The 72,089-nt window shown below is 40.1% G+C and overlaps 1 protein-coding gene across 1 annotated transcript; it reads left to right on the forward strand.

The window, feature by feature from the left end:
• The first annotated feature begins 15,630 nt into the window (after positions 1-15,630).
• LOC128694352 (DDB1- and CUL4-associated factor 10 homolog) lies at positions 15,631-49,106 on the forward strand. Its single transcript, XM_070093620.1, has 6 exons — positions 15,631-16,159; positions 24,426-24,539; positions 29,045-29,242; positions 30,340-30,511; positions 33,777-33,986; positions 39,076-49,106. Exons 1-6 carry the CDS (start codon positions 15,933-15,935, stop codon positions 40,294-40,296), a joined length of 2,142 nt encoding a protein of 713 aa, XP_069949721.1. The 5' UTR covers positions 15,631-15,932; the 3' UTR covers positions 40,297-49,106.
• Positions 49,107-72,089: the final 22,983 nt, after the last annotated feature.

Here is a 72,089-nt window from a genome sequence, read left to right on the forward strand (position 1 = left end):
TGTCACGGCCAGGGTAGTGTGATTGTTACAGCCAGGGTAGTGTGATTGTTACAGCCAGGGTAGTGTAACTGCCACAGCCAGGGTAGTGTAACTGTCACGGCCAGGGTAATGTAACTGTCACGGCCAGGGTAGTGTAACTGTCACGGCCAGGGTAGTGTGATTGTTACAGCCAGGGTAATGTAACTGTCACAGCCAGGGTAGTGTAACTGTCACGGCCAGGGTAATGTAACTGTCACGGCCAGGGTAGTGTAACTGTCACGGCCAGGGTAGTGTGATTGTTACAGCCAGGGTAGTGTGATTGTTACAGCCAGGGTAGTGTAACTGTCACAGCCAGGGTAGTGTGATTGTTACAGCCAGGGTAGTGTGATTATTATAGCCAGGGTAGTGTGATTGTTACAGCCAGGGTAGTGTAACTGTCACAGCCAGGGTAGTGTGATTGTTACAGCCAGGGTAGTGTGATTGTTACAGCCAGGGTAGTGTGATTGTTACAGCCAGGGTAGTGTAACTGTCACGGCCAGGGTAGTGTGATTGTTACAGCCAGGGTAGTGTGATTGTTACAGCCAGGGTAATGTGATTGTTACAGTCAGGGTAGTGTAACTGCCACAGCCAGGGTATTGTGATTGTTACAGCCAGGGTAGTGTGATTGTTACAGCCAGGGTAGTGTAACTGTCACAGCCAGGGTAGTGTGATTGTTACAGCCAGGGTAGTGTGATTGTTACAGCCAGGGTAGTGTAACTGTCACAGTCAGGGTAGTGTGATTGTTACAGCCAGGGTAGTGTAACTGTCACGGCCAGGGCAGTGTGATTGTTACAGCCAGGGTAGTGTGATTGTTACAGCCAGGGTAGTGTAACTGTCACAGCCAGGGCAGTGTGATTGTTACAGCCAGGGTAGTGTGATTGTTACAGCCAGGGTAATGTGATTGTTACAGTCAGGGTAGTGTAACTGCCACAGCCAGGGTATTGTGATTGTTACAGCCAGGGTAGTGTGATTGTTACAGCCAGGGTAGTGTGATTGTTACAGCCAGGGTAGTGTGATTGTTACAGCCAGGGTAGTGTGATTGTTACAGCCAGGGTAGTGTAACTGTCACGGCCAGGGCAGTGTGATTGTTACAGCCAGGGTAGTGTGATTGTTACAGCCAGGGTAGTGTAACTGTCACAGCCAGGGCAGTGTGATTGTTACAGCCAGGGTAGTGTGATTGTTACAGCCATGGTAGTGTAACTGTCACGACCAGGGTAGTGTGATTGTTACAGCCAGGGTAGTGCGATTGTTACAGCCAGGGTAGTGTGATTGTTACAGCCAGGGTAGTGTGACTGTTACAGCCAGGGTAGTGTGATTGTTACAGCCAGGGTAGTGTGATTGTTACAGCCAGGGTAGTGTGATTGTTACAGCCAGGGTAGTGTGACTGTTACAGCCAGGGTAGTGTGATTGTTACAGCCAGGGTAGTGTGACTGTTACAGCCAGGGTAGTGTGATTGTTACAGCCAGGGTAGTGTGATTGTTACAGCCAGGGTAGTGTGATTGTTACAGCCAGGGTAGTTTGATTGTTACAGCCAGGGTAGTGTGATTGTTACAGCAAGGGTAGTGTGATTGTTACAGCCAGGGTAGTGTGATTGTTACAGCCAGGGTAGTGTGATTGTTACAGCCAGGGTAGTGTGACTTACAGCCAGGGTAGTGTGATTGTTACAGCCAGGGTAGTGTGATTGTTACAGCCAGGGTAGTGTGATTGTTACAGCCAGGGTAGTGTGATTGTTACAGCCAGGGTAGTGTGATTGTTGCAGCCAGGGTAGTGTAACTGTCACGGCCAGGGTAGTGTGATTGTTACAGCCAGGGTAGTGTGATTGTTACAGCCAGGGTAGTGTGATTGTTACAGCCAGGGTAGTGTGATTGTTACAGCCAGGGTAGTGTAACTGTCACAGCCAGGGTAGTGTGATTGTTACAGCCAGGGTAGTGTGATTGTTACAGCCAGGGTAGTGTGATTGTTACAGCCAGGGTAGTGTAACTGTCACAGCCAGGGTAGTGTGATTGTTACAGCCAGGGTAGTGTGATTGTTACAGCCAGGGTAGTGTAACTGTCACAGCCAGGGTAGTGTGATTGTTACAGCCAGGGTAGTGTGATTGTTACAGCCAGGGTAGTGTAACTGTCACGGCCAGGGTAGTGTGATTGTTACAGTCAGGGTAGTGTGATTGTTACAGCCAGGGTAGTGTGATTGTTACAGCCAGGGTAGTGTGATTGTTACAGCCAGGGTAGTGTGATTGTTACAGCCAGGGTAGTGTGATTGTTACAGCCAGGGTAGTGTGATTGTTACAGCCAGGGTAGTGTAACTGTCACGGCCAGGGTAGTGTGATTGTTACAGCCAGGGTAGTGTGATTGTTACAGCCAGGGTAGTGTGATTGTTACAGCCAGGGTAGTGTGATTGTTACAGCCAGGGTAGTGTAACTGTCACAGCCAGGGTAGTGTGATTGTTACAGCCAGGGTAGTGTGATTGTTACAGCCAGGGTAGTGTGATTGTTACAGCCAGGGTAGTGTAACTGTCACAGCCAGGGTAGTGTGATTGTTACAGCCAGGGTAGTGTGATTGTTACAGCCAGGGTAGTGTAACTGTCACAGCCAGGGTAGTGTGATTGTTACAGCCAGGGTAGTGTGATTGTTACAGCCAGGGTAGTGTAACTGTCACGGCCAGGGTAGTGTGATTGTTACAGCCAGGGTAGTGTGATTGTTACAGCCAGGGTAGTGTGATTGTTACAGCCAGGGTAGTGTGATTGTTACAGCCAGGGTAGTGTGATTGTTACAGCCAGGGTAGTGTGATTGTTACAGCCAGGGTAGTGTGATTGTTACAGCCAGGGTAGTGTAACTGTCACGGCCAGGGTAGTGTGATTGTTACAGCCAGGGTAGTGTGATTGTTACAGCCAGGGTAGTGTAACTGTCACGGCCAGGGTAGTGTGATTGTTACAGCCAGGGTAGTGTGATTGTTACAGCCAGGGTAGTGTGATTGTTACAGCCAGGGTAGTGTGATTGTTACAGTAGTAACCATACAGTTGTTACAGGTAGGTAGGATTAGTTAGGTTAGATATCTCTCTGTCAATAAAAGTGAATTAATTGTAGCAAACCTCAACGGCAAAAAAATATAATAATAAAATGACGGCATTACAAAGTTTTGACACATCAACTGAAGACGGGAGCCACAGTGCGCAGAAATATCTAAGTCAAATAATCACTGTTAAAGGTTCGTTAAACAGTCACCCAACAGTGAAATGTCCGTTATTAAGGGGTAAATAAAAAAAACTGACTTTCTGCCCGTGGGGAAAGAGCAACGGGATCACTGATATGTTGATTATTTATAATCATGGGGGAGTGCTAAACCCGTAGGATCATACGGCACCTGGTGGGGAGGGGGGAGATGGAAGGTATTCAGGCTCAATTCAGGGACCCGGAGCACAGATCCAATTCCCTAGATCAAGAGCCCCCACCAGCGTCAAGGAATCACTCTGGAGGGGGACTGATATGTTGAGTAATTCTCTCTCTCTCTCTCTCTCTCTCTCTCTCTCTCTCTCTCTCTCTCTCTCTCTCACACACATCATATGTTATATAAGTGTTTATGAGTTACCATAGTGACGAGGAGGGTCGATACCATGGTTGCTGGTAGACGTTATATGTACTTGAGCATCTCCTGTCAGCAGTCTTGATATATCACCACATTTGTCATCCACAAGTTGCCTTCTTTCATGTCAGTTTGACCGTGGTGTCCTCCTCACCTGTCGTCACATGCTATTCTAAGCTAACAACCAGTCCTAGCCTAAGCTAACAACCAGTCCTGGCCTAAGCTAACAACCAGTCCTAGCCTAAGCTAACAACCAGTCCTGGCCTAAGCTAACAACCAGTCCTAGCCTAAGCTAACAACCAGTCCTAGCCTAAGCTAACAACCAGTCCTAGCCTAAGCTAACAACCAGTCCTGGCCTAAGCTAACAACCAGTCCTGGCCTAAGCTAACAACCAGTCCTGGCCTAAGCTAACAACCAGTCCTAGCCAAACAACCAGTCCTAGCCTAAGCTAACAACCAGTCCTAGCCTAAGATAACAACCAGTCCTAGCCTAAGCTAACAACCAGTCCTGGCCTAAGCTAACAACCAGTCCTAGCCTAACAACCAGTCCTAGCCTAAGCTAACAACCAGTCCTAGCCTAAGCTAACAACCAGTCCTAGCCTAAGCTAACAACCAGTCCTGGCCTAAGCTAACAACCAGTCCTGGCCTAAGCTAACAACCAGTCCTGGCCTAAGCTAACAACCAGTCCTAGCCAAACAACCAGTCCTAGCCTAAGCTAACAACCAGTCCTAGCCTAAGATAACAACCAGTCCTAGCCTAAGCTAACAACCAGTCCTGGCCTAAGCTAACAACCAGTCCTGACCTAAGCTAACAACCAGTCCTGGCCTAAGCTAACAACCAGTCCTTGCCTAACAACCAGTCCTAGCCTAACAACCAGTCCTAGCCTAAGCTAACAACCAGTCCTAGCCTAAGCTAACAACCAGTCCTAGCCTAAGCTAACAACCAGTCCTGGCCTAAGCGAACAACCAGTCCTGACCTAAGCTAACAACCAGTCCTGGCCTAAGCTAACAACCAGTCCTAGCCTAACAACCAGTCCTAGCCTAACAACCAGTCCTAGCCTAAGCTAACAACCAGTCCTAGCCTCAGCTAACAACCAGTCCTAGCCTAACAACCAGTCCTAGCCTAACCTAACAACCAGTCCTAGCCTAACAACCAGTCCTAGCCTAACCTAACAGCCAGTCCTAGCCTAACCTAACAACCAGTCCTGGCCTAAGCTAACAACCAGTCCTGGCCTAAGCTAACAACCAGTCCTAGCCTAACAACCAGTCCTAGCCTAACAACCAGTCCTAGCCTAAGCTAACAACCAGTCCTAGCCTCAGCTAACAACCAGTCCTAGCCTAACAACCAGTCCTAGCCTAACAACCAGTCCTAGCCTAACAACCAGTCCTAGCCTAACAACCAGTCCTAGCCTAACAACCAGTACTAGCCTAACAACCAGTCCTAGCCCAACCTAACAGCCAGCCCTAGCCTAACCTAACAACCAGTCCTAGCCTAACAACCAGTCCTAGCCTAACCTAACAGCCAGCCCTAGCCTAACCTAACAACCAGTCCTAGCCTAACAACCAGTCCTAGCCTAACCTAACAACCAGTCGTAGCCTAACCTAACAACCAGTCCTAGCCTAACCTAACAACCAGCCCTAGCCTAACCTAACAACCAGCCCTAGCCTAACCTAACAACCAGCCCTAGCCTAACCTAACCTACTTCAGGCTAACCTAACCTAGTTTAACCTAACCCAGAGCAATTTAACGTAACCTGCCCTAGCCCGGCCTAGGATAGGCTCATCAAACATCACTTAATCTAAACAAGCATTACTATTATATTTTGGTTAAAAACATTGGCAAAAATGTGAGTCCATTGATCGTGTTTCTTTTAGAAACAGCGGGTACATAACACGGAAATGTGAAATTTAGAATAAATACAATATTTACAATAAATTTAGAATAATTATAACACAAAAGTGAAGTCATCACAGTCCCAATATGAGATATTGAAGTTACAGAAGAGCACCAGTGTTATATTTGTCTTGATAATAAGATCAGAGACCTTTGATCCCTTGGGAAAAACTTTTCCCGCTTCACACACGGAGGGCCCGGGTTCGGTTCCCGGCGGGTGGAAACATTTCGACACGTTTCCTTACACCTGTTGTCCTGTTCACCTAGCAGTAAATAGGTACCTGGGTGTTAGTCGACTGGTGTGGGTCGCATCCTGGGGGACAAGATTAAGGACCACAATGGAAATAAGTTAGACAGTCCTCAATGACGCACTGACTTTCTTGGGTTATCCTGGGTGGCTAACCCTCCGGGGTTAAAAATCCGAACGAAATCTTATCTTACTACAAAAGAATTAGAGGCTGCCCACCAAGCTTCTACCATCACTGGTGTGGACCTTCATTTTCGTTTATAATTGTGTATGTCTGTAGATTATTATTATTATAATCAAGGGAAGCGCTAAACCCGTAGGATTATACAGCGCCTGGGGGGGGGGATGTGGAAGGCATTCAGGCTTAATTTGGGGAACTGGAGCACAGATCCAATTCCCTAAATCAAGAGCCCCTCACCAACATCAAGGAACCTTCCCTGAGGGGTATGTCTGCAGAACCTTCAAGAAGACTCAGCCACTAAATAAAGTTGTAGATACTAGAATGAGGCGGTAGACGAAAAATAGTTAAATGGTTTGTAGGAGAAATGTTAAGATTTTTTCTCTCGTTGCAAAAAAAAGTTATAATAATAACTATTAATTTTCTAAGGGGTGAACCGGTAAGCCAGCGGAAGGCCTCGGTCAGATGACCAAAAGCTTCAACGGCGGGTCATCATATGACTAAGGAAACACTTTTCCGGTTACCTGACAAACTTTACCTAACCTAACCTCGTTGCAATGGAGAGAAATGGTTATAATATTAACCATAATTTTTAAAGGGCTTGACCGGTAAGCCAGCGGAAGGCCTCGGCCAGATAACCAAAAGCTCCAGCTGTGGGTCATATAACTAAGACTCTCGCCAGGAAACACTTGTCTTGTTTCCTGACAAACTTTATACCTACCATCATCGCTACAGAGAGGTGAGGTCGGCGAGCACACCACCTGCTGCTGCTCCACAGTCTCCGCCACTCCCTACCAGCCCTCTGAGGGCGGGGAATAGGGCGGGGTTTTAGGGACAATCGTCCCAGAAAAAAGGTACAATGTACCTCTTCCCATGGGAAGGCATTTTGGATGTCAACGACACCTCCACTGCGGAGTCAAGGCCGGGTCACCATCTAGTACAGACCCGGGCAGCTAAATGATGTGAATCTCGAACAACCTCTTCGGAACACCTGTGTTTCCAGATAAACCTTACCTAACCTAACCTAACCTAACGTAACCTAACCTAACCTAACCTTACCTAACCTAACCTAACCTAACCTAACCTAACCTAACCTAACCTTACCTAACCTAACCTAACCTAACGTAACCTAACCTAACCTAACCTAACCTAACCTAACCTAACCTAACCTAACGTAACCTAACCTAACCTAACCTAACCTAACCTAACCTAACCTAACGTAACCTAACCTAACCTAACCTAACCTAACCTAACCTAACCTAACCTAACGTAACGTAACCTAACCTAACCTAACCTAACCTAACGTAACCTAACCTAACCTAACCTAACCTACTTAACCTAACCTAACCTAACCTAACCTAACCTAACCTAACCTAACCTACTTAACCTAACCTAACCTAACCTAACCTAACCTAACCTAACCTAACCTAACCTAACCTAACTTACTTAACCTAACCTAACCTAACCTACCTAACCTAACCTAACCTCGACGGTCAGATGACCAAAAACTCCAGCTGTGGGTTACATGACTAGGACCCGCGTCAGGAAATATTAGTCTTGTTTCCTGACGAATCTTACCGTGGCTAACGCGACTGTCTGGAGTTTTGAGACTGACCGCGGGTTCTACCCCACCCACGGTATGGTTTGTTTGCAGTCGTGTCATTACGATTTCGTGAGTCAGGAATCTTACCTAACCTTGTAACCGCTGTTTTTTTCACTCTTCAGAGGCTATGGTTCCTCTTGACTTACACTCTCCTATAAGATTTGTTCGGATTTTTAACCTGGAGGGTTAGCTACCCAGGATAACCCAAGAAAGTCAGTGTCGTCGAGGACTATCTGTCTGATTTCCATGGGAGGCCGTCAATCTTGTCCCCCAGGATGCGACCTATGACAGTCGACCAACATGCAGGTACATGTACCTACTTACTGGTAGGCGAACAGGGACACCAGGTGTTTACCTGGAGAGAGTTCCGGGGGTCAACGCCCCCGCTGCCCGGTCTGTGACCAGGCCTCATGGTGGATCAGAGCCTGATCAACCAGGCTGTTACTGCTGGCTGCACGCAATCCAACGTACGAGCCACAGCCCGGCTGGTCAGGTACCGACTTTAGGTGTTTGTCCAGTGCCTGCTTGAAGACTGCCAGGGGTCTATTGGTAATCCCCCTTATGTATGCTGGAAGGCAGTTGAACAGTCTTGGGCCCCTGGCGCTTACTGTGTTGTCTCCTAACGTGCTAGTGACACCCCTGCTTTTCATTGGGGGAATGTTACATCGTCTGCCGAGTCTTTCGCTTTCGTTGTGAGTGATTTTCGTGAGCAAGTTCGGTACTAGTCCCTCTAGGTGTAAGGAAACATGCCCAGTATTTCTACTCGGCCGTGGTTACAGGAGTCAGTTCACAGCTCCTGTGTGTGTACTCACCTATACATGGTTGCAAGGGTCGATTCACAGCTCCTGGCCCCACCTCTTCGCTCGTCGCTACTGTGTGATAAATTTCCGTTATCACCTGGTCAGTCAAAAAGGTGATTCTGACGTTGCTTCTGAAACGAGCGGTTCACCACTCTGGTCTTGGTGTATAGTACAGCCATCCTGCATTAATATTATCCTCTTAGGGAAGGGTAGAGCATATTATACAAGAAGAAAGCTGCATCACTTCCTCCATGATCTCACTGTACTGACCAGCTGTAAATCTGCCTTCCATTTCAGTCAGCTTCTTTACTCCAAGAAATATAAATCCAGCCACATACATTTGCTGTTATGAAGCCATTTTAGCGCCTCTTTATAATTCTTTTCTCGGTCAGTTTTCATATCGATTTTTTTTTTTTTTAGGGAAGTTCAGCTTAGTTTATTAATTTAACCAAACTGTCCAGAAATTGATCTTTTCACAAGAGGCCTTAGAAGTATTGTTGCAAGCCGCATTGCAAGTTGTGCTTGTGTACTCACCTATATTTGGTTGCAGGGGTCGATTCATAGCTCCTGGCCCCCCTCTTCGCTAGTCGCTTCTAGATTCACTCTCTCCCTGCTCCACGAGCTATGTATGGATCCTGCCTCCACTACAGCACTCTCCAGATTATTCCACTTACTAGCATCCCTGTGACTGTTTGTGTGTGTGTGTGTGTGTGTGTGTGTGTACTCACCTAATTGTGGTTGCAGGGGTCGAGACTCAGCTCCTGGCCCCGCCTCTTCACTGATCCCAACTAGGTCCTCTCCCTCTGCTTCCTGAGCTTTGTCATACCTCTTCTTAAAACTATGTATGGTTCCTGCCTCCACTACTTCGCTTGCTAGGCTATTCCACTTCCTGACGACTCTATGACTGAAGAAATACTTCCTAACGTCCCTGTGACTCGTCTGAGTCTTCAGCTTCCAGTTGTGACCCCTTGTTTCTGTGTCCCCTCTCTGGAACATCCTATCTCTGTCCACCTTGTCTATTCCCCGCAGTATCTTGTATGTCGTTATCATGTCTCCCCTGGCCAGCTTCTGTCCTCCAGTGTCGTCAGTCCAATTTCCCTCAACCTTTCCTCGTACGACATTCCCCTGAGCTCTGGGACTAGCCTTGTTGCAAACCTTTGTACTTTCTCTAACTTCCTGACGTGCTTGACCAGGTGTGGGTTCCAGACTGGTGCTGCATACTCCAGTATGGGCCTAACATACACAGTGTACAGTGTCTTGAACGATTCCTTATTAAGGTATCGGAACACTATTCTCAGGTTTGCCAGGTGCCCGTATGCTGCAGCAGTTATTTGGTTGATGTGTGCCTCCGGTGACGTGCTCGGTGTTATGGTCACCCCAAGGTCTTTCTCCCTGAGTGAGGTCTGTAGTCTTTGTCCACCTAGCCTATACTCTGTCTGCGGTCTTCTTTGCCCCTCCCCAATCTTCATGACTTTGCATTTGGCTGGATTGAATTCGAGAAGCCAGTTTCTGGACCACATGTCCAGCCTGTCTAGGTCTCTTTACAGTCCTGCCTCATCCTCATCCGATTTAATTCTTCTCATCAGCTTCACATCATCTGTGAATAGGGACACTTCAGAGTCTATTCCTTCCATCATGTCGTTCGCATATATCAAAAATAGCACTGGTCCTAGAACTGACCCCTGTGGGACCCCGCTCGTCACAGGCGCCCACTGTGATACCTCTTCACATACCATGACTCGTTGTTGCCTCCCTGTCAGGTATTCCCTGATCCATTGCAGTGCCCTCCCTGTTATATGCGCCTGATCCTCCAGTTTCTGCACTAATCTCTTGTGGGGAACTGTGTCAAAGGCCTTCCTGCAGTCTAGGAAAATGCAGTCAACCCACCCCTCTCTCTCGTGTCTTACTTCTGTTAACTTGTCATAAAACTCCAGAAGGTTTGTGACACAGGATTTACCTTCCATGAACCCATGCTGGTTTTCATTTATAATCTTGTTCCGTTCCAGGTGTTCCCCCACTCTCCTCCTGATAATCTTCTCCATGAATAACAAAAAGGCACAATACCGTGACTGGAACGATACACAAATAACCCGCACATAAAAAGACAGAAGCTTACGACGACGTTTCGGTCCGACTTGGACCATTGACAAAGTCACACTGACTTTGTCAATGGTCCAAGTCGGACCGAAACGTCGTCGTAAGCTTCTGTCTTTTTATGTGCGGGTTATTTGTGTATACTTCTCCATGACTTTGCACACAATACATGTCAGAGACACAGGTCTGTAGTTTAGTGTCTCATTTCTGTTTCCTTTCTTAAATATGGGGACTACATTTGCAGTCTTCCATTTCTCAGGTAGTTGCCCAGTTTCAAGGGATGTGTTGAAGATTGTGGTTGGGGGCACGCACAGCATCTCTGCTCCTTCTCTAAGGACCCACGGGGAGATGTCCGGTCCCATCGCCTTTGAGGTATCAAGGTCACTTAGCAGCTTCTGCACCTCCTCCTCGTTTGTTCGTATGTCATCCAACACTTGGTGGTATATTCCCTCTTGATGTTCCCTTCTGTGCTGTCTTCCCAGAGCCCTTCCTGTCTCTACTGTAGAAACTTCCTTAAATCTCCTGTTTAGCTCCTCACACACCTCCTGATCATTTCTTGTGAGTTCACCTTCTGTCCTCAGTCTGATCACCTGGTCTTTGACTGTTGTCTTCCTCCTGATGTGGCTATACAACAGTTTCGGGTCAGTCTTGATTTTCGATGCTGTTATTTTCATACTGTCGCTGGGCCTCCCTCCTTACCTGTGCATACTCGTTTCTGGCTCTGCGACTAATCTCCCTATTTTCATGTGTTCTCTGCCTTCTGTACTTTTTCCATTCTCTATTGCACTTTGTTTTTGCCTCCTTACACCGTCGGGTAAACCAGGGGCTCGTTCTGGTCTTCCCGTTGTTACTGTTGCCCTTGGGAATAAACCTTTCCACTGCCTCGCATTTGGTTGTTACATATTCCATCATTTCATTTACTGGCTTTCCTGCCAGTTCTCTGTCCCACGGAACCTCCTGCAGTGTGTGTGTGTGTGTGTGTGTGTGTGTGTGTGTGTGTGTGTGTGTGTGTGTGTGTGTGTGTGTGTGTGTTTGTGTATGTGTGTGTGTGTGTGTGTATGTGTGTGTGTGTGTGTCTGTGTATGTGTATGTGTGTGTGTGTGTGTGTGTGTGTGTGTGTGTGTACTCACCTATTTGTGGTTGCAGGGGTCGAGTCTTAGCTCCTGGCCCCGCCTCTTCACCGGTTGCTACTGGGCCCTCTCTCTCCCCGCTCCATGAGCTTTATCAAACCTCGTCTTAAAACTGTGTATGGTTCCTCCCTCCACTACGTCATTTTCTAGGCTATTCCACTGCCTTACAACTCTATGACTGAAGAAATACTTCCTAATATCTCTCTGACTCATTTGTGTCTTCAACTTCCAATTGTGGCCTCTTGTTTCTGTGTCCCCTCCCTGGAACATCCTGTCTTTGTCCACCTTGTCTATTCCACGCAGTATTTTATATGTCGTTATCATGTCTCCCCTGACCCTCCTGTCCTCCAGTGTCGTCAGGCCGATTTCCCTTAATCTTTCTTCATAGGACATTCCCCTTAGCTCTGGAACTAACCTTGTGGCAAATCTTTGTACTTTCTCTAGTTTCTTGACGTGTTTATCAAGTGCGGGTTCCAAACAGGTGCTGCATACTCCAGTATGGGCCTGACATACACGGTGTACAGTGTCTTGAACGATTCCTTACTAAGGTATCGGAATGCTGTTCTCAGGTTTGCCAGGCGCCCATATGCTGCAGCAGTTATCTGATTGATGTGTGCTTCCGGAGACATGCTCGGTGTTATACTCACCCCAAGATCTTTCTCCTTGAGTGAGGTTTGCAGTCTTTGGCCACCTAGCCTATACTCTGTCTGTGGTCTTCTGTGCCCTTCCCCTATCTTCATGACTTTGCATTTGGCAGAATTAAATTCGAGAAGCCATTTGCTGGGCCAGGTGTCCAGTCTGTCCAGGTCTCTTTGAAGTCCTGCCTGGTCCTCATCAGATTTAATTCTCCTCATTAACTTCACATCATCTGCAAACAGGGACACTTCTGAGTCTAACCCTTCCATCATGTCGTTCACATATACCAAAAATAGCACTGGTCCTAGGACCGACCCCTGTGGGACCCCGCTCGTCACAGGTGCCCACTGTGATACATCATTACGTACCATGACTCGTTGTTGCCTCCCTGTCAGGTATTCTCTGATCCATTGCAGTGCCCTTCCTGTTATATGCGCCTGATGCTCTAGCTTCTGCACTAATCTCTTGTGAGGAACTGTGTCAAAGGCCTTCTTGCAGTCCAAGAAGATGCAATCAACCCACCCCTCTCTCTCGTGTGTGTGTGTGTGTGTGTGTGTGTGTGTGTGTGTGTGTGTGTGTGTGTGTGTGTGTGTGTGTGTGTGTGTGTGTGTGTGTGTTTGTTTGTTTGTTGTGTGTGTATGTTACAAAAACATCACGAGTGAAACAACAAGCAACACCATAAACAAAATCAACAGGAGAAACAAGGAACAACGATAAGCAGAGCACCACCTTCACCCCCCCAATCTAACCTCAATCTTCCTTCCCCAATCTCTTTTCTCCAATCTCCCTTCTTAATCCCTCTTACCCAGTCCCTCCCTCGACCCCCACACAACCCCCTCCCCACACCATTAATATATTCCCTTTTACAAAGAACATTTTGATTAATGTTACCAATATATTTATCGCAGTCGCTGTCTGCAGTACTGTAATGGTTTTTGGAGATATATCAGACTAGATTAATTCAGAATCATTGCTGACATGCACAGCCTACACTGTACATTATTATATGACGTGTACAATACCGATAGGTTGATGAATAGGCTCGATTGGTAGCGCACTCACCTCACACTGAGATCTGGGGGTCGATCCCCGGTACGGGTGGAAATATTAGGACCTTGTCTCCATGACACCTGCTGTCCATGTTTACCCATCAGTAAAATAGGTACCTGGGTTTGTAGATGAATGGTTCAGAGAACCGACATGTTGATAAATTAGACACATGTGCAACTCTTGGGTATCTTTATTGAGGAAACGTTTCGCCACACAGTGGCTTCATCAGTCCATACAAAGGAGAATCTTGAAGAACAGGAGGAGAATGAGGTAATCAGTCCCTCAACCTTGAGTCGATGTGGTCAGTCCATCAATCTTGAGTAGAATATGGCATACGTGCTGAGAAGGAGCTTATAAACCGTTGGCAGGAGAGGTGCAGAAGTCATAGGTCGTGAACATTAAAATGGTATAAAATACCGACAGGTTGTTAGGTAAGACACATATGCAACAGTTAGGTATCTTTATTATGAAACGTTTCGCCTACACAGTAGGCTTCTTCAGTCAAGTACAGAAAAGTTGATAGAAGCAGAAGATACTTGAAGACGATGTAATCAGTCCATCACCCTTAAAGTTTTGAGGTGGTCAGTCCCTCAGTCTGGAGAAGAGCTCTTCTCCAGACTGAGGGACTGACCACCTCAAAACTTTAAGGGTGATGGACTGATTACATCGTCTTCAAGTATCTTCTGCTTCTATCAACTTTTCTGTACTTGACTGAAGAAGCCTACTGTGTAGGCGAAACGTTTCATAATAAAGATACCTAACTGTTGCATATGTGTCTTACCTAACAGTCATAGGTCGTGTAACATTTGTTCAATGTTGAAGTAGGTCGTGCCCAAGAATGTCGGTTCTCTGAACCATTCATCTACAAACCTGTCAGACACTGCAACTTCTTGGGATCTTAATACTTGGGAATTCTTCGCTTGCCTAATTCTTGGGCACGACCTACTTCAACATTGAACAAATGTTACACGACCTATGACTTCTGCACCTCTCCTGCCAACGGTTTATAAGCTCCTTCTCAGCACGTATGCCGTATTCTATTCAAGATTGATGGACTGACCACATCGACTCAAGGTTGAGGGACTGATTACCTCATTCTCCTCCTGTTCTTCAAGATTCTCCTTTGTATGGACTGATGAAGCCAGTGTGTGGCGAAACGTTTCCTCAATAAAGATACCCAAGAGTTGCACATGTGTCTAATTTATCAGGTACCTGGGTGTTAGTCGACTGGTGTGGGTCGCATCCTGGGACAAAATTGACCTAATTAGCCCGAAATGTTCAGCATAACAAGGGGCTTTCTATACAGCAATATGTCATTGATGTCAGCTTTGACCTGTAAACCTTGTACATGTACTTGTAGAAACAAAGATTGTTATTATTAGATGTGTTTTTAGTGAAGAAAAGTGTGAACAGTAAATGTTGAGTGTGTAAAAGATACTCCGTTACCATGTGTATTGTTCAGAACAGTAACAAGTGTTCAACACATGGAACTAATGAACCTTGACCCTAAAATAGGGGAGGAAAGTAAGGTGTCAACGTATATACACAGAAAACTACACATCTGGGTGTATATACCCTGCGGTGACGTGGCTCATGCAAAAGACTGATAAGGATTTTGATTGTTTAAAAACGATAGGTCTGCTTTTTGCATATGTAAATGCTGAATTATTTAACAGAGCTGGCAGAACTATAAGACTTATGTGCAGTATGTCACTCTGTCTGACTTTTTTGGGTTATCCTAGGTTCTCTACACATATGCTGCTATGTATGATAATTCTATGTAACTGTATTTGTGTATACCTGAATAAACTTACTTACTTACTTACTAACATGAATATTCCCAGGAGTGAACAGATACTGAACATCTATCAAGGCTGATAGACTGATTACCACATCATCTACAATTTTCAATGTATCATTTCTGTATTGGCTTAAGAGGCACGTAAGTTCCCCCGTCTTCTCATAACATGTTCATTTTTCCACTATAATCTAAATTGTCCATAATTACTGCCATAGTAAAGCCTGGTTGATCAGGCCCTGATGCACCACGAGCCTGGTCATGGACCGGGCCGTGGGGGGCGTTCACCCCCGGAACATCCTCCAGGTATACAGTCGCAGTGAGTTATTATGCAGACATGAATTCATCCACAGAAAAAAAAATATACAGTAGCTTATACATGGTATGAATTATTTGTATATACTTATACTATTAGCAAGGTATAGTTGAATGCCAATGGAAATAAGTCATTTTATCCGACTTATTTAAGGGGGTTATGCTAGGTAATTTACACCACATATAAGTGTACTCAGGTGTACGTGTACCTAATTATACCTACTGACCAATTTTGAATTTCGCGGTGTTTATCGCGGTCTCCTGGAAGTGTAATATATTTTCTCGCCTGTGTCCCTCTCAAAAAAAAAAATCTTTCCTGGGGATTAAAACCCACTGGGAGGGAAATAATTTCCCGAGTATTATCTATTTTAATGCTAGAAGTTGTGTATTTTTTGATATATGTGAAGAGAAAATAGGTTGTGAGTGTCTGAGAAATGTTTGTTTGGGTTTGGAGCTCCTCGAAAGTTTTTGTTAGAAGTGGAAGCCTCAGCTGCTTGTAATTACTTATATTAGCGCTGGTAGGTGCCCAGGTGGATGCCATAACCCCCCAGCACCAGTGCCAGGAGAGGATGCAGGTGTAAATCAGTGCCATAATGCCTAAAGTCAAGTCAGGAAGGATGTACGGAAGCTGCTTCCCAGACTACGAGCTGAGGAGGAGGGAAGCTGGGCTGAGAGCCACCCTAGGCTGGGAGAGTGCTATCAGAAGGTCATTATATTCCTCTATGATACCCTGCACCTCCTGGGACCCCAGGGAGAATGACCCCAAGACTGGGTTCATAGGTCACGGGGGAGTCTTCAACCTTGAGTTCTCTCCTGATGGGTGAGTTACACTCCATCACCTCAGTTATAATGAGTTATTTTGAATTTTTTGGGGGGTTATTCTAGGGAATTTGTACATATGTTGCTAGGTATGATAACTTGTGTAGCTGTATTTATGTGTACGTGTACCTAAAATAAACCTAATGGTCAAGGGCCCCCAGGGGAAATAATAATAATAATAATAATAATAATAATAATAATAATAATAATAATAATAATAATAATAATAATCTTTATTTCTACAAGTACGTGTACAACGTATACATCAGTGATATACTACTATGTAGAAAGCCGATTGTTATGCTTGGCATTTCCAGCGAATTAAGTCAGTTTTGTTCCCAGGATCCCCTCAAGGGAGGTTCCTTGATGCTGTTCAGGGGCTGTTGATTTAGGGAATTGGATCTGTGCTCCAGTTCCCTGAATTGAACCTGAATGCATCCCATCCCCCCCACAGGCACTGTATAATCCTACAGGTTTAGTGCTCCTCCATGATTTTAATAATTGTCCCCAGGATGCGACCCACACCAGTCGAATAACACCCAGGTACCTATTTTACTGATAGGTGAGCATGGATAGGAAACAAATCCTAAGGTTTCCATCTGTACCGGGGATCGACCCCCAGACCTCGGAGTGCAGGCTGAGTGCGCCAATAATTGAGCTATGAGACAACTTTAAATTATTTTGAAGTTATTCCAGGTAATTTACATATATGATGTTACTATGCATAATAACTTGTGTAACTGTATTTATCTGTATCTGTACCTAAAATAAACTTAATTATTTGTATCATGGGGATGGGACATGTTATTGGGTGTTTTGTGCCCTCTAAAGGGAGGGAGGGTCTTTGATGCTGGTGAGGGGCTCTTGATCCAAAGAATTGGACTCGTCTCTACCCCTCCTTGAAGTGGACTTGTTCTCCAAGTGCTCTATAACCCCTCTGGGTTTACTGCTTCCACTAATGTAATAATGACAATTGGCATTTCCTCTTCTAGAATGGGAGGTCTTGATGCTGTGGAAGAGCTCTTGATCCAAAGAATTGAAACCTTTCTTTCCTTGAGTCTGATTGACTGCCCATTTCCCAGGCACTGTGACCCCTGTGGGTTTAGCACTCACCTTATGAAAGTAATAATCGTAATCTAAGATTACTCCCCATTAAACATAGACCCTTGATGCTAGTGAAGGGCTCTTGATCCAAGGAATTGGAGTTAACCCTCCCTTTTCCTGACTGAATTCCACTCCTCTGGTACAGTACTTATGAGTGAGATACATGGATGACAGTTAACTCTAGTGGCAAGAAACGATTCACATGTGCAGTAGGCTTTGTTTTTTTAAAAGCAGGTGAATATAAAGATGGAGACAATAAAAATAGAGAGGTAATTTTGAGGTGATCAGTCCCTCAGCCTTGATAGCTGGTAGTCAGTCCCACAGCCTTGATAGCTGGTAGTCAGTCCCACAGCCTTGATAGCTGGTAGTCAGTACCTCATCCTTGATAGCTGGTAGTCAGTCCCTCAGCCTTGATAGTGGTAGTCAGTCCCTCAGCCTTGATAGCTGATAGCCAGTCCCTCAGCCTTGATAGTTGGTAGTCAGTCCCTCAGCCTTGATAGCTGATAGCCAGTCCCTCAGCCTTGATAGTTGGTAGTCAGTCCCTCAGCCTTGATAGCTGGTAGCCAGTCCCTCAGCCTTGATAGCTGGTAGTCAGTCCCTCAGCCTTGATAGCTGGTAGTCAGTCCCTCAGCCTTGATAGTTGGTAGTCAGTCCCTCAGCCTTGATAGGTGGTGGTCAGTTCCTTAGCCTAAAGCAGAGGCTTGAGGTCAAAGACTTGTATATGTATGTACTTGTATTATTGCCTGCTTTTGACTGAGGAAGCCTGCTGCATAGGCAAAATATTTCAACAAAAATACTCAACTGACACATTGAGGTCCATAGTTCGATCCCCGGTGTGGGTGTTTCTTTAACCCCTTCAGGGTCCAAGGCCAAAATCTGAAGTGGTGCTCCAGTGTCCAAGAAATTTTGAAAAAAAAAAAAAATATTTTTTTTTTACAGAATTAAAGAGCATATTTTTGTGAAGGTAACAAGACAAAAAAAAAATTCTGATCAGTACTTACCGAGATACAGTGCCAAGAAGTTTGTCAAAAATGATGTGGTGGCGGCAACATCGACGAATTCCACATACGCGCATTACATTATTTTGCGGTTTTTATTGTTTTTTCTTTTCTTTTCCAATTTTTTTCTATTCCTACTAACATTTGGGGCCTGAGAGACCAATACTGTATATAATGTATATATATAAACTCACTGTATTGAACACAATAACCGCACTAAAGTTCTTATCATATTATTGTTTACCACTGTTGTTTATTACAATAAACATGCACAAATCTTGTATAATACTAATGTTCTATCATATATTTACATATTTACAATCACTGGACATGGTTTTAGAACTGCTGGAGCTTGTGGAACTCCTTGAAACAAGGCACCATGCACAGAGGCACCTTACATTCCTCACACATAAACCGAGTGTCTTTGCGTCTTTGTTGCCGTCGTTTTGTTTGTGCACAGACGATGCATCTCTTCTGAGCAAATTTCTTCTGAGTTGAAGGAAGTTGTATTATGAAATGATCACCTTCCCTCCTCAAACGCTTGGGTATATCCTGAGGAATTCGAGGACCGTGTTGTATAGCAGGTGTTCTTACCTGGTACTTCATTATGAGTTGTCTGACATCAGACAAACAAAATTCACCATACGGTGGTCTGTTGCCAGTCTTTATTTGGTATATATTATATGCATTGAGCATTGAAATGTCCATGAGATGGAAGAAAAGTTTCATGTACCACTTGTAACTCTTACGAACACAGTCAACAAAACCAATCTGCATGTCACATTTGTCAACCAAGCGCATGTTTTGTGTATAATCAATCACTGTCACTGGTTTTTGAATACGTTCATTAGTCACTCGATCAACTTTGCCACTGTCTTGCATTTCATTACGGTGAATGGTTGTCAACAATGTGACATCTCGTTTGTCATGCTACCATAATGCCATGATGTCATTGGCAGTAAACACCTGCACGTCATCACCACGAGCACCTGCATTGAGCCTGGGCATATGTTTACGATTAGAACGCATTGTGCCACACACATCTGTCTTGTTCACTCGCATGAAATCACTGAGTAATGGGCTTGTGTACCAGTTATCGGTATATAATGTATGCCCCTTACCAAGATAAGGTGCCATCATGTTTCTCACTACGTCACCTGAGATACCCAATAACATCTTGGTATCTTTCAATGTTTTACTACCCGTGTATACAACAATATCCAACACCAGGCCACTGTCACAATCACAGAGTACAAACAGTTTTATACCAAAGCGTTTCCTCTTGCTCGGTATATACTGCTTGAATGACAGTCTGCCTTTGAACAAAATCAAAGACTCGTCAATTACAAGATTCTTGAATGGATAAAAGTATATGCTGAACTTTTGTTTGAGATACATGAAAACATTTCTAATCTTGTATAACCTGTCACTTCTGTCAGACCTGGTTTTGTCAGAGAAGTGCAACATACGTAAGAGTAAGATAAACCTGTTCACTGGTGTGATTTCACTGAAGACCGGGGTAGAAATTAGCCGATCTGTGGACCAATATGCTTTTATATTATGCTTATAGACGTGAGGCATAAGCATTATTGTAGCAAAAAGCAAATACATTTCTGCAACAGTCGTCTCTTTCCACCTGTGTAGTCTTGACTGTGGTGATAAGATTGTATTTGCCATGGTGTACTCAAAATACTTATTACTTTCCCTGACAATAATTTCCATCAATGGCTGGTCAAAGAATAATTCAAAGAATTCCAGTTCATTGGCCGTGGTTCCAAGGGGACAAGTAGGTAGAATTCCACTTTGAGAGTCATCAAAGTGGTGAGGCTTGGGAACAAAATTGGGATTTTGCTGCCAATCCCAGATACGGTTTGCTGGTGGATACTGGACATCATAGGCTGGTTGTGCGGGTGGTTGTGGTTGTGGTGGGCTGGTGGCTGGCACTCCGCTTTGTCCCTGAACTGACGAGTCAGCAGCGTGGGTCCCAGCGTGGCCTGGTGAGTCACACATGGCGGTGCCACTACCATCACCACTAACACCATCCACTGATGCCTGTGGTCTATCCATGCCAAGTGTAGCCACATCATCCTCACTATCACTACCTAAAACTGGTGTTGGGCCACGGGATGTACTCCGTGATGTACTCCGGGATGTACTCCGTCCCCTGGGCACAGCATAGGGTACACTACCCGAGCGCATGCGGCGGCGAACATACCGACGCTTCACTGGTGAATATGATTCCTCACTATCACTACTCGAATGATCGTTGAGCGCAATAAAATCACAGTCCACGTCACTATCATCATCATTACTGAAGTCAGAGGCCTGGCCACGCGAAAATATTAGTTTTCTGTTGCGATGAGGAACAACCGACCGTGAGTCACGAGTGCCCACACCAGAGGTAGAAGGTTGAGGATCGTCAGGGTTTTCTGCACTATTATCGATATCCTGGTCATTCTTTTCGGTCACTAACTGATCAAAGCCGTAGAATTCGTCTTCATTTCCACTTCCATCAGTGTCAGAACTATCAGATAGGAAGAGGAGAGTCCCAATTTTCCGGGGAGTGAGAGCTGACTTGCGACGAGGCATGGTGAACAAGGGTAACTGAGCCAGCGTTCCCACAATGCTATGCGGGCGCCTAGATTTTTTGTTTATGGCGCACACCCACCACGCAGACCCGTTCTCTCACATGTAGGCCTATGAGTGTTTTCGCGCTAAATTTGACGGCGCTAGAATTTTGGCATAGATCTATGGTTTGGACACTCAATGTGAAGCCGTAGATCTATGGGACGGACCCTGAAAGGGTTAAGACACCTGCTGTTCACCTAGCAGTAAAATAGGCGTACTTGAGTGTTAGTCGACTGTAGTGTGTCACATTCTGGCAACAAAATTGACCTAATTTTCCAAAATGCTCTGCATAACAAGGGACTTTCTACATAGTAGTATGTCATTGATGTCAGCTAAACCTGTATATGTTGTACATGTACTTGTAGAAGTAAAGATTATTATTATTATTTTATTATAATTGTTATATGTGTGCTTTATTCATCAATTTCTTGGTATTGTATTCCATTTATAAAATGATCCCATGGCTCTGTGTGACCCATATGGGATTAGTGCTTCATCATGATTATAATAATATAAAATTATGCCACCTGGACCATGGTTGGACTGCAGGAATAGGTAAACTCTCGAAACCAGTCACAGGTATATAGTTAAGATTTGTTCAGAGTTTTAACCCAGAGGGTTAGCCACCCAGGATGACCCAAGAAAGTCAGTGCATCATCAAGGACTGTCTTATTTCCATTGGGGTCCTTCAATTTTGTCCCCCAGGATGTAACCCACACCAGTCAGCTAACACCCAGGTACCTACTTACTGCTAGGTGAACAGGGACAGCAGGTATAAAGAAACATGCCCAGTGTTTCCACCCGGCTGGGGATTGAATTGATATGATCCATCACCGCTATGTAGAATGCTTGGGGATCCTAATGGAAATAAATCATCTTATATGGCCTGTAGCTCGATTGGTAGTGCACTTAGCTCACACACTGAAGTCCAGGGGGTTGATCACTGATACAGCTGGAAACATTAGGACGTGTTTCCTTAAGACACCTGCTGTCCAATGATCACCGATCAATAAAATAGGTGCCTGGGTGTTAGTCGATTGGTGTGAGTCGCATCCTGGGACAAAATTGATCTAATTTGCCCAAAATGCTCTGCATAACAAGGGGCTTTCTATATAGTAGTATGTCAGTGATGTCATCTAGGCCTATATATGTAGCTTGTACATGTACAGTGGAACCTCGGTACTCAAACAGCTCCCTACTCTAACAAGGCTCGGCATTCAACCAAACAAACACAACCTGCCAGAACTTCGCTGTAAACTGTTTCATGTTTCTTCGCATTTTTTGGATTTTTTTTTTATATTATTTGTATAAATGAGTCACCATGGGGCCTACAAAGATTAGTGATAACAGCCAAACAAAAAGAAAATTGGTTGGGAAGAATTCGCTCAATACTCGAATGATCAGCAGTCGAACAGCCTTCTGGAATGAATTAAGTTTGAGTACCGAGGTTCCACAGTACTTGTAGAAATAAAGATTTATTATTATTATTATTATTTATTATTATTATTATTATTATTATTATTATTATTATTATTATTATTATTATTATTATTATTATTAACATTGTCTTTCATTGCTTTGATCTTGGTGAAGTGTTATTGATCCAAGAAATTTAGCCTACCTCTGCTTTCTTGAATCAGAGCAGATTATTTCCATTACCCAGGTGCTGTATGGCCCCTATGGGTTTAGCATTTTCCTTTGAATATAATAATAATTGGCCAACTGAAAATTTCGCCTGTACGATATGAATAAGTTGAAATGTATCTTATCTTATTTTTGAGTGATTGATGGATTGATAAATATTTGTATTGAGGTCATCATTAACATATGATGATCTTTATTTACGTAAAATACAATTGATTTTACAGACAGGATTACGTATTTTTAAAATGGTTAACTACACTAAGCACAGTTATATAAACACATTTATTATTTAACCTAGAATAACCCAACAAAGTCACTGTGACTTATGACCATTAAGTCATTGTTTGAATCGCACTTGAGCAGGTGTAATGCCTTTTTTGTAATGCTACATTTATGCTAAATGTTTGGCTTGACAAGCTTGGCCCGGGGCCCAGCTCCAGGAGTAGAAAAATTTTTAAAACTCGTCAAAGATATATCACAGGTATAATCTGGTTTATCCTAAATTAAGTAGAATAGGCAATGAGTGACAAGTAGAGGACAAAGATAAGTGAAAAAGCATAAACATAAAGACTTGCATTATTGCATGTTTTTTTTATCCTAGGTTTAATTTACATAATGTACTGTTTTATACTGTACATATGAGAAGAAATCACATTAACATAAGTGACTGCAAATATAAAAAAAAGTACCACAATGAAAAACAGTGAACTTGAGTGTATAGATAGATGAAAGAAGTCAGGTATTTAAATTTTTCATTGGTATTTTTTTCAAATGAAATATATACTGCATGTGTATACCTCTTATTACAGTGGCTAGCGTGTGATCAGTTCACATCTGAGAGGATGCAGGGTCAAACTCCACTATGCGACAGGCCATATAAGCAAGTCTCTTATCACCTGTAGCTTCTGTTACTTAGCAGTAAATAGACACTTAGAAATTAATTGACTTGTGTGGGATTCTAGTGAAAATATGCCATATTGATTGGCTTACTTGGATTATTATGGATTACTAATCCTTTGGTTAATAACTCAAATAAAATCTTCAGAAACATTATTCAGTACAAATTTATATAGTGTGCATAATGTTACAGTTTGTAAAGTCATCTGTAGATTTCCCTAAATCGAGCATATCATAAGCTCGATCATTGAAAGCTACTTGTACAGGTACACGCAGTAGTGTTTTATTGGTTTTAAAGCCTATTGACTTGATGTCACGTATCCTTGACATCCAGTCATGGATACTTTAATCCCTAAAATAGGATTTAAATTACAATAGCTGCTAGGAAAAGAAATTACTTTAGCAAATTACCAGCAGAGGCATACCTCGTAATACTGTGGTGTGTAGACAAAGGCACTGCACTGCACAGTGTCCTAGAATTTTTCCAAAACTATTTTTGTTTCTGTAAAGAAAAAGTAAAATATGCTCATATACTTTCTTCTTTCTTTCAACACATTGGCCGTATCCTAGCAAATAAAATTTAAAAAAAAATTCTCGGGGAAATTTCAGCTTCAAATATTAACCCTTAAACGGTCCAAACAAATCGACATTCAAATCCATAGTGCTCCAAAAGTAGATCTACGTTTTTTTTTACATATTTTCAAAAATAACAAAAAAAATGTAGATAAAAGTTTTTTTGCACATTTTTAAATGTAAAACAAGAAAGAAGATCTACATTTTTTTACATATGTACTTTCAAATGCTGAAAAAACGTATATATACGTTTGGACCATTTAAGGGTTAAATAAAAGAGAACCTCTAATCACATATTGTACCATACACAATATATAACTGTTAAATAAATCAAAATACTACAGTGTACTAGAGTTATTTTAATTGAAATAGATTTCTACTGATGTTTAGATATTAGTTTTGATATTGTCAGTTTTGTTGCAGGAGTCACTTGGTTGCTGCATGTGAACAGCGAGCCGTCATGGTCTTTGATCCTTTGTCAAGACGACAGATTCATCATATACCACATGCTCATGATAATTGTGTCAATTGCATCAAGTAAGTATATTTTGTGTAGTGAATGACACACTTAATATTAGATTCATGGGGAAGCACCAAACCTAATATTGCATAATAGTCATACAGCACCTGGGGAATGGTATGCTTTGAGGAAGAGGAGAGTAGTTCCAATACCCAGGATCTAGAGCTCTTATTTGCCATCAAGGTTGTCCCTCTCCTTGAAGGGTATACTGTATATTATAGGCACTGTACTGGGTACATGTTTTACAATCACATACCACTCTCTTTCAGATAAAAAAGAAACTCCACACTGAAAATATCGTTGTCAGTGCTGCACTGTACTTTGCGTGCTTTTAAAGCCTATGTTTTAATTATTTAAACTTTTCAGTTTTATCTAGGAGAATATTTATATTTTCTAAAAAATTCTGGACAGGTTTGGTCACTGCTTATTTTCCTGTTTTTTTTTTTTTTTTTTTATACATTGGCCGTTTCCCACCGAGGCTGGGTGACCCAAAAGAGAAAGAAAAACCCAAAAAGAAAGAAAAAACTTTCATCATCGTTCAACACTTTCACCATCGTTCATACATTATCCTCCATTGAAGACACAAAAAACAAAACAATATGAAGTTTAATGAAGAGAAATTTCAACTACTCAGATATGGAAAACTTGAGGAAATTAAAACTGTATTGGGTATTACAACAAATTCTAACCATATAATAGAGTGAAAAAGTAATGTGAAGGACCTTGGAGTGGCAATGTCAGAGGATCTCACCATCAAAGACCACAACAATGTATCTACCACATGATAGGATGGATAATGAGAACCTTCAAAACTAGGGACACCAAGCCCATGATGATTCTCTTCAAATCGCTTGTTCTCTCTAGGCTGGAATACTGATGTACACTAACTGCCCCCTTCAAGGCAGACGAAATTGCTGACCTGGAGAGTGTACAGAGAATTTCACGGCACACATAGTACAATAAAACATCTAAATTGGTGGGAATGGTTGAAGTCCCTTGATTTGCATTCCCTGGAATGCAGGTGAGAGAGATACATAATATACACTTGGAAAATCGTAGGGGGATCAGTACCAAACTTGTACATGAAAATCACTCCCTATGAAAGCAAAAGTCTCTGCAGGAGATGCAACATTCCCCCAATGAAAAGCAGGGGTGCCACGAGTACACTGAGAGACAACACAATAAGCGTCAGGGACTGAAGACTGTTCAACTGTGTCCCAGCATACATAAGGGGGATTACCAATAGACCCCTGGCTGTCTTCAACAAGGCACTGGACATGCACCTAAAGTCAGTACCTGACCAGCCAGGCTGTGGTTCATATGTTAGTTTGCATGCAATCAGTAGTAACAGCCTGGTTGATCAGACCCTGATCTACCACAAGGCCTAGTCTCAGACCAGGCTACAGGGGCATTGACCCCAAAACCCTCGCCATATCTTTGCAGAGGCACTCGGATACGACAGTTTAGATGTCCCTCCAAACAGCCAAATGTTAGCATTAAATATGTACTTCAAAAATTACTGTGGCCTACCTCTTGCTGCAGTAGTTATTGAAATTTTAATCATTAGTATTTAAATTAATTTTGCATGTGTCAGTGTTTTTTTATTTTTTGCTGTCAAGTTTAAGAAAAGTGACAGGCTTTACTTTTACGCAATTTTGGTCTATTCAACTTCCCGATATCCTTATGATATTGTCTTTGCCTTGGAAGTAGTATTAATCTTAGACAGTTGGTCTTGTACATTACTTAACTATAATAACACTCATTTTAATAAAGAAATATGGAGAGTTTGCATGTAACATCATGGTGAGCATCTGGCATATTGGTGGTTGAGTTTGTGCCATTGATGTTGCGTTTAGTCTCTCGTGAATTGTTAAAAAAAAAAAGTGTTTACCTTAGCCATAATACTATACATTACTGTAGTACTTTTTAATAATAATATACAGTATGTACAAATCTAATAATTATTATTCAAGTGTTGATACATTAACTAGAGTTCCTTAAACAGGATATAACATTCCAGCAGTTACTGGAGTGTTCTTCCACACAGTATAATATTACATACTGTGACATGAAACAAAACACTCTGCTGTGCTTACTTTGTGCTGCCAGGGCTTCTATATATTATACACCAGTGGCTCAATCTGTGAGCAGTAGTACAAGAAAGAGATCACAGGGTAACAATGGGTTCTTGTCAAAACCCACTTGACATGGTTACATCATTAAGATATTAGTTATTTCATATATGTACTGTAATAGTTTTGTTGCTAATCATCTACACAGTGCAATATGCAAATTCAGTCTTGAAAAGAATATCATTACCACTATAAACATTGGTCACTTACTATATTACAGTGCAGTCAAATAAGTTCATTCATCTAGTCAGTGCAAAGTGTAGATACAGTCAAAAGTTTTCAGATACTATTAGCAAAGAAGCGATTTACTATTTCCTGTAGAGCTTCTTGGATGTGTGTCTAAATGGTCAGATGTTTAGGCACTATAATATAATGTTTCAGTGTATGACCCTGTCTCTGTCCACATACTTTGCATTTCATATGACTGACATCTCTATACAGTCTTAACTTCAGTATACTCTAGCCTTAATCTAGTAGTGACAGTGCTTTTTCAATCTACTGAATCTTGTAACTTTATTCATAAACTTGCTTTACTTAACACATTTCATTGTGATTGGCAATTGATTCACTAGTTCCTATCTGTTTTGTTCTACTTCAGACTCATTTGTTAGTTCTGTTGTAACAATGATTTAAAAACTTCCATTTAAGAACATTAAATTATATTTGATATTCTCTTTGTTTAGGGCTAGTTTACCCGAGGCATCAACTTCTAGGAGGTGTATGTTAAAGGGAATCCACAAGAATTGAACTCAAAACCATTTTTCAATTTTTGCATACCTGTATTTGGCCTCATACATAAGAATGGTACATTTAAACTTCAAGTTGTTTGGAGCAAGTATTTTAGTGAGGATGACTGGTTGGTTAATTGGGTTTATAGCCTGTCGGCTATATGAAGGTCATTAAGGCAGCATGTTACCTCTCAATCACCAGTTAAGAATAATCCTTAAAATAGGAATTCAGATAAACTCGTTGTTTATACACTGAGAGACATGTACGTTTTGGTGTACAGTAGTCCCCCTGTATCCACGGGTGATACATTTCAAGACCTACTGCGGATACCCGAAACCGTGGATAGTAGCAAACCTTTCATATAAGTTGTTTTTCATTTGCATACATACCTGTGATAAAGTTTAATTGAAAAATTACACACAATAAGGCATTACCAACAGTAAATAATAATAAAATACATGTACATTATTATACATGCTTCACAAATGGAAGATTCATTCTTACCATGCATCTTAGCGACCTCAGCATACAATATTTTTTCTTGTTGTATTAAGTAAAGAATCATCACTTTTTTGCTGATGGCAAGAACTTCACAGCTTGTCTTAGGCTTTGAAGAATTGCCACCATCACTAATTTTGCATTTTGTGTCATTTTTAAAGAAAATTAAGGCTTATTTTCAGGCCAAGGTATACCATGGATAACTGAGACCGTGGAAACCGAATCTGCGGGTATGGGGGTTCTACTGTACATATTTATACTTGATGAGCTAGGGAGTTGGAAACAATTAAGCTGGCTGTTGTTTCATTTATATAGGGGTTGTTCAAAGAAGGATTGAGGGGAGGAGGGTAAAGGAAGTTTTGAGTGCTAGGGACTGGAGCATCTAGCAGCCATGTGTGAGCTTGTTAAGAGCAGAACAAGTGTAGACAAATGGTCTTTATGGCTTTATATGTTGTTAGTTTGTGAGCAAGATAATATTTATCATGGGAGTCGGCAAAACTGGTTATCTGCTCTCGAGTCCTGGGAGTTGAAAGTCCAGTCTCAGCACTGAAGGAGAGGTGGAGGATTTTCCAGTATGGAGTGTTATTAAATTGTGATGTGTGTGTACTTCGTGCTAGACACCTATTGAATAATTGATGGTGAATGTGTTTCCTTATAGCTGAGTCAACCTACCTTAGTGAAAAACTGCCGGTGTGTTAAAAAATACTGTGTGTACTAATGACATTTGTATGACATAACACTTATAAGTTTAGGTGTTTTAACTTGATCACACCCGATGGCTGTTGAGCGAAAAAAGGAGTGTCTGATCACCAAAATGTCGGACACAGTTGCTTGAGTCATGTGACTGCACAACAAGGTAAAAATGGTTAAAATCTCATCAGATAATATCTGCCTAGTTGTGTACTTAAGTAGCTAAAGATTACAGTTGGCATATCATATTCTTGAAATATCTCAAAAAAACACTTGCTCTCTTATTTGGAAAGTTTTTTTTTTTTTCCTTTTTGTTGGCTTGTCTGAAATGTAAATTGAAATCCAGAAATTTTTGTTTTACTGTGAAAATTCAAATTAAGAAATTTTGAATGAGGTACATACATACTGTATTTCTGTACTACAGGAAGTTGATGTTGATCATCATTGAGGTAACTTATTGCAATTTATCACAGATTCCTAGATTCGCGTGTGTTTGCTTCGTGCAGTGACGACCACACAGTAGCACTGTGGGATGTTCGCAATCTCAAGAGGCGTATCCGGCTTCTACAAGGTCACAGCAATTGGGTCAAGAACATTGAGTATTCAGCTGCTGATGGAATCCTGGTCACTTCGGGCTTTGATGGCAAGATCCTTGGATGGGATATTAATGGGTAAATTGTGTACTGAGCATGAATAAGTGTGGTGATATTTCAGTAATATTAAGAAAATTATCAAATAAAATGTTGTTTGTTATTAATTTGGGCAAACTACTGTTGGACGAAGGTCTCCCATGTATATACTGCCTCTCCTCACTTAGCAACGTATGTACTCATTTACCGACCGCTTGGACTTACAACCAGTTCTCCAACCAGTGTGCAAGCCTAAGTTATGTATATTAGAGCTGATTTCCTCTATTCTTTTTATTAGAGTATACAGTACACTACTGTATAAACTTTTAAAAATATACTAAAAATGTTATAAATTGTGCTAAGGTGACAATAAAAAAGATGGTTGACACAAACCCACTACCAGTACAGTATGTTCCTTGCTTAACAACCAATTCGCTTACTGGCCTAGTCTTAGAAATGGAACCCTGTTAAGTGAGGAGAGACTGTATACATATTAAGAGTGTAATGTATGAAAGAGAGAGATTTAAGATATGAATATTTGATGACAGGATTTAAAGCCAAACTTATGATAATAATAATAGTGTGGGTGATTCAGCGCAAGACGTAGTGAAGGCTTGATCCACCATCTGCTGAGCCCGAGACAGACTTGCTTTCTGTTTGTACTCGCCTATATAGTCTCTGTGATTTATTGATTTAGCACTTTGCTTTTCATTTGTAAGTTGACTACAACAACATGAAGGTCCTTACCTTTTTCTGTAGGCAAATGGTTCAGGAGCTCTGAGGGTTAACAGTGAATCATAAATATCTGTAGAATATTGTAGATTTTTTCCTCTTACAATGTAGTTTAGAGAACAAGTTCGATTAAAAGTTATGAAAATTTACATGTTTCTAAACAATATAGCATCAATTCTGTTATTTATAGTATATGTATATTGTAGCTAAAATTTGAAATTCATCAGCAAATGCCTTAAACTACTTGGAAACATTGAGTTTGGTTTCCTTGGGATAATTTTTTCTAAGGTTAACCCACTCATCATTCGTATGTGATATAGCACATGGAAAGGAACCATTTGTAAAATAAATGCATTACGTTTTTCAGGTATTTGGAGAACCATTTTGTAAATAAGTGACTTTATCAGGTACACAGAGGAAGGCTTGCTATCAACAGAGCTGTTCAAAATGCAAGGGTTGATGCGAATGCGGCTTAGCCCCGACTGCAGTAAATTAGTAATGTGCACCACAGGTGGCTACATGGTACTGGTTCACAATCTGAGTCTGGAACATCTCTCACAAGACCTTCAGGATTTTAAGGTTGGTTTTTTTTTTTTTTTCTTCAACAAGTTGGCTGTCTCCCACCAAGGCAGGGTGACCCAAAAAAGAAAGAAAATCCCCAAAAAGAGAATATTTTCATCATTCAACACTTTCACCTCACTCACACATAATCACTGTTTTTGCAGAGGTGCTCATAACACAACAGTTTAGAAGCATATACGTATAAAGAAACACAACATATCCCTCCAAACTGCCAATATCCCAAACCCCTCCTTTAAAGTGCAGGCATTGTACTTCCCATTTCCAGGACTCAAGTCCGGCTATATAAAAATAACCAGTTTCCCTGAATCCCTTCACTAAATATTACCCTGCTCACACTCCAACATCTCGTCAGGTCCCAAGTACCATTCGTCTCCATTCACTCCTATCTAACACGCTCATGCACGCTTGCTGAAAGTCCAAGCCCTTCGCCCACAAAACCTCCTTTACCCTCTCCCTCCAACCTTTTCGAGGGTGACCCCTACCCCTCCTTCCTTCCCCTACAGATTTATACGCTCTCCATGTCATTCTACTTTGATCCATTCTCTCTAAATGACCAAACCACCTTAACAACCCCTCGTCAGCCCTCTGACTAATACTTTTATTAACTCCACACCTTCTCCTAATTTCCACACTCTGAATTTTCTGCATAATATTTACACCACACATTGCCCTTAGACAGGTCATCTCCACTGCCTCTAACCGCCTCCTCAATAATTTATGTTCTCTCGATATTTCCCTGGTACAAATGGGTGAGTACAGCAAGGTAACATAAATGACCTGTGACTTGTTTCGAGAGTTTTTCCTACTCTCATGGCTTGCTCGCTCACAAGGTCATCACAGCCTGGTTGATTTGGCACTTGAAGGAGGTAATGATTTAGTTTCCTCTTGAAGATTTATACATTTGTTCCAGCAATATTTTCTGTCTGATGGTAGCAGGCTGATATTTACTATTATTATGTCGATATTTGCTGGTAGCAGGTTTATATAAACAGCCTATCAGAATAGTGCAGATTACTCAAACACATTTAAAACAACCAATTAAAAATGTGCGGCTGCTTACAGTCAACCTATTGACTAAGCAAACCTCCTGCCACATACTCGGGTTGCTTCCGCCAAACTCAGCACTCACATTGGTTGACTTAACTTCATCAAGCAGCCAATAATTGCCATGTTCATAACAATGAATAATAATAATCAGTGCCACTTGCTAGTTACCCCTGAAAAAGGCAGAATTTTCCCTCTGTGGTAATCACCCCAGAGGTTATATTACCACCGAGTTTGGGAGGGTATGTAAAGGTAGAAAGTTGAAAGTGAACGTAGATAAGAGTAGGGTGATGAGGGTATCAAATGATTTAGATAAAGAAAAATTGGATATCACATTGGAGAGAGGGAGTATGCAAGAAGTGAATGTTTTCAGATATTTGGGAGTTGATGTGTCAGCAGATGGGTTTATGAAGGATGAGGTTAACCATAGAATTGATGATGGAAAAAAGGTGAGTGGTGCATTGAGGTATATGTGGAGACAAAAAACATTATCTAAGGAGGCAAAGAAGGGAATGTATGAAAGTATAGTGGTACCAACACTCTTATATGGGTGTGAAGCTTGGGTTGTAAATGCTGCAATGAGGAGGTGGTTGGAGGCAGTGGAGATGTCCTGTCTAAGGGCAATGTGTGCTGTAAATATTATGCAGAGAATTTGGAGTGTGGAAATTAGGAGAAAGTGTGGAGTTAATAAAAGTATTAAAGGGCTGATGAGTTTGCGAAAACTGAATGAATTCAGTCATTCATTTTTAATATCAGCCGTTTCTTTTTTTTTTTAATAAGGGTGAGGCTTATCATCTTAAATAATTATGTAGAACTTTTCAGTTTATTGGTGAGGATTGTCAGTATTATTATATAGGTTTGCCATAGCCAATTTTGACCCGAAAAGCAAGGATTAGATGTAGTAGGTACAATATAAATAACCAACCTACTGGCTTAATTTCTGCTTTTATTTTGTAGAGTAAACTGTTTTGTTAATACTACATGGATGAAAGTTTCATGAATGCTTACATATGAAAGGTGAAGAAAAACTTTTGCATGAAAATGTAACAATAAGTGGAAAAGATTATGTATTTCAACTTCAGTCATATATCCACTGAAGAGGATATCTGCCTGAAGCTGAAATATAGAGGTTTCTCTTTTATTTTTATTTTTTTATGTATCTGTTATTTCATCTTTCTGCTGAAGTAGCTTTTCACTTAAGAACATAAGAAAGAAGGAACACTGCAACAGGCCTATTGACCCATGCAAAGCAGGTCCATGCCACCCCCTGCCCTAGAACAGTGACCACCTAGTCAGGTCACTTCCACTTAAGGAAGGAGCATGGCACCAGACTTGGTAGCACAAGCTAGTCAGGTCCAACTCACACTCACTCATGTATTTATCCAACCTATTTTTAAAACTACACAAGGTCTTAGCTTCTATAACGGTACTTGGGAGTTTGTTCCACTCATCCACAACTCTATTACCAAACCAGTGCTTTCCTATGTCCTTTCTGAATCTGAACTTTTCCAACTTGAAACCATTGCTGTGAGTCCTGTCTTGGCTGGATATTTTCAGCACACTATTTACATCCCCTTTATTTATTCCTGTTTTCCATTTATACACCTCAGTCATATCCCCCCCCTAATTCTACGCCTTTCTAGAGAGTGCAGATTCAGGGCCCTCAGTCTGTCCTCATAGGGAAGATTTCTGATACATGAGATCAGCTTTGTCATCCTCCTCTGTACGTTTTCCAGTGCATTTATGTCCATTCTGTAATGTGGTGACCAGAACTGTGCAGCATAATCTAAATGAGGCCTAACCAAGGATATAATAAAGTTGAAGAACACCCTGAGGACTTCTATTATTTTACTTCTTGATATGAAGCCACTTCACTCAGTTAATGTTAATGATGTGCCAAACTTTTTCTTTCATTGCATTCACTCATACATTTTCATGTACCAGTAGATGTCTGAAATTTTTTTAAACACTTCTAACTATGTAAAAATATGATGGATTAAACAATAATGGTACATTTGTATATTTCAAGCATTATTTGAATGATGATGATAGTGTGGTTTCAGGTAGTGTGACATGGATGGCCTCCTTTGATTTGAATACCTATTCCACTTAAATGTTTATGCTTAATGCAGTGGTTTTGATTAAATGTTGACAGGTTGATCATCTTTAGACTATAATTCTTTGTGCTTATTAATATACAGTGTATGTTGTTTTCCAGCCCAACATGTACCGTTTGATGCAGCTGTCCAACACTCCACTCCCTCAAGCTGCAATGTTCACACACCTCTTTTGTGCTCAGCGGAACCGAATTGAATTCATCTCTGATTTTCCGCCTTCCAATGAGGCAGAAGTAATCCATTCTTTGCAAGTTCATCCTCAGGGTTGGTGTGTCCTCTCTCGTAACACATCAATGGAAGACTCTTCAGAGGTGGGTCACCCAAGTTTCCACTTGTTTGTGTATCACTTGTCAAGAAGTTTATACCATGATTGGGATATGCTCCGCAGAGTAATTTTAGTAGTTTTGCCATAATTATTGCACTTGCATATTTTATAAGAGAATGCAGACTTGAAACAAAAGTTTGATAGGATTTCACTTTATAATTATCCAAGTTTGCAGGTACTGAGCTCATAAACTCTTGGTTTCATAGATTTCAACCATGTGACTTAAAGCAGCCTTGTGATATGTTTTTGAGCCCTTGTATGGAGTTGCCTTCCACCGTGCTGTTATTGAGCTCATTCCACTTTATCACTCTTGTGTTGAGGAAATGTTTTCATATTAATGGCTCCTGCACTACAAAGGAGGGGCGAGGGTGTTGCAGTTCAGAGGGTCATCTGAAGTGTGGCATCAGCATGATTTTGGCAAGACAGTGATTGAATGAATAATGGTGAATGTGTTTCTTCTTTTTCTTTTCTTTGGTGGGGGGGTCATATTACCCTAGTGGGAGAAGGCTGGTGTGTTAATTTTAAAAATTGGATGTGTAATTTCCAACAATGCCCTTCTTTTCTTGTTTTATTCCTAGTAAAGATTTTTGTCTTAATCTACATTCTGTGCCCATAGATATTTCATAAGTCACTTATCCTCTCTTGTTCATCATTCCTCTAGTGATATAAAAACTAGTAGTACTTGCAATCTTTCTTCATAGCTGACACCCTTAAACTCTGGCACCAGTCTGGAAACACTCCTTTGTACTTTTAAGTGTCACTTTCTTTTCTTAGACAAGGTTTCCAAAACAGGTGCTGCATGTTTTATGGGCTCTGTGCAAAATACTGTGTGTGTGTTTTGAATGTGTATGTGTGTAGGTTGCTGAATGCTATACTGCTACACCTATGTTTACACGCTTAGCCTGCACTGCTGGCGTTATTCTGTTTGTGCTTCAGGGGACACACTTTAAGGTAACAGATATTGTATTTCAAGGCCCTTTTACTATTTTCCATGTGTGAAATTGTCTATTTTTTTTTTTTAGTTTGCAAGGGGGAAGGGTCAGCTCTAGCTCCTGGTTCAGCCTCTTAGCTTTTAACTGACTGCTGTGATTGAGCAGTCATATTCATTTTTGAATCCCTATAAGCAGTCTGCTTGTACTCTGCTATTTCTCAGCTTATTCCACATTTTTATCACTTATAATGGCTCATTTTAATATTTATTATCCAGTGGCTCATTTAAATGTTTATTTTTCAACTGTTACCCTTTTTCTTGTTTCATCAGTGGTCAAGAGCTTACTTTTGTCTACCCTGTCTATGCTTAATAGTATTTTATTTGCCATTATCATATGTATTACTGGGAGCAAGGGGCTAGTAACCCCTTCTCCTGTATAAATTACTAAATTTGAAAAGAGAAACTTTTGTTTTTCTTTTTGGGCCACCCTGCCTCGGTGGGATACGGCTGGTTTGTTGAAAATAAAAAAAAATATGTATTACTATTATTCATTGTTCCATTGACGTGAAGACTTCGTCTCGTATTCTTTCTCTTTAGCTCATTACTTCCTCAATGTTTAAATGAACACTGACTTAACTCTCGTGTAGTAAGCACTGTCAGAACAGGTACATTGAAGTTATCTTTAATGGTACTTTTAACTCTCAATATTTTAACCTTGATTACAGCTGCAAGTGTTAGTTTTATTTAGCCCTGGTTGCAGCAGTAACTCAGTACTTGAAGTGGACTTAATTTCATCTACAAATGTTAGTAGTTTGAGATAGCCTGTACTACTGATGTAACTGTGAACAAATGAACATACTTTCAGCCAGAACTGTTATATTCAATAGGCATATTAACTCTTGAATACCTCTATAACTTCAGTGGTGGGATTTGCTCTTACTTTAACTTGCCCATAATAGCTAAAGATGTTAATGCATATTGTAGTTGCATTGTTTTTAACTCCAGCTGTCTGAAGTACAGTGGACCCCCAAGTTTTGTGATTAATTCGTTTCAGAAAGTCTGCCGACTGGCAAAATTCATGATTGGCGAATCTATTTTCCCCATAAGAAATATTGGAAACCCAATTAATCCTTTTCAGACAGCCAAAAGTATTAACAAAAAATAATTTCTTTAAAGATTAAATATAGATTTACATACAGAAAACAGTGACAAATAAATATAATGCACTAATAAAATGGATAAATGAAGATTTAACATTGCACTTAACCTTTATTGATTCTTGTTGGTGTAGGAGGTAGGTAGGAGGCAAGAGGAAGGCGAGCCTATTATGCTTCAATATGATGCTAATATCATCTCTATGGCTTATTTATCTATCACAATTCATCTAATATGATATTATAAACAATATTAGTAACATAGAAATGAATAAAATATGGCATAATGTATGAGAGGAGTAAATGGTGTAAGTGTTGTTGTTGGGCTTAACCCTTTGGGGGTTTCGGACGTACTAGTACGGCTTACGACCCAGGGTTTTTGACGTACTAGTACGCCTAAATTCTAGCACCCTCAAATCTAGTGAGAGAAAGCTGGTAGGCCTACATATGAAAGAATGGGTCTATGTGGTCAGTGTGCGCAGTATAAAAAAATGCTGCAGCACACAGTGCGTAATGAGAAAAAAAAACTTTGACCATGTTTTTGGATTAAAACAGCGATTTTGCACTGTATTTTCGTATGGTATTTATTGTTGTATTCTAGTTTTCTTGGTCTCATTTTATAGAATGGAAGACATATTACAGAAATTGAGATGATTTTTGACTGGTTTTACAATGAAAAGTACCTTGAAATTGAGCTCAAAGTAGCAGAAATGTTCGATTTTTATCAAAGTCCAAAAGTAAACAAATCATGCCAAGCGTCCAATACACATCAACTGGTGAGTCTAATATTCTTTCACAAGTGTGTTGATATTATTTATACCATTTCTACACTAATGCAGTAGTTTGCATAACAGTAAATCTTACTTTTTTGTAAGAATAAAAATTCAAAGTGGAAAGCCAAAGAAATATAAGAGGGGCCTGGGGGTGTGACTAACGAACAGAGAACTTGTTATTTTAGTGCCAGGAATGTCTTTCTTGTTTATTCTGGACCCTATTCGGAAATTGACATCTTTTGAAATTTGTGTGAAATTGGCAAAATTGCTAAATTCTGACCACTTTATTGGATAGTTGAAATCGGTAAATGGGTGGTTTCTTGTACTCATTCGATAGAAAAAATGGAGTTCTAGCGAAATAGTTATGACTTTTGTTGACTAGTACACTGGAATTGGCCGAAAATAGGGCTCAAATTGGGCAAAATCGCTGATGCGTAAACATCATCGAGACCGCTAACTTTGCGAGAGCATAATTCCGTGAGTTTTCCATCAAATTTCATACTTTTGGTGTCATTATGATTGGGAAAAGATTCTCTATCTTTTCATAAGAAAAAAATTTTTTTTTTTTTTTTTAAATTTGGCCGACCCTGAGAACAAGTCTCTGAGAGGACCTGCCGACCCCCAAAGGGTTAAGGGCCGCCACTGAGAGAAGCCGTGTTGGTGGCAGTGGAGGCTTTGGCCACCACCACCATCACACTTAAACAATGTATGTAATTTATAAATAAGAAATACATCTACCATCCGACTTACGACCTGCTCGACTTACGACCACTCGACTTACGACCGTGTTTTTTATGCCAAATTTCTGGGAAATAAACAACTATTTGTGTTGTACACAGTGTTTATCCTAAACCTTACAGTATAAAATACAGTACTAACAACATAAAATGTAGAGTAAAACGTGAAATACCAAAATAAAACAATAAAATAAAGTCATTACAAAAATATTTTGTTGATATTCAGTAGTAAAGTTCGACTTACGACCATTTCGACTTACGACCGGTTTCTCGGAACCGAACTCGGTCGTAAGTCGGATGGTAGGTGTATTTACATTTTAATTTATAAATAAGAAATATTTACACTTTAATTTATAAATAAGTAAGTTTATTCAGGTATACACAAATACAGTTACATACATAGATTATCATACATAGCAGCATATGTGTAAAGTACCCAGGATAACCCCAAAAATTCAACAGTGACATATTTCCGTTAGTGTCCTTTTATATTTACACTTTTTTTTTTTTTTTTAGCAAGTCGGCCGTCTCCTACCGAGGCAGGGTGACCCAAAAAGAAAGAAAATCCCCAAAAAGAAAATACTTTCATCATCATTCAACACTTTCGTCTCGCTCACACATAATCACTGTTTTTGCAGAGGTGCTCAGAACATTTACACTTTTAAATTTACACTTACCTTGGAGGAGATGTTAGTTTAATTAGTTAGTTTGATGAAGGAGATGTTGGCAGAGGTTTAGGGTGGTGGAAGATAGCAGGGCGGTGTATGTTCAGCGGTCCTATACTCATCCAACAGCATTGGAGAGTTACTCTCATGTTGTTTTTCTATCACTTACTTGCTACACTGTTAATTCTACACTTTATCGCTGGCTGGAGCTATAGCCTTTATCGATGCCTGCTGCTTTAGTATCGTGCATATTGTAGAATCACTGCAGAAGGCACATTCTCCCCTCTTCCTCCTCTACTTTAGTACTTTGCTATGAGTTTTTTCTTGAATTCTGTCGTGTTTCTCACCTTCTTTATCAAAGGGCTGGCACTAGGAGCTTTCTTTGGGCCCATGGTGGCTTATTTAGCAGTTGCAAGCACAAAAACAATGAATTATTATGAAATGTGTTGTATGAACCCGTAGGGTGAGGCAATGGCACACTGAGTGTGAATAGTGCAGGAAACTGGCTTTGTGTGCATGCTAACGGGCAGACACGTACCAGAAGGTCGCCGAATCACGAGTCCAATCACGAACCGTGAAGCTAAATTTTGCCGAAAAAACTTGCCGAAAGTCAGATTTCACGAAAGTTGCGGCTGCCGAACGGCGGGGGTCCACTGTACTTTGATTGCATATGTAATATTTTTTTTGTTTGTGCTTGTTCATTTCGTCAGCTATATAGAAATTGCATCCCAAGTTTATATATTTATTTTTGCATATTGTTGCTTGTGTAGTGTTTTGTAATGGTAACAGCATCTAACAGTATTGACTTGTTTCAGTGGAGCTGTGTCCATGACATCCAGGAACTTGGAGTAACAGCTTGTAAAGATGATGATGAAAATGAAGATGAAGACAAACATGATCATCTTGAACCCTACGATGACATTCCTTCAACTAGGGAACCAGAAGTGCAAATATCCTCAACTCAGACTAGGCAGATGAGTGGAAGCAGTAGTAGCAGTAGCAGTAGTACTGGGAGTGAAGGAGGGGGTGGAAGTGGAAATCTTCACCTCTCTCTGACATTCAGTCCCAGAGTGGAAATTATGTTGAGGCATAGTCCTAGAGATGAAGGCGATGATGGAGGTGGTGGAGATAGTGGTAGTGAAGGTGGGGGAGGTGGTGAAAGAGGAGGAGGAGGAGGAGGCAGTGGAGGTGCTGGTGGAGCTGGGGGAGAGGGAAGGGGTTCTTTTGGAGCTGGTGCTAGTGGAAATAGTGGCATTGGTGTTGTAGATGGTGCAGGAATTGCTGTGGGAGCAGGTGGAGGAGGAGGAGGAGGAGGAGGAGGGGGAATAGACATACAGTTTAGATTCACTTCTATGGATGTGTTTGAGGCTTTAGAACACATACGAGAGAGGCGTGAAGAACAAAGACTTCGACAAGGAAGACATCAGCGATCCAGTAGAGAAGAAGGGGAAGGTTCCTCAGGCAGTGGGCCTGGGGAGGGGTCCTCGTCTACCTTACAACGTATTGGCCGCAACAGGACTTTTAGCATTCGCAGCAGGAGAGACTTAGACTCTAGAAGAGAAAATTCAGGCTCTGAGAGAACTGCAGGCAATGCCTTTGATTCTCGAAATGCATTTTATATAAGAACTGGCTCGGGCAATCATAGAGCAATTTTATTACTTCGTCCTGGACAAAATTATCCACGATACTATCGCACTGTAGACCCTAACCACAAGATTGCTAAAAATATACCACGATTGACTCACTATATTGAAGAACCAAATGTAGGTCGAGGTTTTATAAAAGAATTGTGCTTTAATTCTGATGGTCGGTTAATATGCTCCCCTTACGCTCATGGTGTACGCCTAATGATGTTTGATCAAAACTGTTCCGAGCTCTCCACCTGTGTAAAAGATACCCCTCAAACTTTATATGATGTGTCAACTAGTAATTGTCACTCAAACTGTGTTGTGAGTACCAAGTTTTCCCCCACACACTGCCTTCTAGTCTCGGGCTGCCTCAGTGGCAAGATTGTGTGGCATCAACCGGTTCTCTAGTGCCGATAAGAGTGAGTTAAGATATTATAAATGCTTGTCTGCCTCAGCTTGGACACTGTTGTGCAGCTATGTCAGTCAGTGTTTTCCTACCTAAAGTGAATATGTTGTGTTTTGAAAAAAACATAGTGAGACAGCGTTAACAAATACTGAACGAAGTGAAGGGGTTATATGTCTAGCCTCAGAGGCACCTTAATAATCGCATCTAAAAGATGTCCTTGACGATTTGGAATAATGAATAACATGCAGATTGTAACTTGTAAAGCAGTTTATATACCACACTTAGTCAATTATTTTTAGAAATAACTTTTTATAGTAGTAGCTTTTCATCCAGTCTTCCTTATTTAAAGCAGGCAGCAGTATTTAAAAAAAATGTTGTTTTTCATGTCCTAGTAAATGGTAAGCCATGTGAAATTATGCTACTATTGTCATGGATACTCAAAATTTTGTGTGATTTAACAAATAACTAATCAGACTGTATGCTGATTTCCATCAGCTGATGCAGATAATTTTTATGCAATACCTAAGGATTGTTTTGAAGCTTACAAATGCGTGTGTATGTACATCCTGCAGTAGACTGTTGTATTTGTTCACTTGGTAAGAGTGTGGCCCATTGCAGTTCAGTTAGTTGTGTACTGTAGGGAGTGTAGGGCTTATCCAGATTTCTCTGTAATTATTTAGCATAGGATTCTTCTTAACTCTAATTATATGTTATTTTTTTTTGTTTTTATTGTGTCTTTCATTTGTATTTCCTCTCAACCTTGTAGGATTGAACTTGATAAAAAAACTGGCATGGAGGGCTTATGTTGGGCATATTTTTATTATTATTATTATTATTATTATTATTATTATTATTATTATTATTATTATTATTTTTATTACCATCTATCAGTATTTTGCATAAAATTTATTATTACTATATGTACCTGAGTATAACCTGACTCCATGTATAGGTTGGCCCCGGACATAAAGACAATTAGAGCACTGCAGTAGGCCCACTGACCCATTCTAGGCAGGTCTTGCTCACATCCAACCATTATGTGACATAAGACTAGTGGAGCACTGCAGTAGGCCTACCAGCCCATGCTAGGCAAGTCCTTTCCAAACTCAAACCCTCTGACAAAATATTTTTCCAGTCCGTTTTCAAGGCTATCCAAGAAATAAGCTTTGATAAACTTTCTGACTCATGTTGTGCAAGTCCAGCTCAGATCCATCCCCCCCCCCTCTCCTGAATTTATCCAACATATACTTAAAGCTCCCCAAAGTTTTAACCTTTTTGCTGTCCATCACATAGAACTACAGTACATCATTGAAGCCAGATCCCTGACATAGTTCTCCGTCATGAGCTCAGCTCACTCATACAAACTGTGAGCGGTAAATTTTGGTCTAGATATGAGAGAATGAGTCTGTGTGGTGAGTGTGCACAGCATATAAAAAAATCCTCCCTCACATGCATGATGGGAAAAAAACTGTGACCATGTGTATGGTTTAAAGTAACAAATTTGTGTTGTTGTCTCAGGTGGTTTTTTATAGTTTTACTAGCTTTTTCTTGGTATCATTTGATAGAATTAAGACATATTACTGAAATAGAGTTGATTTTGACTGGTTTCAGAGTTGGAAGTAGCTTGAAATTGAGCTCAAAGTAGCAGAAATATTTGATTTTTGCTGATATTCCAGAGGATAGGTAGGGGCCCCCTACAATCTCCAGTCTGTTTTATGGGTTTTTAATAGGTTTGATTCAATTATTGGAATGCTGTAAACCATGACTAGTCTTTCCTGGCTCTATTTTATTATCTGAGAAATAAGTAAATCTATTTTTGTGTGAAAAAGAATTCACAATGGAAAACGAATGTGATACAGAAGAGGCCTGGGGACATGACTAATGAGCAGAGGAAGTGTTATTTTAGTGTCAGGAATGTCTATGTTGTTTATTATAAATTCTGTTTTTAAATTGGATTTAGAAAAGGCATATGATAGGGTATAGGTAGTAGGTTGGTAGACAGCAACCGCCCAGGGATGTACTACCGTCCTGCCAAGCGAGTGTAAAACGAAAGCCTGTAATCGTTTTACATGATGGTAGGATTGCTGGTGTCCATTTTTCTGTCTCATAAACATGCAGGATTTCAGGTACATCTTGCTATTTCTACTTACACTTAGGTCACACTACACATACTTGTACATGTACAAGCATATATATACACACCCCTTTGAGTTTTCTTCTATTTTCTTTCTAGTTCTTGTTCTTGTTTGTTTCCTCTTACCTCCATGGGGAAGTGGAACAGAATTCTTCCTCCGTAAGCCATGTGTATTGTAAGAGGCGACTAAAATGGCGGGAGCAAGGGGCTAGTAACCCCTTCTCCTGTATATATTACTAAATGTAAAAGGAGAAACTTTTGTTTTTCTTTTTGGGCCACCCCGCCTCGGTGGGATACAGCTGGTGTGTTGAAAGAAAGAAAGAAAGATATGATAGGGTGGATAGGGGTGTAATGTGGGAGATGTTGCAAATGTATGGAATAGGAGGTAGTTTATTGAAAGCAGTGAAAAGTTTTTACGAGGATAGTGAGACTCAGGTTAGAGTATGTAGGCGAGAGGGGGATTATTTCCCGGTAAAAGTAGGCCTTAGACAGGGATGTGTGATGTCACCATGGTTGTTCAATATATTTATAGATGGAGTAGTAAGAGAAGTGAATGCTTGGGTGTTGGCAAGAGGTGTGGGGTTAAAAGATAAAGAATCTAACACACAGTGGGAGTTGTCACAGTTGCTCTTTGCTGATCACACTGCTTTTGGGAAATTCTGAAGAGAAGTTGCAGAGGTTGGTTGATGAGTTTGGTAGGGTATGTAAAAGAAGGATTTTTTTTTTTAAGTCGGCCGTCTCCCACCGAGGCAGGGGGTCCGAAAAAGAAAGAAAATCCTCCCCCAAAAAAATACTTTCATCATCATTTAAGACTTTCACCTCACTCATACATAATCACAGTTTTTGCAGAGGTGCCCAGATACAACAGTTTATAAGCACATATAAAGATATATAACATATCCCTCCAAACTGCCAATATCCTAAACCCCTCCTTTAAAGTGCAGGCATTGTACTTCCCATTTCCAGTACTCAAGTCTGGCTATATAAAAATAAACGGTTTCCCTGAATCCCTCCACTAAATATTACCCTGCTCACACTCCAATGGCTCGTCAGGTCTCAAAAACCATTCGTCTCCATTCACTCCTATCCAACATGCTCTGCACGCTTGCTGGAAGTCCAAGCCCCTTGCCCACAAAACCTCCTTTACCCCCTCCCTCCAACCTTTTTGAGGACGACCCTTACCCTACCCTGCCTTCCTTTCCCCTACAGATTTATATGCTCTCCATGTCATTCTACTTTGATCCATTCTCTCTAAATGACCAAACCACCTCAGTATAGGAAATATAGGAAAGAATAAGGTGATGAGGATAACAAAAAAATTAGGTTATGGAAGATTGGATATCAGATTGGAGGGAGAGAGTATGGAGAAGGTGAATTTGTTCAGATATTTGGGAGTGGACATGTCAGCTGATGGGTTTATGAAAGATAAAGTGAATCATAGAATTGACGAGGGAAGAAAAGTGAATGGTGCACTGAGGAGTCTGTTGAGACAAAGAACTTTATCCCTGAAAGCAATGAGGGGAATGGATGAGAGTATAGTTATACCAACGCTCTTGTATGGGTGTGAGGCATGGGCTGTGAATGTTGCAATGAGGAGGAGGCTGGAGACAGTGGTGATGTCATGTCTGAGGGCAATTTGTGGTGTGAATATAATGTAGAAAATCTGTCGTTTGGAGATTAGGAGGAGGTGTGGGATTACCAAAACTATTATCCAGAGGGCTGAGGAAGGGTTATTGAGATGGTTTGGACATTTAGAAATGGAACAAAATAGAATGGCTTCGAGAGTATACACATCTGTATTGAAGAGAAGGCAGGGTAGGGGTTGGCCTAGGAAAGGTTGGAGAGAGGGGGCAAAGGAGGTTTTGTGTGCGAGGGGCTTGGACTTCCAGCAAGCATGCGTGAGTGTGCTAGACAGGAGCGAATAGAGACAAATGGTTTTTAGGACTTGATGTGCTGTTGGAATGTAAGCAAGGTAACATTTATAAAGTGATTCAGGGAAACCGGCAGGCTGGACTTGAGTCCTGGAGATGGGAAATATAGAGCCTGCACTCTGGAGGAGGGGTGTTAATGTTGCAGTTTTATAATTGTAGTGTAGGCATGCCTCTGGCAAGACAGTGATAGAGTGAATGATGATGAAAGTTTTTCTTTTTCGGCCCACCCTGCCTTGGTGGGAAACAGCCGATGTGTTAATAAGAAAAAATTATTTTGTGTGAAGATGGCCAAATTACCGAATTCTGATCACTTTATAGGGTAGTTTAAATAGTTGAATGGCTAGTTTGTTGTGCTCAGTCAATAGAATGGAAGGCTTACTAAGAAAATAGCTTAGAATTTGGTTGACTGGAACAATAGAATTGGCTTAAAATAGGACTCAAAATTGTCAAAATTGCCAGGACATAAATTGCGCTGAGTCTGCCAACTTTGCACCTGTGTAATTCCTTAAGTTTTTCATCAGATTAGTACTTTTGGTGTCATTACCTTCAGAAAAAGATTCTCTGCCATTTCAGAAGATTTTTTTGACATTGAGAGCAAGTTTCATTTTGAAGGTCTGGACATTGAAAGGGTTAACTTCAGTGGCCCTACTAGGTAGATTGTTCCACTCATTAGCTGTTCTATTCCAAGTCAGTACTTTCCTATATTCTTCCTAAACCTAAACTTAGCCAGTTCTTTCTTGGAGGGACACCCTCTGAATCTTATTTATATCACCTTTCTCTATTTTCCATTTGTACACTTCAGTCATGTCTTCCCTCATTTTGCATATTACATAAAAAGTTCAGTTTAGGTCCTCAAATCCAACCTTTCTCACTCAAATATTTGTCCAGTCTGTTTTTAAAGTTATCCAAAGGTTTAGCTTCAGTGATCAAAAGCAGGGCAGGGCAGGGCTGCATAGGGCTTGGCAGGGCTGCCTTTCATAAGAACATAAGAATTTTGTTTAGATACCATTGAAGTTTGGATAAAAATGGAAGAACACTGCAAAGGGCATACTGTCCCATACAAGGCAGGTCCATCTCAGAACCAGCTATCACAACTCCTATCTACCTATTTGTTTAACCTTTTCCTAAAGCTACTCATGAATTTGCTTCAAAACCTTAGTTACTGATCAAAACCAGCCCTTCTCGTGCATATATTTGTCTAATCTTTTTAAAGCTACCCAAGGTTTTAGCTTCTGTTACCCTACTTGGCAGATTGTTCCACACATTGACAACTCTGTTTGAAAACCAATTCATTCCTATGTCCTCTCTAAATCTAAATTTATCTAATTTAAATTGGTTATTTCTAGTTCTCACTTTATTTGATATCCTCAGTACTTTATTTGTATCGCCTTTGTTTGCACCCATCTTCCACTTGTATATATCTCATTTTATGTCTCTCAAGAGAGTGAAGGTTTAAGGTTCTCAGTCTATCCTCATATGAGAGATTTCTTATACAGTGGATTAATTTTGCCATCCTTCTCTGTATGTTCTCCAGTGCATTTATATCCATTCTGTAGTATAGCTGCATAATGAGCTGCATAATCTAAGTGAGGCCTTACTAGTGATATATAGAGCTGTGAAATATCTTTTGGGCTCCTGTTACTTATACTTCCTGATATAAACCCAAGTAATCTGTTAGCCTTATTGCACACACTTAGGCACTGTTGTCTTGACTTCAGATTTCTGCTTACCATGACTCTCAAGTCTTCTTCACATTCTGTATGATCAAGCTCTACATCATTTAGTTTATAACTATGATGGTTATTTTCATTCCCAAGGATTTGGATTTTACACTTATCTACATTGAACTACATCTGCCACTTATCAGACCATGACATTAACTTATTCAAATCCTCCTGAGGTTCACTGGTGTCCTCCTAAGAACCTGTTTTTCGGCTTATTTTTGTGTCCTAAGGAAATTCACTCATATCACTCGTTATTCCTTCGTCAAGGTCATTAATGTAAATTATGACCTTTCTGCCTCCCTCCTTCTCTATCTCCCTCCCTTTCTGCCTTTACCTCCTTCCCTTTCTGCCTCCTTCCTCCTTCCCAGCCAACCTGCCTGCATCCTTTTTGATCATTAACACTACATTGGATAATTTTAAAAATGGATTGGATGCACATAAGAGTGAGAAAAGTTGGATATGAGTTGGTCATACCTAGCATGGACAGATAGACCTACTACAGTGCTCTGTTCTATGTTGTGTTAACAAAATGAGAGAAGAGGCCAGCATGAACTACTGGATATTATCAAATTTATTTAAGGTTGGGTGTGGTTACTAAGTGTGGTTTATACCTTGATGTTACACTAAAGAAGTTGGAATCTAGTGTGTGGTAGACCCTCACTATGTCAGAATTTCAACCTTTCAAAAGTAACTTCTATGAAATAGGTCGATTCCTGACTTTTTGCTTAAAAATTTGGTTTTAAAATCTCAACCTGTATGCGGGTAAATGTGGTATTATTTTTTATTATTGCCATCATTATCGTTATTTTTAACACACCGGTCGTATCCCACCAAGGCAGGGTGACCTAAAAAGAAAAACGAAAGTCCTTTTAAATTTAGTAATTTATACAAGAAAAGGGGTTACTAGCCTCTTGTTCCTGGCATTTTAGTCACCTCTTACGACACACTTGGCTTACAGAGGAAGAATTCTTTTCCACTTCCCCATGGAGATAAGGGGAAATAAAGAAGAACAAGAACCATTAAGAAAATACATAGAAGAAAACCCAGATGAGTATGGAGTGTGTGTGTGCACGCGTGTGCATGCATGTATGCACGTGCGTGTGTGTGTGCTCATGCACATGCATGTATATGTGTGTGCATGCATGTGTAGTGTGACTTAAGTGTAGGTAGTAGTTGCAAGATATACCTGTTATCCTGTATGTTTATGAGACAGAAAAGACACCAGCAATCCTACCATCATGTAAAACAATTACAGGTTTCCATTTCACACTCACTTAGCAGGAAGGTAGTACCTCTCTGGGTGGTTGCTGTCTACCATCATACTGCCTAGCATTATTATTATTATTATTAATATTATTATTATTATTATTATTATTATTATTATTATTATTATTTGATTATGTTGATGTGGTTTGTGTAATGTACCCCATGGAATATCTTTTGCAAACCAGTGTTATGGGTTATAATTATGTGAATGTAGAGCAGAACTTCTTAATTGGTAATTTACAAGATTTTTTATTTCATATAAGGCAAGGCAGTGCCAGTACAGTGATATTTTCCATGCTGTGAAATAAACTGGATGCTCCCTAATATTGAAGTCTTCAAATTCAACAAAATCTTCACATCTAGGGATGCCCCACAGGTCACCAGCGAGAGACTGTCGTGTCACTCAGTATTGATAATTTTTTCTTTTTTTTCTTTGTGTCTTTGTTTTTAACTTCTTGCCCTTTATGGTGGTGGCCTCTTTTATCTTTATGCTGCTTCATTTCTGGAAGACATCTTTGTGTTAGGTGATTGATGGGCTTGTAAGGGCTATCCCAGAAAATGTTGAGCTGAGGTTTGACACTTTACACACATGCACACATGCATGTGCATGAGACTGACACTTATGATGACTTCGGTCCAGCTTGGACCAGCGATTAGCCAATTACTTTTTTCTGCTTCTATTTTTTTCTTTGATAACTTGATAGCAATTCAAGATAATCACATTAAATATGACACACTTGCATGTTTACGAGTTATGTTCTGTACTGTCTAAACTTCATCATCCCTGTATTTTAATATTTTTACATACTTTCAAAGTGAAATGCAGTTACAAGATTTAGATTTAATATTTCAAAAGCAGGTTTGCCAAGTTTTTAACACACATTGGCTGTCTCCCACCAAGACAGAGTGACCCAGAAAAGAAAAATGCTTTCACACACAATCACTGTTTTTCCAGAGGTTCATAGATACGACAGTTCAGGTGTCATCCCAAACGGCAAATATCCCAAACCCCTCCTTAATTTAAAGTGTAGGCATTGTAATTCCCACCTCCAGGACTCAAGTCCGGCTAACTGGTTTTCCTGAATCCCTGCTCACACTCCAACAGTTCATCAGGTCCCAAAAACCATTCATCTTCATTCACTCCTATCTAACATGCCCACCCTATCTAACACTCCCACATGTGCCTGCTGTATGTCCAACCCTTGCACATACAACCTCATTTACCCTCACCCTCCATCCTTTCCTAGGGACAACTCTTACCCCTCCTCCTCTCCACTACAGTTTTATCATATGCTGTAAAAAAATTTATCCTTTGAGCAGTTGGTGAAAATTTATAGTACACTGTACAACTACTAATGTATATGCATACAGGAGGGATATTTTTAAGCAGTATCTCTTCAAAATTGGCATGGCTTTGCATTATTGTACACTCATTTATTATATAAAGTTTGGTCTTAAAGCTCTTAAGTAGCTTTAAACCTTGATTATTATATTTTAAAAAATGGTAATGCAATATTGTCTCAAAATTAGTTTAATCATGCATTGGACCAAGAGCTCAAACTTACCCCAAACAAATTCCATATTGGTATTTACTCTGAATTTTCAGCCAGATTTGAGTCCTAGAGGCAGGAAGTACAGTGCCTGTACTCTTAAGAAGAGGTTTGGGGTATTTACTGTTTAGAGTGACATCTAAACTGTCATATCTGTACACCTCTGGTAAGACAGTGATAGTGTGAATGATGGTGAAAGTTTTTTTTTTTTTTTTTTTTTTTGTGGGGGGGGGGGGTGCACCCTGCCTTGGTGGGAGATGGCCAGTGGGTTAAAAAATAAAAGGTTTAGTATTCAGTATTGAAAAGAATGATTTCCAATATTGCCTCAAAATTTGTATGCCTTAGAATAAAGTTGTCCTTACTTATGACGTTAATGTGCTCCTGAATTTTTATTTAGCAACTCAAGTGTTCTAAACTCAGAACCTATTTTCCTGTGGATACCCATGTTATAACTGGGGATGTTTTTCTGTGGCATGATATTTGGTATCTAATTTAATTTTTCGAACCTAGGAATAATCACCCAGTACTTTACATTCAGTACTGTTCCTTTATATTTGCAAATTCATGTAGCATTAAACAATGTGTATGACATACACAGGGGACCAATCTGGATACAATGTACTTTTTTTTTTTTTTTTTTTACATGCTGGCCTTCTCCCACCAAGGCAGGGTAACCCGAAAAAGAAATGCTTTCACCATCATTCACCCTATCACTATTTTGCCAGAGGCATACAACAGTTTAGATGTCCCTTGAAATAGAAAATATCCCAAACCCGTCCTTTAGGGTGCAGGAACTGTACTTCCCATCTCCAGGACTCAAGTCTGGCTAACTGGATTCCTTGAATCCCTTCACAAATATTACCTTACCTTACTCACCCCTAATTTTCTTGTGTTTTGGTCCATCCTGGACCATTGTCAAGTAACAAGTGACTTGCAGCTTGACAGTGGTCCAGAATGGACCAAAATGTGATCATAAAGTTCTTCTCCTGAGTGTAGGTTACTGGTGAAGATTGCTGCTCTTCTTTAAATGTAGTTGGAAAACTTAGGTGTGATAAGTCAGTGGTGTCTTTAATTTGTTTCGGTAAGTTCTTGGTACTTTTACTCATTTTTAGGTTTTTAAATAGCTTTAAAACTGTAAGTGTTTTAAAGTGTATGAGATGTGCACAAGACAAGTTATAGTGGAAATATTTTTTTCCACGTCAGTTGATTCCTAGCAAGGTAATGATATGTTCTTCATTATAGCATTCATTCAATAACTGTCCTGCCAGAAGTGCATGAACCTCACAGCTCAAATGGCCCTCCAAACTGAAACATCCCTACCCATTTTTTCAAGTGCAGGCATTGTGTTTTCCTTCACCGGAACTCAAGTTTGATTAATTGATGCATAGATAACTTTTCAATTCCATGTGAAAGTTATAGGGTATTGATATAAGCAAGGGATGGTCTTAAGGATTCATTGAATCAAAATCTACAGAAATTAACTCATTGTAATAAGCCTTGGCACTCCCTTTTCTCTTGTAACATTTTTGCTTTAATGTGTGTATCGTAGTAATGCTAAGATGGAGCAGAGCAAGGATTTAGTAAGGCAGTGTTTTGCTCAGAGAGAACCTTCTATCTATGGTAATCCCAAATGTCTCCAAACATGTTTTGAGAAGCATTGTATATCAGGCTTTAATTAGGGAATTCTTGTTCCTCTTCATTCTCATACTAGTAAACACTACTTTGTTTGTTAATAAAGATGTGTTTTATAGTAAACCCAACTGGCTTAAGGCTTGTTTAGATCTTAGTTGATTCATTTTTTCTTTCTCTTTGATACAGCATTACTAAACACTTGGCTCTCTATTTGTTTAGACTCTCACATTGTATTCCAGCTTTTAGTTGGGTAAAAGCACACACGTGGAGTTAATGGGACATTTTTATTGTGGCAACGTTTTGCTCTCCAGGAGCTTTGACAAGCCGTTATGGGTTGAGCAAAACATTGCCACAATAAAAAATGTCACATTTGTTGTACACATGTCCTTTTACCTATCATATTGTAGTAATTCTACCAACTTTTAGTTGACTCATTGTTTTTATCTTGACAGTAGGACTGTGCTGCATAATGAACAAAGCATTTTTGTTTTCATAATGGAGCCATGACATTTTCTCTCAACTCTTGTAGACCTTTATGTCTAGTCTGATTGAATCATATTCTTTTCTTTCCATTGTTCAGTTCTGACATCTACATTTATCTTACCTGATCATGGCATTAATGTTGGGCAGAATAATAAGACTGCTCAATGCAAAATTTTATGTATTTTTTTAAATTTTAATATGTTAAAAAAGGAAACATTAATTGATTGTACATGCCATAAAAATCTTGTGTTATTATAAATCTGTATTATAATAGTGTATCTTAATATTTGAGGATAACATCAGCTCATAAGCAGGTTACCATATTAATTGATGCTGTATGGCCTGCTCAGACTATATGTTTTGTGTTCTGAGCACCTCTGCAAAAACAGTGATTATGTGTGAGTGAGGTGAAAGAGTTGAATGATGATGAAAGTATTTTCTTTTTGGGGATTTTCTTTCTTTTTGGGTCACCGTGCCTCGGTGGGAGACGGCCGACTTGTTAAAAAAAAATATATATATATTTTTTTTTTTCAACAAGTTGGTCGTATCCCACCGAGGCAGGGTGACCCAAAAAAGAAAGAAAATCCCCAAAAAGAAAATACTTTCATCATCATTCAACACTTTCACCACACTCACACATTATCACTGCTTTTGCAGAGGTGCTCAGAATACAACAGTTTAGAAGCATATACGTATAAAGATACACAACATATCCCTCCAAACTGCCAATATCCCAAACCCCTCCTTTAAAGTGCAGGCATTGTACTTCCCATTTCCAGGACTCAAGTCCGACTATAAGAAAATAACCGGTTTCCCTGAATCCCTTCACTAAATATTACCCTGCTCACACTCCAACAGATCGTCAGGTCCCAAGTATCATTCGTCTCCATTCACTCCTATCTAACACGCTCATGCACGCTTGCTGGAAGTCCAAGCCCCTCGCCCACAAAACCTCCTTTACCCCCTCTTTCCAACCCTTTTGAGGACGACCCCTACCCCTCTTTCCTTCCCCTATAGATTTATATGCTTTCCATGTCATTCTACTTTGATCCATTCTCTCTAAATGACCAAACCACCTCAACAACCCCTCTTCTGCCCTCTGACTAATGTTTTTATTAACTCCACACCTTCTCCTAATTTCCACACTCCGAATTTTCTGCATAATATTTACACCACACATTGCCCTTAGACAGGACATCTCCACTGCCTCCAACCGTCTCCTCGCTGCTGCATTTACCACCCAAGCTTCACATCCATATAAGAGTGTTGGTACTACTATACTTTCATACATTCCCTTCTTTGCCTCCATAGATAACGTTTTTTGACTCCACATATACCTCAATGCACCACTCACCTTTTTTCCCTCATCAATTCTATGATTAACCTCATCCTTCATAAATCCATCCGCCGACACGTCAACTCCCAAGTATCTGAAAACATTCACTTCTTCCATACTCCTCCTCCCCAATTTGATATCCAATTTTTCTTTATCTAAATCATTTGATACCCTCATCACCTTACTCTTTTCTATGTTCACTTTCAACTTTCTACCTTTACACACATTGTCAAACTCATCCACTAACCTTTGCAATTTTTCTTTAGAATCTCCCATAAGCACAGTATCATCAGCAAAAAGTAACTGTGTCAATTCCCATTTTGAATTTGATTCCCCATAATTTAATCCCACCCCTCTCCCGAACACCCTAGCATTTACTTCTTTTACAACCCCATCTATAAATATATTAAACAACCATGGTGACATTACACATCCCTGTCTAAGACCTACTTTTACCGGGAAGTAGTCTCCCCCTCTTCTACACACCCTAACCTGAGCCTCACTATCCTCATAAAAACTCTTTACAGCATTTAATAACTTACCACCTATTCCATATACTTGCAACATCTGCCACATTGCTCCTCTATCCACTCTATCATATGCTTTTTCTAAATCCATAAATGCAATAAAAACTTCCCTACCTTTATCTAAATACTGTTCACATATATGCTTCAATGTAAACACTTGATCTACACATCCCCTACCCACTCTGAAACCTCCTTGCTCATCCGCAATCCTAGCAATCCTACATTCTGTCTTACCTCTAATTCTTTCAATTATAACCCTACCGTACACTTTTCCTGGTATACTCAGTAAACTTATTCCTCTATAATTTTTACAGTCTCTTTTGTCCCCTTTCCCTTTATATAAAGGGACTATACATGCTCTCTGCCAATCCCTAGGTACCTTCCCCTCTTTCATACATTTATTAAACAAAAGTACCAACCACTCCAACACTATATCCCCCCCTGCTTTTAACATTTCTGTCATGATCCCATCAGTTCCAGCTGCTTTACCCCCTTTCATTTTACGTAATGCCTCACGTACCTCCCCCACACTTACATTCTGCTCTTCTTCACTCCTAAAAGATGGTATACCTCCCTGACCAGTGCATGAAATTACTGCCTCTGTTTCTTCCTTAACATTTAAAAGTTCCTCAAAATATTCTCGCCATCTACCTAATACCTCCATCTCCCCATCTACTAACTCCCCTACTCCGTTTTTAACTGACAAATCCATACTTTCCCTAGGCTTTCTTAACTTGTTTAACTCCAAAATTTTTTCTTATTTTCATTAAAATTTCTTGACAGTGCCTCTCCCACTCTATCATCTGCTCACCTTTTGCACTCTCTCACCACTCTCTTTACCTTTCTTTTACTCTCCATATACTCTGCTCTTCTTATAACACTTCTGCTTTGTAAAAACCGCTCATAAGCTACCTTTTTCTCTTTTATCACACCCTTTACTTCATCATTCCACCAATCACTCCTCTTTCCTCCTGCCCCCACCCTCCTATAACCACAAACTTCTGCCCCACATTCTAATACTGCATTTTTAAAACTATTCCAACCCTCTTCAACCCCCCCACTACTCATCTTTGCACTAGCCCACCTTTCTGCCAATAGTCGCTTATATCTCACCCGAACTTCCTCCTCCCTTAGTTTATACACTTTCACCTCCCTCTTACTTGTTGTTGCCACCTTCCTCTTTTCCCATCCACCTCTTACTCTAACTGTAGCTACATCTAAATAATGATCCGATATATCAGTTGCCCCTCTATAAACATGTACATCCTGGAGCCTACCCATCAACCTTTTATCCACCAATACATAATCTAATAAACTACTTTCATTACGTGCTACATCATACCTTGTATATTTATTTATACTCTTTTTCATAAAATATGTATTACTTATTACCAAATCTCTTTCTACACATAGCTCAATTAAAGGCTCCCCATTTATATTTACCCCTGGCACCCCAAATTTACCTACTACTCCCTCCATAACATTTTTATCCACTTCAGCATTGAAATCCCCAACCACCATTACTCTCACACTTGATTCAAAACTCCCCACGCATTCACTCAACATTTCCCAAAATCTCTCTCTCTCCTCTACACTTCTCTCTTCTCCAGGTGCATACACGCTTATTATAACCCACTTTTCACATCCAATCTTTATTTTACTCCACATAATCCTTGAATTAATTCACTTATAGTCCCTCTTTTCCTGCCATAGCTTATCCTTCAACATTATTGCTCTAACTCTATTTGAAACCCCTGACCTAATCCCATTTATTCCTCTCCACTGAAACTCTCCCACCCTCTTCAGCTTTGTTTCACTTAAAGCCAGGACATCCAGCTTCTTCTCATTCATAACATCCACAATCATCTCTTTCTTATCATCTGCACAACATCCACGCACATTCAGACTTCCCACTTTGACAATTTTCTTCTTCTTATTCTTTTTAGTAATCTTTACAGGAAAAGGGGTTACTAGCCCATTGTTCCTGGCATTTTAGTTGACTTTTACAACACGCATGGCTTACGGAGGAAAGATTCTTATTCCACTTCCCCATGGATATAAAAGGAAAAGTAATAAGACCAAGAACTATTAAGATAAAATCAAAGAAAACTCAGATGAGTGTGTATAAATAAACGTGTACATGTATGTGTAGTGTGACCTAAGTGTAAGTAGAAGTAGCAAGACATACCTGTAATCTTGCATATTTATGAGACAGACAAAAGACACCAGCAATCCTACCATCATGTAAAACAATTACAGGCTTTCGTTTTACACTTACCGTCCTGCCAAGTGAGTGTAAAACGAAAGCCTGCAATATATATATATATATACATGTATATATATATTGCAGTAAAAATTATGTATGCATGTTTGTATGCATGTGTAGGGACTTATGGAATATGGAATCTTCATGAAGACTCAGTGTTACAGGAGTATATGTATATTGTGGGTACAGGCTCCCCAAAATCATCTGTTGTCTATTCGCTTTGGTGCATATATTGTTAGGAACTGCTGTACAGTATTTTGTATACATCATGTATTTGCAAATGGGACCTTAGTTTTCATGGTGTATTTCTGAGTGAATGTCAGGGTATATTTCTGAGTGAATGTCAGGGTATATTTCTGAGTGAATGTCACGGTGTATTTCTGAGTGAATGTCACGGTGTATTTCTGAGTGAATGTCATGGTGTATTTCTGAGTGAATGTCATAGTGTATTTCTGAGTGAATGTCACGGTGTATTTCTGAGTGAATGTCATGGTTTATTTCTGAGGGAGTGTGTAGGGCTGCAGTTTTATGCATGCATGATTATCAGTTCAGTTTTGCAGGAGCCAAGCTCCACTCCTTGCCCTGATGTGAAATATCCTTGGCATGTCTATTTTTAAACCCATGAATAGAATCTGCATCTATTATGTCATTGTTCAGTTCATTCCATTTCTTTACTATGAAAGTTGAAAAAAAAATACAACTATAAATACAGTAAAACAACTTGAAGGTACTTAATCCCTTAAATTGTAAATAAAACATTCTACACAAGGTTCTTATCCTTGATCCACAATAAACATTCAAGTATATGTCTTCTTGCTTCTATTCGAGCTCAGATGCAAGTCTTGATGCACTTCTTTGTGCTGTTTTTGTGTATTACTTTATTTTACAAGATGAGGTCCCACTCCAGTGTTCACATTATGTGTATGTTTGAATGTGCATATGTGAAAATGTTTATTTGGTTTGTGAGTAGAGGGCATGTGGGTGATGGATTGCATTGAATGTTTTTTTTTATATTTGATTTTTTCTTTTTATTATTTATCTATTTAGTATATTATTTATCACATCAGTCTAGTCAATTGTTTATTCATACCAAGCTTGCCACGCATTATTGCACCTATGCACATACCCATGGCAGTTTTGAAAATGGAATGTCATTCAATTATTGGTGTCGGTACAATTGCCAGCGGTGATGATTTGTTCATTTTTTCTCAGTATTTTATTGTCCTCTTGTTTACATCACAAATTTAGTTCACTACATCATCAGAATTGTCTTTAATCTCATATTTGTGTTGTAATTTTTAATTACTGCATTAGAAGCAGTAAGTCTTCTTGTTTATGTTGATAAGGTTTAAACTTATCACTTGTATCTTGTGTTGAAGGCTCTCCCTATCCATCCTATCATTTTCCTAGTAGATGTGATAATAACATTGTTGGGATCTTTGAAAGCAATATCCTCTGACATTATCACTCCTAAGGTCCTCACATTAATTTTCCCTCTGTGGTTAGAATTGGTTTTATGCTCTGAACAAGCTTGTAATTTCTCACTTCACAGTACTGCAGCGTCCTTATTTTGCCTGCTCATTTTCACCCTTACTTTCTTTGTTTCTCTCTGATTTATTGTTCTTTTAGGCATTGAACATTTCATTAGCACTGAATTCTGTTTGGCATTTCTTCACTCTTTCTCGGTCACTAAATTTTACAAAACTTGCACTTGTACAGGAATGATATGTTTACAACTGTCATGGGGCTAATTACCTATTTGTAATTGTACATTGTATTTGTTTTGTAATTATTTGTTATCTATTTGTAGTTTATGGAGCAAAATTATACTCGTGTCCTGTCATCAGTAATTGTTGAATCTTGTAGTTTTTTAAATTTCCAATAGTTGTAGCACTTATAATTTCCTCTTGAAATTCATTCCATTGGTCTACCATCCTATTTGTGAAGAAAGACTTTCTAGTATTCCTTTGCCAACACTTATTTATCAGTTTTTAGTTGTGGTCTGTCATTCTCTTTGTATTAGATAATAAGAAAACTGTATTTTTCATATTCTTTTATATCCTTGTGTGTGATTATCAGTTTTCCTCTGCATCCTCCTATCTGTATTCACCTAATTGTACTCGCCTAATTGTGGTCGCAGGGGTCGAGACTGAGCTCCTGGCCCCGCCTCTTCACTGATCGCTACTAGGTCCTCTCTCTCTCTGCTTCCAGAGCTTTGTCACACCTCGTCTTAAAGCTATGTATGGTTCCTGTGTGTGTGTACTCAACTATTTGTGGTTGCAGGGGTTGAGACATAGCTCTTGGCCCCTCTTCACCAATCACTACTAGGTCCTCTCTCTTCCTGTTCCATGAGATTTATCATCCCTCATCTTAAAACTATGTATGGTTCCTGCCTCCACTACATCACTTGCCAGACTATTCCACTTCTGACAACTCTATGACTAAAGAAATACAGTGGACCCCCGCATAACGATTACCTCCGAATGTGACCAATTATGTAAGTGTATTTATGTAAGTGCGTTTGTACGTGTATGTTTGGGGGTCTGAAATGGACTAATCTACTTCACAATATTTCTTATGGGAACAAATTCGATCAGTACTGGCACCTGAACATACTTCTGGAGTGAAAAAATATCGTTAACCGGGGGTCCACTGTACTTTCTAACATCTCTTTGACTCATCTGAGTCTTCAACTTCCAATTGTGACTCCTTGTTTCTGTGTCCCATCTCTGGAACACCCTGTCTCTCCACCTTGTTAATTCCTCACAGTATTTTGTATGTCGTTATCACGTCTCCCCTAACCCTCCTGTCCTCCAGTGTTGTCAGGTCGATTTCCCTTAACCTTTCTTCGTGGGACATTCCCCCTAGCTCTGGAATTAGCCTTGTTGCAAACTTTTGCACTTTCTCTAATTTCTTGATTTGCTTGACCAGTTGTGGGTTCCAAACTGGTGCTGCATACTCCAGTATGGGCCTGATGTACACGGTGTACAGAGTCTTGAATGATTCCTTACTGAGGTATCAAAACTTTATTCTCAGATTTGCCAGGCACCCATATGCTGCAGCAGTTATCTGGTTGATGTGCACCTCAGGAGATGTGCTCGTTACTATACTCACTCTAAGATCCTTTTCCTTGAGTGAGATTTGCAGTCTTTGGCTAAATAGTCTATACTCTGTGGTCTTATTTGCCCACCTAGTCTTCACTCTGTCTGCAGTCTTCTTTGCCCTTCCCCGATCTTCATGACTTTGCATTCAAGGAGCCAGTTGTTGGACCAAGCTTCCAGCCTGTCCAGATCTGTTTATAGTCCTGCCTGATCCTCATCTGATTTAATTTTCCTCATTAACTTCACATCATCTGCAAATAGGGACACTTCTGAGTCTATCCCTTCTGTCATGTCATTCACACATACCAAAAATAGTACTGGTCCTAGGACTGACCCCTGTGGAACCCCACTCATCACAGTTGCCCGCTCTGATACCTCGTCATGTACCATTACTCGTTGTTGCCTCCCTGTCAGGTATTCTCTGATCCATTGCAGTGCCCTTCCTGTTATATGTGCCTGATCCTCTAGCTTTTGCACTAATCTCTTGTGAGGAATTGTGTCAAAGGCCTTCTTGCAGTCCAAGAAAATGCAGTCTACCCATCCCTCTCTCTTGTGTCTTACTTCTGTTACCTTGTCATAAAACTCCAGTAGGTTTGTGACACAGGATTTGCCTTCCATGAATCCATGCCGGTTGTCGTTTTATAAGCTTGTTCCATTCTTCATTCTAGGTGCTCCACCACTCTCCTAATAATCTTCTGTGTGTGTTTGTTTGTGTGTGTACTCACCTATTTGTGGTTGCATGGGTCAAGTCCTAGCCTCTCCTCTTAGCTGGTCACTACTAGGTCCACTCTTTCCCTGCTCCATGAGCTTTATCATATCTCTTCTTAAAGCTATGTATGGATTCTGTCTCCACTACATCACTTTCCAGATTGTTCCACTTCCTCATAACTCTGTGACTGAAGAAATACCTCCTAATATCCCTGTAGCTCATATAAGTCTTCAACTTCCAGTTGTGACCCCTTGTTGCTGTGTCCCATCTCTGAAACATTATGTCTCTATCCACCTTGTCAATTCGTCTCAGTATTTTGTCATTATCATGTCCTCCCTATCCCTCCTGTCCTCCAGTGTCATCAGGTCGATTTCCCTTAACCTCTCCTTGTAGGACATACCCCTTAGCTCTGGGACTAGTCTTGTTGCAAACTTTTGCACTTTCTCTATATTCTTCTTTCAATGTACCAGCCGTATCCAGCTGAGGTGGGGTGGCCCAAAAGAAAAAAACTAAAGTTTCTCCTTTTAAATTTAGTAATATACGTATACAGGAGAAGGGGTTACTAGCCCCTTACTCCTGGCATTTTAGTTGCCTCTTACGACACGCATGGCTTACAGAGGGAGAATTCTGTTCCACTTCCCCAGGGAGATAAGAGGAAATAAACAAGAACAAGAATTAGAAAGAAAATAGAAGAAAACCCAGAGGGGTGTGTATATATATGCTTTACACGTATGTGTAGTGTGACCTAAGTGTAAGCAGAAGTAGCAAGACGTACCTGTAATCTTGCATATTTATGAGACAGACAAAAGACACCGGCAATCCTACCATCATGTAAAACAATTACAGGCTTTCGTTTTACACTCACTTGGCAGGACGGTAGTACCTCCCTGGGCGGTTGCTGTCTACCAACCTACTACCTAAAACTTTCTCTATATATATGTATTTTTTGTGTGTGTGTGCGTGTGTGTGTATGCATGTGTGTGCATGTGTGTGTGCGTGTGTGCGTGTGTGTGTGTGTGTGTGTGTGTGTGTGTACTCACCTAGTTGAGGTTGCAGGGGTCGAGTCCAAGCTCCTGGCCCTGCCTCTTCACTGGTCGCTACTAGGTCACTCTCCCTGAACCATGAGCTTTATCGTACCTCTGCTTAAAGCTATGTATGGATCCTGACTCCACTACATCGCTTCCCAAACTATTCCACTTCCTGACTACTCTGTGGCTGAAGAAATACTTCCTAACATCCCTTTGATTCATCTGTGTCTTCAACTTCCAACTGTGTCCCCTTGTTACTGTGTCCAGTCTCTGGAACATCCTGTCTTTGTCCACCTTGTCAATTCCTCTCAGTATTTTGTAAGTCGTTATCATGTCCCCCCTATCTCTCCTGTCCTCCAGTGTCGTCAGGTTGATTTCCCTTAACCTCTCCTCATAGGACATACCTCTTAGCTCTGGGACTAGTCTTGTTGGAAACCTTTGCACTTTCTCTAGTTTCTTTACATGCTTGGCTAGGTGTGGGTTCCAAACTGGTGCCGCATACTCCAATATGGGCCTAACGTACACGGTGTACAGGGTCCTGAACGATTCCTTATTAAGATGTCGGAATGCTGTTCTGAGGTTTGCCAGGTGCCCATATGCTGCAGCAGTTATTTGGTTGATGTGTGCTTCAGGAGATGTGCCTGGTGTTATACTCACCCCAAGATCTTTTTCCTTGAGTGATGTTTGTAGTCTCTGACCCCCTAGACTGTACTTCATCTGCGGTCTTCTTTGCCCTTCCCCAATCCTCATGACTTTGCACTTGGTGGGATTGAACTCCAGGAGCCAGTTGCTGGACCAGGTCTGCAGCCTGTCCAGATCCCTTTGTATTTCTGCCTGGTCTTCGATCGAATGAACTCTTCTCATCAACTTCACGTCATCTGCAAACAGTGACGCCTCGGAGTTTATTCCTTCCGTCATGTCGTTCACAAATACCAGAAACAGCACTGGTCCTAGGACTGACCCCTGTGGGACCCCGCTGGTCACAGGTGCCCACTCTGACACCTCTCCTCGTACCATTACTCGCTGCTGTCTTCCTGACAAGTATTCCCTGATCCATTGCAGTGCCTTCCCTGTTATTCCTGCTTGGTCCTCCAGTTTTTGCACTAATCTCTTGTGTGGTACTGTGTCAAACGCCTTCTTGCAGTCTAAGAAAATGCAATCCACCCACCCTTCTCTCTCTTGTCTTACTGCTGTCACCATGTCATAGAACTCCAGTAGGTTTGTGACACAGGATTGTGTGTGTGTGTGTGCGCGCGTGCACTTGTGTGTGCTCACCTAGTTGTGGTTGCAGGGATCGATTCACAGCTGTGTGTGTGTGTGAGAGAGAGAGGGTACGTGTGTGTGAGTGCATGCATGTACATGTGTGTCATTACCATTTATGTGTACACGGACAGTAAAGTGATAGTGATAATGCAGACGTGTATTAAGATGTTGTTCTTTCTCTGATAACAGAGTAAGTTTGAAGTTCTTGTTGACATGTTTCTCCAACGTTGTCTCAGTGTACTTGTAAGAGTGACAATGTCTATGTTAAATTGTTTATATGTTTTTATACGTGTTTTGATATATGTTTGTGTGTGTTTATTGAGCATAAGTTTCATGTGGTAGGAATTAACATTGGTAAATATTGTTGACCTCTGGTATATGTTTGTGTATATCAGAGCATTAAGGCTGTTAAGATTCATGTCTTAGGTGTAGTGTGCAAAAGTAAAACTTTTGATTAAAAAAAATATCTATAGGGAGGCTGCGAGAAATAAATTCCAGGTGATAAGCTTTCAATTCAAACAACTTATATACGTTATAGTATTGCTGTAAAATTGCTTTTTTTCATTCCAGTTGTTTGCATAGTATTTTAGGTCCAGAAACAAGGAGCAGAGGAGAACTTGATTTGTTACACGTGGCAATATTATAATAATACTGTATACATTGATCAACAAGTCATAGTACAACTTCATGTATATATGCAGTGTTGATACAAAGTTGATGGTTGAGGTATGTTGCAGCATCAGTTCTGAGGCACAGAAGACTTTGTAAGAATCATGTAGTATTGTGATGGTTGTTGAAGTGTAATAAACGCTTGTCAATGTTGAGGGATAACCTACATGGTGACAATAAAATACACAAAGAAAAGACTGGCAGAAATTTTGACCTTCAAGTGAGGAGTCTTCATCAGCTGTAGACCTCATCTGGAGGTCAGAATATACAGCCAATCTTTTTGTGTTTTATTGTCAACATGCAAGTCTTCTGTCAACATTGTGGTACTATACTGTATATAGATTTAAGCATTCCACTGATTTGTTAATCATATGAGAATACAGGCATGAAGATGCTGCTGGAAGGTAGCCTTGAGGCTGGTGAAGAGCTCCTGATTCAAGTGATTGAAGCTATCCTTCCCTTCCTAGGAACAAAACCTGATGACTCCCATTCCCTGGGCAGTGTGTGAGTGCTATGACTACAGTACTTTCTCATAAAGATAATATTTTCCCCAGTAGGCTTACAAAATATTGTAGCATGTGTAAAATCTCCACACATTACAAGGGAGGTAGCAAGTGCTACAACCATTGAAAATACAAAAAAAAAAAATGATGAGTTACTGAAGACAGGACACCACAAGCATAGCTGTTTCAGTAACTGTAAATACACAAGAATCTAATTCTGGGTCTTAACTCCTGATTTTTTTCTGATGTATCTAGCTTGTACGTGTATGTTCATACTTCCTTGTACAATACAACACTTGTATTAAAGCACATTGCCTTTATATCTGTTCTTTTTCTCTAGCTTCAACAAGACTGTCTGAGTTGAAGTTGGTTCTCTTGGTATTTATGTTACTAATATATACTAAAAAAATATTTTAGCATTTGTAATACAGTAAAAGAAGTAATTCCTTGGAATGCAAATTTCTTTTTTCAACACACTGGCCACCTCCCACCAAGGCAGGATGACCCAGATACATATACAAAAGATATTTAAAGCCCATTACCTATTTAAAATCAATTGACTTCCTCTCTGAATCCCTGGATTTTAGCCATATAAATTCACAAATTATTTTTATTACTCTAATCAGATGTACAAATGTACTCATTTATTTTCTCTGCTTAGGTTTATACATTTAATACTATTTTGGTATTACTCTTTGTTCTAACAACAGTTTTTACCTCTAATATTCCTTGGTGTGTTTACTCGACAAGCTCCACCAACGATCTCCACTAAGAAGCAATGCACTCGCCAACTGCTTGGCTAGATTAGCAGATGGAGGATCGAGCCTCCACCACTCCTTGTGCTAAATGACCCATGTGAGTCTAGTGCTTCATGAAATACAGTACAATACAGGAGGTCTTAAATTATAAATACCCAGAGCTACACACACACACCTGCACTTGCAAATGTGACACATAGGAACTATTTAATGTTATAACTACCACGCCACAGTACGAACATGTAAAATATGATCATCCTTCATACTTTTTCTATACAAACACGATTATGAGGTAAAGAACCAAGAGCACAACTCGTTTGTAAGTTGTGACACCTGTCCTACTAAGAAGGGCCATCTCCGCTACTTGCCTTCTATTATAACTTACCATTGTCTCACTACAGTAGTACACAATATGGCCATCTGGGTTACTCTACTTCCAGCAGATCTTGCCTTGTCTGTTGCATTACATTGATGTGTATTTCATTACTCTCATCACTGCTCCAGATTTATTTTATACAGTATTGTATTTTCAAATCTTTCTGGTGCGCTAGTTTTAATGTGTAGGTTTCTTGTATGATGAACCAATTTTTTACTCAACGTACTTTAATAATACTTGTACAGGGGGGTCCCCAAATTACAAATGTCCGAGTTACAAACATCTGTACTTAAGACTGAAGTTCGTAAGTTATAAGATTTAAGAAATAATTCTACAAATGCTGATCAGCAGTTAAGAATGTATGTGATGCATAATCCTTCTTTGTTTAAACAAATTGTTGAAAAATTTGGAATAGCTAGAACGCACCTTGTTCCTAAGTTTGTACATGAGGGTCACAATTTGTTCGTGAGTCTAAACACAAAAAATACAATGCATTTGTGAATTGGGACCCCCTGTGCTATTTTGTTTGCAGAATTTTTTACTAGATATTCATTACTTAAATTGGTTTAATAATGTTAGGTAAACAGATGGTGGCTACAGAAAGTGAGCTTAAATATGGATAACTGGTTCCTTCCAGGTAGATTGTGTGTTTTTTGTGTGCTGGGGAATGGGCTCCACATAATTATGAGTGATTTGTGAACGTTTTTATAAATAGAACACCTTATCAGTCAATATATGTACATGTGAGGTATTGTGAATAGTAAGACTGAGCTCACTGTCTTAATTGTGGTCAAAAATGTCTTAAAACAATATACTTTTATGTATAGTACTGGTTATAGTGTGTAAAAAAAGAAATTATAAAAATAGAAACAATATTAAAGAAAAAATCAAAGTTTTTTTTTTTATATAATTTTTGCTTGCATGGTTATTGCTTTAAGGTTTTGATTACTGAAGTTCAGTTGTTGGCTTTGCTCTTACTAGTGTGTGTGTGTGTGTGTGTGTGTGTGTGTGTGTATGTGTGTGCAGTGCCTCATGTATATTCAGCCATATATAATGTAATTTACTCTCAATCCAGATATTAAGATTAAAAAATGGGAGGGGAATGGGGTGGCATTAAATTTGTAGTACATACCATATTTTCTGGCATATAAGACAATGTTTCCAAGCAGTTGTAATGCAGCATTAGTCAGTAGCTGCAGAAGTGTAACCCAAGCCCTCCCTTGACCCTGACCTTGAGCATGTAAGATGCAGGATGATTTTCCGAGAGTTTTTGTGGGAAAGAAGAGTACGTTATATGCCGGAAAATATAGTAGATCTAGGAGCTTATAGTATTGGGTTAGTGATGGTGTCATCTGTGTTTAGTATTCTGGCAGTAACGGTCAGATTAGGTACAGTTGGTGTGAGCTGTTCTTTTGCCACTATGGTGGACAATGTTAGCCTCATACTGTATTTTGTCATTTTGAATATGCAAAATTGTTAAGGTGTATATACATCCAGAAATGTATTTCTCTCTGTGTTTATACACTGAGAATTTACATTAATCTCTATTTTTTAGGAATTAAAGTATATTCTTGAATTGCTGTTTACACGTAAAATGCAGTCTCAGCGACCCTCGTGTGCTTGACAAACTTCACACCTAACAAATCAACTAACCTGATATACAAAATTTCAGTCCTAGACTTACTATCAACTCTGTACAGATATTTAGAAACTCTATTTTGTGGTTTTTAGAAATTATGTAGTAGGGCATTGTTCTATTAATTGGAGAAAGTAGCCAGATGAAACTTTCCAAATAGTGGTCTATTTAGTGCCTTTTTCAGAACATGAGAATTAGGACTTCCACATACATTAAAACACCATCCATAATCTTGAAAGCAGTACTTTTTTTTTTTTTTTTTTTTTTTTTTTTTTTTTTTTTTTTTTTCCTCTTGTAAATTACAGTTTGTTGTCATATATTTGATTTGTCTGTTTATTAACTTATGAGGTCGTATATTTTCCTGATATGAAACAAAATGTTAAGTGTAGATTATTTTGTAATATGGTACTGTACATGTTTTATATGCAATTCTCAAGTTGGGTGAATACATTAAGGCTCTCGTAATTCTGGCAGCACAACTTTGTTATAGATTTACTTTGTAGAAATCTCTTACAGTAAGCATATTCAATATCTATATACCCAGTATGTATTATAGACAGTTTTTAATATAACACTGGTATTTGTAAACACTGGTCTTGTGTAATGTTTTTCCCAACATTAATAGTGCATCGTGTTAAATGCATTGCCCTGTACTTTTATACAGCATCATATTTTTTGTTTTTCTTTATGATCTTGCATAATTTATTTAGAACATCTGACATTTCTTAACACAGACTATAATCATGCTCTGGAGAAATTATTTGAACTCTTAGAATGGATGTGAGAAGGTAACATCTCTTTTATGTAGTGTACAATATTTGCATTTTGTAACCAGGATGTGGCGACTTTACTTTTCTTCCCAACAACCTTCAGTTTGGCTGCTTAATATGCAACTAATTTGGGCTATTAAATGGTAGATAGTATATCCACATGAGTTTCAGATGAAGCCAGATAATGTTTTGATCTTCCCTCGACCATTGTTAAGACATGACAGTGGTCCAGCATGGACTAAAACTTCATCTAATTTATCTCCAATTAGCCGGTTAGTTGTCGGTTGTTCCAGCCAGGTGTGCATGCACTTTGCAATACATATGAGTGAATAATTGAATGATGAACATTTCTATCCTGGTGTGAAAAATTTATATTATAACTTAACAATTGAAGAGTTTTATCAAGGCTGACTTGTGTTTCAGTGGAGAGCACTGGTGAATAACCTCAAGGTTAACATGAAGTTGTATGAAGGGAGTGGAAAGCTCAGTGGGAAGTATGACTTCCTGTAGTACAGTAAACTGAACACATCTATGACATTATTGTTATCTATATATATTTCATTGATTAAGAGATTTATGTCGTAAAGACAGCGCAAGCTTAGCACTTCTGTGAATATTGTATACGGTAATAATAACCATAATCATAATAATAATATATGTATTTTGGGTGTCAGCTGGTCTAGCCATGACTGGACACTGTCAGCAGCAGCCTACATTAAAAATGCTATGGTGGCAAGTCATAAATAGCTGTACATTTTATACACTAATGGTTAAACAGTATTATGTCACTTGAGTGATTGCTGGTCATCAGGCCTTTAATACGTGTGTGCGCATGTGTGTGTGTGTGCGTGCTTGTGTGCGTGTGTGTGCATGCATGTGTGTGTGTGCATGCTTGTGTGCATGTGTGTGCATGCATGTGTGTGTGAGTATGAGGGAGAGAAAGCATGAGCATGCACATGATACACAATTGTATCATGCACAGAGAGTTAATTGAATGCATCTGTATTTAATTGCATTACAAATGTTTGCAACATAAAAGAGAAAATGCCATTAAAAATATTTTCAGTTATGTCAAGGTGTTAAAATGAAAAATAGATCTTTGTTACCAAAGTCAGTAAATGTTTGGCCAGTGTCAGTGACGTTACTAATATGATGGACACTGAAGTGATAATGAGTGCTCACAGGTGATGCATCTATCATATGAGCTTTTGTTTATATTCCAACAAATTAATATTTGTGACAGTACAAATGTTGTGTCATTAAAGAATAAAAAGGCACAAAACCGTAATTGGAACAGTACACAAATAGCCCGCACATAGGAAAGTAAAATATGTAATGACATTTTGAGCTTGACTTTTTCCATTTCAGAGCAAAACGTCATTATGAGTTCAGCCTCCTACGTGTGGGATATTTGTATTATGTTATTAAGATGCTTATACATAAAAAAATATCCCATTGGTATTTTAAATAGCGAACACTAAGAGATTGTGTAACTAATATACTGTGTAATATATTGTTACACTAATAAATTAATGAACACTTAATAGTGTGACACGAATACATATTGTAACAATAATATATTGTGTATCATAAGTAAATTGTTAATTATGTACTGTATACAGAAACTGCTAATGCTCACTGTTTGATGATTTGCTCTGATAATTAGATGGATATATAAAATATTAGCTCATACATTGCAAATTATCTCTACCTGTTTATCTTCCTTTCTTGCTGTAGGAACACAAATTTGTATCTAATTTGCAAAAAGAGTACAATAATTTTCTGGTTGACCTTTACCACTTCTATGTAGTTTGAAGTTTTTCATTTAATGAAAAAACTGTGTTTATCAATCCCTGCTCGGTAGGATGAAAAATATGAGCACAAAATCGTCTATATAATCTCAAAAATTTTTATGTATGATTCTGAATCCTGATTCCTTTGATAATGCATAAAAATTAACTTTATTTCTCTGTACAAATTTATAGGAATTTTTTTTTGTGTGTGTGGCATGGTTTACATTAATTATCATTATTGTGATAAGCAGCATCCAAGAATTTATTTCAATAAATACTGTTTGCCATTTCTGGGTCGCCTGATTCGCCCACCCCTCTCACTGGAAGGGAGAAGCTTCACTAAAGTCAAATAGATTCTTAGATAAGTTACCGGTAAGCTGTTTTATATTATGTCAGTTTTAGCAAGATTAGGTTTGGTTGCCAGGCTAGTTTTGGTGGAAAATTTTAAATCTTGAAATTCACTTAACCTTAGTTGACTGTTTTTGTTGGTGGAGAATGGTTGCTAGGCTAGTTTTGATGCAAAATTTTAATTTTTTTTATATTTAACACTGATGTGAACTTAGTTAATTGTTTTTACCTTGGTGGAGGGGAAGGGGTGAATCTTTGGCTGGTGCCCACCCTTTTCTTGCATTTCCAGGATGGTGGTTCATGCATTATCATGGACCAGCTGCCCTGAATGCTTTCATATGTGTACATCACATGTCTAGAATAAATATTGCTGCCAACTCTGGAGAAGTGAATATTTATTTGTGATAAAAGTTCATTAAAAACATAATCTCAAATATGTTTTTTTTTTTATTTATTCATTGACCCATAATGGGTTTTATTTGTGGGATTTTCATGTAGTTTGCCATTATCTGATGTGACACTATTCAAAACCTGACTGATGGAAAGCTGAAATGAGATTTAGGAGCCTTCACGATGCCTGCTTTGATTTATACCAGAGGCTCCTAGGTAACGAGGGTTCACTCGGTCATAACCTTGACATAGAAAACTTACTCTGCACCTTGGGTGCTCACAGAAAATTTTCAAGAGAAGGTTGGCAAAACATGCAGCGCATGTAAGGGATGAACTGTTGCAGAATAACAATTATGTAGTGATCCTGTAGAGGAGTAAGACTCAATAAATTAATTGCAATTGCATTATGGTTGCCTAAGCACAAACAAAAAAATTAAAAATTTTAATGAAAATTATTGTTATGCCCTCTCTTGTTCTTGTGAGTGCCCATGTTCTGCACCATTCACATTATATCTTATACATCTGATTCAAATGTCAGTTGAAGCTACTATACCTTCCTCAAATCACCCCTTCAAGGAGGAGGGGTGGAAGTCCCTTGACATGGTGAAATGCTCTTGATCTGAGGAATTAGACCTTTGTCTCCTTCAAATTGAATCAGATTACCCTTTCCCATTCCTTCTTTCTCTATTCTGCTTTTGGGGATATTTTTATATATTACAGCTCCTAGGTTGAGAGGAAAAGAGAGCGTTGTCTGTCCCATTCTGCTGGGTGGTGGTGATGAACTGCCCTCCTGAGGGCATCTTTGTGTGTCCTTGGGGGACAGGAGTATCTGTGGAGGCTGCCTGCTGGATCCAGGAAGTGGCAGCCAAAAGGGGTATGATTTCTGGCTGGTTTTTGGATGCTCTAATGTTTTGTTGACCAAAGTGGCTCGGTGGATGCGAGAGGTTGCCATCCTGGATTGCTGGTGCACTGGCATGAAGGGCAGGGTAAGGAGTGGTCTCCATGCAGCAACGACACTACTCGCTGTGACGAGAGTACCCTTGAATGTGACACTCCAGCCAGGCCCCTTGCTACTGCAGCACTCCTACCCAACCCCTACCAGCTTTTGGGCAACACCTCATTGAGTAACTGGTGCTGGTATTTTGGTTGACCCTTTTGATACCTCTGACCTTTGCTCTACCTTGACCATGCACCTGACTTCTTCCATGATAGTGCATCGATTTTTGAATTGCTGCACATCACAGGACAGATTGTCTTCATGCTAGCATCCTAACGACCTTGACCTGCATTTGACAACCAAGATGCTATCACAGACATTCCTTCTCATTCCTTCCTTAAGAATTTAGTTACCTGGAAACCTATTTCATCCCCTCCCCCCCACTTTATTTCAAAGCCATTCTTGGACAAAAGTCTTTTCTCTTCAGCTAACACCACCTACTGCTTACCTCACTGACTATGGCATTAGCAGAGCACTTGATGAGACAGTGTTGTAAAGGATGCTGAGCAAACTGACTCTTTCCTCCTTCAGTCTATTGACAACATCCCTGTCACAATGTACAGACATTTCTTTCTCAAGTCTAGCTGTAGCCCTGTCCCCATCCTGCACTTTATTATTCAAAAAGACTCTGCAGTGCTGGCCTAACATTCAGGAGCAACTTTAGTTCCAAAATCTCCCAGTTACCAAAGTGGAAACTTACGACTGTCCTGCCCTGGATCGGAGACGTTATCCCAGCAACATTGCTAAACTAACCTTCAACTGCTTGGAGGTTCCAGCTTCCACTCACAGTATATAGTTGGCCAGTGCAGGTATGGGAGTTGCTCCCTACACCTCAACAATGCAGACATTGCTGGCACTTTGGCCATCTGGTCAAGTATATTTTGGATCAGCGGCAGGATGCTCGGTCTGCAGTGCAGCAGAGGGACTGATTACCTCAAACTCCTCCTCTTTCTCAGTTCTTTGTATTGGACTGAAGGAGGCACTAGCTGGCAAAACTTCTCCTCAGTAAAGATTCCCAAATGTTTGCACAAGTGTCTCGTTCTTCACTTCACCCTGATTTCTTCACTTCAATCTGATTTGGTCCAAAGGAATTATACTTCTTTAATGAAAAACTTTAGTAGTTCTACCTTTTTCAAAAGTGCCTCCTGCCAAGACCCTTTTCAGTACAGACCCATTGCTCTTAGCAATGCAGTTTGCCAGTTGCTAGAAGCAACCATTCCACTGTCGACCTCCCTTGGTCTGCCTTGGTACATATATTTGTAATTCCTTCTCTGATGACTGATCACTGTTGTTAGAAAAAGCCTACGGCACTACCTGGCATTACATCATCCTAAACCCATGTCTTAGACTTTTTTTGAAAAGTTCTTATCAGAGAGGCACTTTTATGATCGAGTTTGTAAGCGAGACAGCGCTGCATGACCCTTGTGGGTTTAGCGCTAATTTTGATTATTATAATGATAATTCAGTGATCGAGTAAAATACTAACATTTACAGTCACAGTCGGACCGAAACGTCGTCATTAGCTCCTCTCTCTTGTGTGTGGGTTTTACAGTACTTTAAATATACAGTTGCAGCACTGTATGACCCTTATGGGTTTAGTGCTTAGTTATGATTATAATATAATAAATATATGGTCAGCCCTGTATTTAGATCTTCCTATTGACTGTACAGGTACAAACTCGCAACATGCAGGCAGGGTGACCCAAAAAAAGAAAGAAAATCCCCAAAAAGAAAATACTTTCATCATCATTCAACACTTTCACCACACTCACACATTATCACTGCTTTTGCAGAGGTGCTCAGAATACAACAGCTTAGAAGCATATACGTATAAAGATACACAACATATCCCTCCAAACTGCCAATATCCCGAACTCCTCCTTTAAAGTGCAGGCATTGTACTTCCCATTTCCAGGACTCAAGTCCGACTATATGAAAATAACCGGTTTCCCTGAATCCCTTCACTAAATATTACCCTGCTCACACTCCAACAGATCGTCAGGTCCCAAGTATCATTCGTCTCCATTCACTCCTATCTAACACGCTCATGCACGCTTGCTGGAAGTCCAAGCCCCTCGCCCACAAAACCTCCTTTACCCCCTCTTTCCAACCCTTTCGAGGACGACCCCTACCCCTCTTTCCTTCCCCCGGTTAACGATTTTAATCCGTGCAAGAGGGATAATTGTTATGCGAAATAATCGTTATGCGAATGAATTTTCCCCATAAGAAATAATGGAAATAAAATTAATCCGTGCAAGACGCCCAAAAGTATGAAAAAAATTTTTTTTTACCACATGAAATGTTAATTTTAATACACACAAACTGAAAAAGGCATGCACAATTACATGACACTTACTTTTATTGAAGATCTGGTGATGATTGATGGGATGGGAGGAGGGGAGAGCATTATCTTCTTACTGTTTAGAAGGGGAATCCCCTTCCATTACGACTTGAGGTAGCAAGTCCTTTTCCGGGGTTACTTCCCTTCTTCTTTTAATGCCACTAGGACCAGCTTGAGAGTCACTGGACCTCTGTCGCACAACAAATCTGTCCATAGAGCTCTGTACCTCCCGTTCCTTTACGATTTGTCTAAAATGGGCCACAA

This window comes from Cherax quadricarinatus, chromosome 43, assembly GCF_038502225.1.
Source record: "Cherax quadricarinatus isolate ZL_2023a chromosome 43, ASM3850222v1, whole genome shotgun sequence".
Taxonomy (NCBI): Eukaryota; Metazoa; Arthropoda; class Malacostraca; order Decapoda; family Parastacidae; genus Cherax; species Cherax quadricarinatus.

Coding starts and splice junctions, on each gene's coding strand:
- LOC128694352 (XM_070093620.1), top strand. CDS start 15,933: ATGCCTAAAGTCAAGTCAGGAAGGATGTACGGAAGCTGCTTCCCAGAC. Junction 29,243..30,339: donor CTTGGATGGGATATTAATGG/GTAAATTGTGTA, acceptor TGACTTTATCAG/GTACACAGAGGAAGGCTTGC. Junction 30,512..33,776: donor AAGACCTTCAGGATTTTAAG/GTTGGTTTTTTT, acceptor GTTGTTTTCCAG/CCCAACATGTACCGTTTGAT.